At 33.4% G+C, this 72,089-nt stretch overlaps 1 protein-coding gene and 1 non-coding gene across 2 annotated transcripts; one reads left to right on the top strand and one right to left on the bottom strand.

Moving 5' to 3' along the window:
• Nucleotides 1-24,270: 24,270 nt before the first annotated feature.
• On the bottom strand, nt 24,271-69,001 carry LOC139846496 (sugar transporter ERD6-like 6). Its single transcript, XM_071835980.1, has 18 exons — nt 68,613-69,001; nt 68,378-68,440; nt 67,798-67,877; nt 67,660-67,729; nt 53,804-53,869; nt 53,651-53,716; nt 53,493-53,568; nt 27,582-27,646; nt 27,393-27,485; nt 26,830-26,910; nt 26,657-26,742; nt 26,517-26,562; nt 26,006-26,068; nt 25,512-25,571; nt 24,974-25,039; nt 24,809-24,868; nt 24,603-24,717; nt 24,271-24,383 (listed from the first exon to the last, which is right to left on the bottom strand). The coding sequence occupies exons 1-18, from the start codon at nt 68,688-68,690 to the stop codon at nt 24,271-24,273; spliced, it is 1,347 nt and encodes a 448-aa protein (XP_071692081.1). The 5' UTR covers nt 68,691-69,001.
• On the top strand, nt 35,397-35,503 carry LOC139851100 (small nucleolar RNA R71). Its single transcript, XR_011760461.1, has one exon. It is a non-coding gene; the product is annotated as a small nucleolar RNA R71 (small nucleolar RNA).
• Nucleotides 69,002-72,089: the final 3,088 nt, after the last annotated feature.

Here is a 72,089-nt window from a genome sequence, read left to right as displayed (position 1 = left end):
AATTGGGTAGTCAGTATATAAGACTAGGGCTGTTCTTTATTATCAGAGAGCACTAGATTCTAATACAACTACTGCGTTACTAGTATTTTTAATGGTAACCAAGTGTTTAAATTTAAAATTTTAAAAATCTGAAAGAATTTAACCCCTTCCACACTTAAGATCTTGCAATGCCCTCATTTGCAAGAAATTAGTACAATTTAAATTATTGAGGGTGATTAGCGTAGAAAAATGATTAAATTTTATCAAAGTTTCCAAACATATTGGCGTTTGTTTGTTGAATGATAAATGGTGCACATCATTTGTTCATTCCGTCTTGTTGTTACATCACATTTGTTTTTCGTTTTATCGTCAAAATTAGTAGCTTTTGCTGAACTTAATGTCAGTCTTTGAAAGTTCGCTGTTTTACCCTGTTGTGTACAATTGACAATATACATACATACAAATAATAACATGCATGGTAATTTGAAAAAGGACTTAACATCCCACTTTCAAATTATAAATATGAAATATTAGTAACAAATAAAAAAAATGTTAAAAATTACATAAAAGTATCACAATATTATATGTTTTATACATAAGTAAATAAAAATAATAAAAGATAAAAATCACCAACGGGAACTGTATCAATCTGGATAGGGGTTCCAGTTTATGTCGTCGGTCGGGTTCCACGTGAAACGCCCCGTCCTAATCCATCTGGACGAAGTCCATATCGATTATAAACGATTCATAATAGTTGATTACATCGCGAGGTACTTGACCTCTAAATGATATATTTTACAAACATTGCATTCGTTTTTAAAAGACAAACTTTCATTTCATCGAAAGTTGACAGGTATGCATACCATTTCATAATATCAAACTATAAATGACCTAATCCGTCATTTACTTAATAATAATCTCTAATGAACTTCAACGACTCGAATGCAACATCTTTTGATATATGTCATGAATGACTCCAAGTAATATCCTTAAAATGAGCTAATGCACAGCGGAAGATTTCTTTCAAACCTGAGAATAAACATGCTTTCAAGTGTCAACCAAAAGGTTGGTGAGTTCATTAGTTTAACATAAATAATCATTTCATAATTTTAATAGACCACAAGATTTCATATTTCCGTTTCTCATAAACATACGTCCCATGCATAGAGACAAAAATATCATTCATATGGATTGAACACCTGGTAACCGACATTAACAATATGCATTTAAGAATATCCCCATCATTCCGGGATCCTCCTTCGGACATGATATAAATTTTGAAGTACTAAAGCATCCGGTATTTTGGATGGGGCTTGTTGGGCCCGATAGATCTATCTTTAGGATTCGCGTCAATTAGGGTGTCTGTTCCCTAATTCTTAGATTACCAGACTTTAATAAAAAGGGCATATTCGATTAGATAATCCAACCATAGAATGTAGTTTCGATTACTTGTGTCTATTTCGTAAAGCATTTATAAAAGCAGCGCATGTATTCTCAGTCCAAAAATATAAAGGGTAAAAAGGCAAATGAAACTCACCTAATGTATTTTGTAGTAAAAATACATATGACTATTTTGAACAACTGAACAATGCAGGGTTAGCCTCGGATTCACGAACCTATATCATTCGTATATATATTAAAATGTATAATCGTAATCTAACAAAATTATATATTATTATTAGTGATGTAATTTTTGTATCAATAACTTATTTACTTTATTATATTTTTATTATATATTTTTAAAAAAAAAAAATATTTGTATATTTAAGTGAAGGTTATTATATATATTTTTATATGAAAAATCCGTTGTTTGTAAAAATAATAGTTACAATAATACTAAAGTAATATTAATAATAGTAAAAAGGATAATAATTATAGTTTGTGTCATTTTTTTTTGTAATAACAATAATAATAATAATAATAATCATACTCATAATAATAATAATAATCATACCTATATTAATGTTAATAATAATAATAATAATAATAATAATACTAATGATAATAATACTATTAATATTTAGTGATATTACATAATACTAACTAAAATGATCATAATAAAAATCATGTTATCAATACTGTCATAATAATAATAATAATAATAATAATAATAATAATAATAATAATAATAATAATAATAATAATAATAATGATAATAATAATAATTGTAACTATAATCATAATAATAATTGATACTTACTAATTGTATAATAGTTATAATAATACCAACAATATCAATAATTATAACAATAATAATAATAATAAATATGATAATAGTAATAATAATAATAAATAAAATACTACCTTAAAGGAAAGTGTCCTAAAAAGAAATAGCAGTCTATGCCCAGGTTCGAACCCCTGACCACTCGCAAACCCAATAACACCCCAAACCACTCCACCAATTCGGTTTCTCTGAATTAATTCGTAATCCAAAACTATTTACCCCGTTTTAAGAAGCCCAAAATAGTATAATTCAAGTTACAACTCATTTAAATACCCATTAGCTAAATGGATCTCAAAACAGCCCAATTACTTATTAAGCCCAAGACTTGTCTTGTTATATTCTTGACTTAAGCCAAAATCGAAATCAGAGAAAGAAAGAAAAACGACAGTAGCAGGTTAACCAAAATAGTTTCGGTTCATCTCCCCCAAATCCATACGCTGCCCTAACATTTCGGATCAATTTCAAAAAGAAATCAAATCACAAGATCAATTGAATTTGTTCCCTAGCCCGTGCTCGAGAAATTCTGTGAAGGAAGTCAGGACCAAGAACAATCCACAACTCAGATTTTTGCTATTAATAGAGGCGATGGTGATGACGGCCGAAGGTGAAGGAGTTTAAGGTAATGATTTAAAGTATTATCAGTTTGATTTAGTTGATTTGTTTGATATGTTGTGGTTATTTATAAATCAGAGGATTCGATTGATTTTATATCAAGAACCGGTGATGATCAATTGGAGCAGGAATCATTGGAACCATTATCAATAGGCAACGATTAACCGTTGCTGAAGTGAAGTTGATTGACACAACAGCCGATGACTATAATCGACAAGATCAGGAGCAGGTAGTTCTTCTTAGGTTTGAGAATTTAATTTGAGATTTGATAGGTTTCAGATGTTGAAATCAACATGAATTCTTCTGTATATCATTTATCCTATGATCGTAAAGCAACTTGATTGACTAAAAACTTGTAACTCGTTCCTATTTGATTGATACAATTTTCAATTGACTTTAGTTCTTAATTGTTTGAAGTAGATTTTAATTGTTTGAAACTGAAAACAGAATTATGCAGCAGGTTTAAAGGAGGTAGATGGTGGTAGGTTTGAAAGTGATTGAGAATGGTTTTATGGTCTTGGATTAAGCTGAATCAGAAAGATAACCGATGTAGCAATTACAGTGTATAAACATAGTGATGATGAATTTTAAATAAAACAGATTACGAGTAGTAGGGTTAGGGGATTATGGTGCTGGCGTTTTGAGGTTTGTTATGGATTGAATAGGAAAACAACGAAACAATTGCAGGTGTATTTTGGTGGTTCACGGTGGTTGTTTGTGGCGACCCAAGACCGCAGCAGAAATGGTTATTTGAATGGGCTGTCGAGTTGTTGAAGATGATAAAAAAATAGATGATGGCTTCGGTTTAGTTGCAGTTTGTAGAGTGGTGGATTGTAGAGAAATGAAGCAAGAGTGATGAAGGTGCAAGGGTTGTTTCATGGTGAAGGTGGTGAGGTTAACCGATGGTGATTTGAGCGGGTTACAGTGGTGGTGACTAATTAGAGGTGAATCACGATGGTGATGAGAAGTGGATCATAGTGGAAGGTGAAAGTTGTTCTTGGATATTGAAGTCGGTGGATAATGATTTGCAGAGAATAATGGTTGTGGGTTAGTTGGTTACTTGCACATATATCTCATATTTACATATAGAATATGTAGGTAGTATATAATTTAGAAAGTAAAAGGTGGATAGCAAAAGATTTAGTTGAAAATATAATAGTGAGTTGGATTATGACATAAAGCATATGCATGTATGTGCAGGTGCTAAAGTTCGGATTTGTGAAAATAAAACAAAAATATATATAATATAATGATATAAGATAGTGGGTTTGTGTAGTGTGTTGGGACAAAAGAATAAAAAGGAAAAGTCATGGTTATCAAACAAAAGTGATACGTTATACCAGGAATTTCAAAGTTGTAATTAGTCTATAACATAATAATAGAGAATGATGTTTTGCTAGTTGGTGCAAACCCCACACAAAAGCAAAGTATGTATGTATATATATAAAAGATAATAATATTAATATTAAGTAATGTTATATAGCGGTGTGTTGTATCAAGCAAAACAAAAATATATATATCCATTCAAGCCTACCTATTAAAATATCTTAACATCCATTAGCGTGAGGACTTAAATGTTGTTGATGATCATATCCAAGAAACAAGTAGTACTAGTTGTATGTTATATAACAATATAGTAAAGTATTAATAATAATATAACAACTTAATATATAAACATAAATATAAATTATTATAGTATACTTATTTTAACTTTTCTATATATAATACGTTTAATAGTTTGTTAACGTTTCCAAGGCATATTCTTATATATAATTACTTCGTAAATTATATACCTATAACTAAATCATATATTATTTATAAACGTTTTTCAAGTTATTACACATATGCATATATTTATATATTACAAATAGTTGTTCGTGAATCGTCAGAAATAGTTGAAGGGTAATTGCATATATGAAACAGTTCAAACTTTTTGAGACTTAACATAACAGACTTTGCTTATCGTATCAAAATCATATAAAGATTAAATTTAAATTTGGTCGGAAATTCCCGGGTCATCACACCACGGTTGGTTATAGGTGTACTGATAGGCTTGGTTGGGGTCGTAGAGAGTAAATGGTGGTCGCATATCGGGCTGGTGTGGCGTATAGTAAGCAGGTCGGGTCGGTACGTAGTTATTTGGTACCTGAGGTGATAGCTGGCTCATGATCTGATGCTGATGATAGTGCCATCTATCATGTTGTCGTTGCTTGGAATGCTCGTACATATTCTCGACGTGCCACTGCTCGTACTGACTATTTCTAGCCTCGTTTGTCATTTCTACCTCATCTATACGCTGGTAAACGTCAGTAACAGCCTCCCTAATGACATCCATAATGTCATCCACTTCCTCCATTTCCTCATCTGAACCTCTCTCTACCTGTGGATGAGGGCCCTGATATGGTACTACCTGATTGCGTCTGCTCTTTAATACCTTTGTACCCTGATAGACCCGCAATCCTAAAGTCTCAACCTGTTCCCTACACACCATCAGTGGACCCCCTTGATCCCTATCTACGCCTAAATACTCTCCAATGAGAGTAACAAAAATACCCCCTCCTATTATTCCCCCGTCCTGTATTCCTTCCACCATTTTGGACAGATAAAAACCAACACAGTAGGGGATATTAACAAAGCTTCTAGTGTTTCGAATACACTTAAGGTAAAATAAATCGTGTAAGGTCATTTTCTCCTTGTTGTTACCTCTTTGTGTAATCGAATTAGCTAAAAATCTATGTATAATACGAAGCTCTGCTTTGTTAATATCTAAATAGGAGTGTCTTCCTCCCCGCGTAAAAACATTATAATTTGACATACGCCTCCAGACGGTGTCCGCGTCAAAATTCCTATCTACCCTTTCACCATGATAAATCAAATTTGTACAATCAGGTAGTAGTAATTCAGAAGGAGTGTAAATCTGTAAAGCCCTGGCCATGTCCAGCATGGACATCCTATACATCCTACGGCCAAGTAAAAATCTAAGAAAATTCCTATCGTCTAACCTAACTACATCCGTATCAAGTGATATAGTACTCATAAGCTCAACACACCACTCTTTATATACAGGCCTACGAGTGGTAAATAAACGTTCTCAATCTGGAAAAGAAGAGTTCCCATACCTTTGGATTAGATGCTGCCTAACTGAGTTAGCTAGTTGGACCCTTTCCAAAGGCTCCCAATCGATTACCCTCGGTACTTCCATATTTTTCGTTACCAGTTTATATTTGTTACTTTGGTACGTCGGGTAATCTCTCCAACTTCGATCAAATCTCAAATTGGGATGCAACAGCTCTTCATGAATCGTTGGGTGTTCTATTATTGGATGAATCGTAAATTGTACGTAGGCATTAACATATTCTTGTTGTGGATCATAATATGGTATGTGTTAATCATTATGATATTGTTGTTCTTGTTGTTGTTCCTGTTCAGGTTCTGGTTCATATTGTGGCTCATATTGCATTTCTGGCTGTGGTTCGTTTTCAGGTTGTCTGGATGATGATGCACCGCCAGATTCGGTATATTTCTTTTTGCTTCCCCATCTGAAGAAAGGCATGATTGTAGCGGATTATTGTGAGAAATTTGGTTGATTTTGGTGAAAAATTGGTGATTTTAGGGGTGTTTTTGTGTATATGTTCGTGTATGTGTGTGTTATTTGTGAGAGAAACAGAGTAGTTCGCTGGAACTTATATTCCTGACCAGGATTTTAGCTCCATGCGATCGCATGGCTTGACAGTTCAAACCCCATGCGATCGCATGGGGTCAGGTTTTTTTTTTTTTTTTTTTTTTTTTTTTTTTTTTTTATAAAAACCTTATACTTATAAAACAAAAATTAAATAAATTTAAATTTTTGTTTTCCCTGTTATTTAGGACGAGGTCGTTTCGGATCGTTGTTCTAGTCCGTCCCTCGACAAAATTTTAAAATTTGTCATTTTAAAGCGTTGTTTTAAAAAGTAAAGATTTTTGGGTTTTTAGATGTTTTTGGCATACTTTAGATCAATAAAATTAAAAATAATGATAATAAAATTTCTCGTCCCTCCCTTGGGTAAAGCAATTTCGGTTCAATGACCTAGTCTTTAACTCACGACGAATTTTAAAAATCATATTTTTAACTTAGTGAAATAAAGTAAATTTTTATTTTTAAATTCACACCAAACTTAAATTTAAAATGCATAAAATTAAAAATTCATTTAAATATAATTAATATTTTTAATTTTACAAACTTATATTAAAAATAGTAGTTTAAAATATTTACAAACTTAAATATATTGATTTTAAAATTTATAATATTAATTTTAAAAACATGGTAAAGATAAAATAAAAAATCTTTTTGGTCTTTTATCTCACTTTAATCAATCAAATATTATCAAAAATATACGTCCCTCTTTTCGGTAAAGTAATTTCGGTTCCATAACCTAGTTTTACTCCTGATGAATTTTTGAAATATTTTGGGTTGATTGATTAAAGATATTTATACCTTAAGAATAAACGGTAAATTTCGCAGTGATGTAATAAATTTTTGTATGATATCAATAATTTCGGTTTCGCATACCTAATTTTATTGAATACCAATTTAATACTTTAAAGCGAACGATTCAGCGTTTATTATCAAAAGGTTAAAAGCAATAAATAAAAACAAATAAAAACTGTACATACTTACCTGTGAGATAGAATTCTCAGAGACCTGCTTTAGCTGACTCATAGGAGAGTCGTGTGATTTAGTTTTCCATAGCTACATAAGCGTAACCTCGATTCTTCAATAACTTTTCTTCTAAACATATGAACGGTCCTTCTCTGCATAGAGTAACAAATTCGGTATTTGAATATGTTTGATTGTTCGAACATTTACCTTCGTGTGACCATTTTCCGCATCTATGACATCTTTCAAGGTGTCGTGCTCTTCTTTTTGTTGCGGATTTTGATTTTCCTTTACCAAAATGTGTTTTATGATGATCTTTCCTGAGTTCTTTTCTCACTTCGTCCATTTTGCCTCTTATGAATGATACCAGTTCACTCGGGAAGATGTTATTATTACGTTTAGTAATCATAGCGTGTAGTAGTAGACCATGGTTCAGATCAAAGGAATTCTTCATCTCGTAAAACCTAAAAAAAATAAAAATTCAGAATGGAGGGAGAAGACTAGTTCTTTAGGGTCTGCTAGGGAAAGACCATTCGAATTCCATTCTCGAGAACTACACGAAAACAGAAAATCTAACTCTAACAGAAATATATATATCCTTAAAAAGACTTGATTCTCCCCACACTTAGTTAGCTGTGGTGTCGAAATTGTGATTAACTTCGTTTTCAATTGGACTATCAACAACTTGTATATCTCTGACTTTTGCTTCAAGCCAATTGTTGATTTCTTCTGTAACTTTCACAAATTCAACTAACATTGCCTTTTCTTTAGGCGACAAATTGGATACTAATCAGTTACATAACTTAAAGTTCCCCTTAATCCTAGCATCTTGAATCCGTTTATAAAGTTTCTTCGTTGAACTGTTGAAAACGGGTTCATCTAATTTCGTATCAATAATGGGGTTCTTTGTTATCGGGTTATCATTAGGTGTTTCTTTATCTTCCCCACACTTAGGCATTTTTATTGGTTCAACAGTTTTGGTTGGTGGAGATCTAAACTTTCAGTTCACAAAGGTAACCGATTTGTCACCATCCTTTAGTGTCATTCTACCTTCTCTTACATCAATGAATGCCTCGGTGGTTGCTAAAAATGGGCGACCTAAAATTAGAGGAATATCAAGGTCTTCCTTCATATTAATAACTATGAAGTTTGCAACAAAGGTCAAACTTCCCACTTTAACAAGTAAATTGTTTGCTATTCCAACCGGATGTTTAATGGTTTGATCAAATAATTGAACACCTATTTTGGTTGGTCTTAATTTACCCACACCTAATCTTTTGTATAAGGAAAGAGGCATAACATTTGCACTTGCTCCTAAATCTGCTAGTCCATTATACATAGCACCATCGTTAAGCAAGCAAGAAATGATAAATTCACTTGGGTCTCCTACTTTAGTAAGTAGAGTTGGTTTGTTAACCTTTTCCAAGTGATCTTTTCTTGGGTCTTTCACTTCTACTTGAACTTGTTGTTCACATTTTTCTTCATTTCTTGGAATGGGAGGTTTGTATAGGAATTCTTCTTCATCACTCCAATTTGAAGCTTTCCCGACTTTCAATTTTGGTTTTTCATATGTTGTTGATAACATATTTATGTTTTCATTATGAGGGTTTTCTTGGGTGGTGAAATTATGATTGACTTCATTGTCAACTTCTATTGGATCATGTATGTAATGTTTAACTCTGTGACCATTAACTTTAAATTCAATCTCATTTGAATTTATCAACTCTATTGTTCCATATGGGAAAATTCTTTTGACTATGAATGGTCCAGACCATCTTGATTTTAATTTTCCAGGAAATAGATTGAATCGTGAATTGAAAAGAAGAACTCTGTCTCCTTCCTTAAATTCTTTTGAACTTCTGATTCTTTTATCATGCCATTTCTTCGTTCTTTCCTTATAGATTAAGGAATTTTCATATGCTTCATGTCTTAATTCTTCTAATTCGTTTAATTGAGTTAACCGTAGACGTCCGGCTTCATGTAAATCAAGTTTACATGTCTTCAAAGCCCAAAATGCTTTGTGCTCAATTTCTACTGGAAGATGACATGCTTTTCCGTAAACGAGTTTAAAAGGTGTGGTTCCAATTGGAGTTTTGTAAGCTGTTCTAAAAGCCCAGAGTGCATCCTCCAATTTCATGGACCATTCCTTCGGATTTGATCCTACGGTTTTCTCTAGAATACGTTTTAAAGCTCGCTTGGTATTTTCATCTTGTCCACTTGTTTGTGGATGATAAGCGGTTGAGATTTTATGAGTTACTCCATATCTTTTGAGAACTTTCTCAAGTTGATTATTACAAAAATTAGTACCCCGATCACTTATTAAAGCTTTCGGTGTTCCGAACCTTGCAAAAAGACGTTTTAAAAAGTTGACTACAACTCGTGCATCGTTAGTCGAGAGAGCTTGTGCTTCTGCACATTTAGATACATAATCAATGGCAACGAGTATGTAGAGATTATTATGAGATTTTGGGAATGGACCCATAAAGTCAATACCCCAAAAGTCAAATACTTCACATACTTGAATGACATTTTGTGGCATTTCATCACGTTGACTTATTTCCCTTTGACAAGCATCACAGGATTTGCAAAGAAGGTGTGCGTCTTTGAAAATGTAGGCCAATAGAATCCAGCATCGTAGACTTTCCTTGTTGTGAGTTGAGGCCTATAATACCCTCTTGTTGGTCCTGTGTGACAATGGTTTAAGATTTGACTAGCTTCATCTCCAAATATGCATCAGCGTATTATTCCATCGGGACAACTTTTAAATAAATGTGGATCTTCCCAGAAATAGTGTTTTATATCACTAAAGAATTTCTTTCATTTTTGGTACGACAACCCTTTTTCAAGGAATCCACATACTAAGTAGTTTGCATAGTCTGCAAACCATGGAATTTCATTATAATCTATCTTCAATAGATATTCATCAGGAAAGTTATCTTGTATGGCCGATTCATTTAGAATTTCTAATTCAGGATTTTCAAGATGAGAAAGATGATCAGCGGCGAGATTTTCTGCTCCCTTTTTGTCTCGGATTTCAATATCGAACTCTTGTAAGAGTAAGATCCAACAGATTAATCGTGGTTTGGCATCTTGTTTCGAAAATAGGTATCTAAGAGCAGAATGGTCGGTATAGACCACCGTTTTAGCTAGAATGAGATATGAACGAAATTTGTCAAAAGCAAAGACAATAGCAAGGAGTTCTTTTTCAGTAGTTGTGTAATTCGTTTGTGCTCCTTGTAACGTCTTACTAGCGTAATAAATAGGTTGAAATTGTTTTTCAATCCTTTGTCCTAAAACGGCTCCCATTGCAAAATCACTTGCATCGCACATGAGTTCAAATGGTAGATTCTAATTTGGAGTTATCATGATCGGCGCATTAGTGAGTTTTTCTTTAAGAATATTAAAAGATTTGATGCATTCATCCGAAAAGATGAATGGATCATCCTTTTCTAGGAGTTTATTCATAGAAGTGGCAATTTTAGAAAAATCTTTTATGAAACGTCGGTAAAAACCGGCATGCCCTAGAAAACTCCTAACTCCTCTAACATTGGTAGGATGTGGAAGTTTAGCAATTACATCTACTTTAGCTCTATCCACTTCAATTCCTTCCTTTAAAATTTTATGACCGAGAACGATGCCTTCTTTAACCATGAAATGGCATTTCTCCCAATTAAGTACTAGATTTGATTGTTCGCATCTAATAAGCATTCGTTCAAGATTAACTAGACATGATTCAAATGTATCACTGAAGACTGAAAAGTCATCCATGAAAACTTCCATGCATTCTTCTATCATGTCGTGAAAAATCGCCATCATGCACTTTTGAAAGGTTGCAGGGGCGTTGCATAGTCTAAATGGCATGCGTTTATAAGCAAATGTACCATAAGGGCACGTGAATGTGGTTTTCTCTTGGTCCTCGGGTGCTATTGGAATTTAAAAGTATCCGGAGAAACCGTCAAGAAAACAATAGTAACTATTTCCGGCTAACCTTTCCAACATTTGATCAATGAAAGGTAAGGGAAAGTGATCTTTTCTGGTGGCGTCGTTTAATTTTCTATAATCAATACAAACACGCCATCCTGTTACAGTCCCGGTAGGAATAAGCACATTTTTTTTATTTGTGATGACAGTCATGCCACCCTTCTTAGGTACGTATTGAACTGGGCTTACCCATGGACTATCAGAGATTGGATAAATTAAACCTGCATCTAGCAGTTTAATAATTTCTTTCTTAACAACATCTTACATATTAGGATTTAGTCTTCGTTGACATTGCACATACGTTTTATGACCTTCTTCCATAAGGATTTTATGTGTGCAATACGAAGGACTTATGCCTTTAATATCATGAATCTTCCATGCAATAGCTGGTTTATGAGCTTTTAGCACAGAAATGAGTTGAGATTTTTCATTTTCTGTAAGAGAAGACGATATTAATATAGGTAATTCAGATTCACCATGTAAATAAGCGTATTCCAAAATGGTTTGAAAGTGGCTTTAACTCTAATGTCGGTGGTTCTTCTATCGATGATTTATATCGATATATGTCTTCTTCTTTTAGCATTTGAAGTTCTTCTGTTGTTGGTTCATATTCATTAGCCATGAGTGCGGCTAATATTTCAGTTTCATCAATTGGTTCAGTTCCTTCCCCTAAAGAACATTCTCCTGTTCCTTGTAATTCTGGAAATTCTTCTAACAATTCTGCATGTGAATCTATAGTTTGAATGTAATAACATGTATCATCTGTAGATTGCAGTTGTTGCATGGCTCTATCAATAGAAAAGGTAACACTCTCGTCCTCTATACTTAGGGTCAATTTCTTACCGAACACGTCTATTATTGCTTTAGCCGTATTTAAGAATGGTCTTCCTAATATGAGAGGAACTCGAGAATCTTCTTCCATGTCCAGAATAACAAAATCTACTGGAAATACTAAAGTACCAACTTTAACTAGCATGTTTTCCATTATCCCTCTAGGATATTTTACTGATCGACCAGCTAGTTGTATGCTTATTCGTGTTGGTTTCAATTCTCCAAGGTCTAGTTTAGCGTATAATGAATACGACATTAAATTTATACTAGCACCTAAGTCTGCCAATGCTTCTATTGAACTAAGACTACCTAGAAAACATGAAATTGTGAAACTTCCTGGATCTGATAATTTTTCTGGTATCTTATTCAACAGCACTGTAGAACAATTAGCATTCATAGTAACAGCCGAAAGTTCTTCCATTTTCTTTCTATTTGTGACTAGATCTTTCAAGAATTTAGCATATCTAGGCATTCCTGAAATCACATCAATGAAAGGAAGATTTACATTTATTTGTTTAAACATATCCAAGAATTTGGATTGCTCTGCTTCAAGTCTTTCTTTTCTCATTTTATTCGGGTAAGGAAGTGGTGGTTGATATGGTTTAACATAAGGTTTAGCCTTAACTGTATTATCTTCATTAACCTTTTTCAACTACCGGTTCTGTTTCATTCTCTTGCTCAGATTGTGGTTCTTGTGTAGTAGGAATAGAGTCATCAGAAATTACAGGTATTTCAGGTGGTTTAAGTGTAATACCACTTCTTGTGGTAATGGCTTTAGCTGTTTCATTCCAGGGGTTAGCATTTGTATCGCTAGGTAGACTTCCCGGTTTTCTTTCACCTATCAACCTTGCTAGGTTGCTTACTTCTTGTTCCAGATTTTGGATATATTCGTTTGTTTCTGAGATGTGAAAAATTGCATTTGAGATTCAACTAGCTTCGACATCATATCTTCTAAATTTGGCTTTTTATCATCGGTTTGTGGTGGTTTATTTTGAAAAATAGGTCTTTGCTGGTTGTAAGTATTACTAGATACTTGTTGATTGCTAGGACCTTGTTGGTTGTTGTATGGAACATTTCGGTTATAATTCTGATTTTGATTGTAGATTGGTCTTGGCGGTTGATAATTATTCTGATAATTATTTCCAGGCCTTTGGTTCATATATGAAACATTCTCTCTTTGTTCCATTGTTTGTTCAATACTGAGACAATCTTTTTGTCAAATGTGGTCCTCCACACTGCTCACAACTAATTCGTATAGCATGTATATCTTTAGTCATCTTTTCCATTCGTCTTTCGAAAGCATCTATCTTTTCAGACATGGAATCAAAGTCATGGCTAGAATCGGCTCTAGCCGCTTTAGATGATCTAACGATATCTTTTTCTTGATGCCACTCATGTGAGTGGGAAGCAGTGTTATCAATAATTTTGTAAGCTTCAGTGGAACCACCAGCTGCTATATCGATGTCTTTTCTTGTAGTGATGTCGCATCCTTGGTAGAATATTTGTACTATTTGATAAGTGTCTAAACCATGTTGCGGACATCCTCTTAACAACTTTCCAAATCTTGTCCACGCCTCATATAAAGTTTCATTTGGCTTTTGCGTGAACGTAACAATTTCTCCTAGAAGTCTCACGGCTTTAGATGCCGGAAAGAATTGTTTAAGAAAATTTTCAACTAAAACGTCCCATGTATCAATCGCCCCTTCAGATAACGATTCTAACCAATCTTTGGCTTCTCCCTTTAAAGTCCAGGGAAATAACATGAGATATATCTGTTCATCCTCAACTTCTCTGATCTTGAATAGAGTACAAATCCTATTAAAGGTACGAAGATATTCGTTTGGATCTTCCTTCGGCGCACCACTAAATTGGCATTGATTAGTTACCATGTGTAGGATTTGTCCTTTGATTTCATAATCTGGCGCATTAATGTCTGGTTGAGTAATTGCATGACCTTGGCCAGTGCGTTTAGCCCTCATTCGGTCTTCCATACTTAGAGGTTCCAGATTTTCTATGATTGAATTTGTTGAATCTGAATCACTAGATGATTCTGACTTAATGGTTTCTTCCTTGACAATCTCTGGATGAGTGATTTGTGGTTCAGGAGGAATGATTAGTGGTTAGGATCTCTGAATTGTCCCTGAATATCCTCCGGATTCTCAATTGTGAGGTCGGGTTCAAAAAATGGATTATCAGAAATTTGAATTGAAGTACTTGGTCTACTGGATGACGATTCTAAAGAAAAATCAATGGCGACAATATTGGCTAGATGTCTTGATCGATTTACACGTGGTGAACGTATGAAAGGTGGTGAACGTTTTGCTCGGTGCATTCACTGAATATCCTATTAGTTATAAAAGATAAAAATTATATAAGTTATCAAATTAATAGACTTTTCTAATTTTGCCCACGTTTCGAATAGCCAATAGATGCAGCAGGTAGCCAGGACCCTTTAAATCGGAAGCTCACAACTCGCCACTAACAAATCCAACTATTACTACGAACCAGAAAATGTTGGATGTCTATCAATTTAACCGCTTAAAATAATTTTTCGTCGAAGTTTGAAGAAAATAAAGAAAATTTTATGTCCTAAAAACTAGAGCGTCGAGAAATAAGAAAGAAAAAGAGTGCGTCGAAAAATGTCGAAAAATAAAAGGTCGAAAAACAAATATCGAAAAACAAACAGTCAAAAAATAAAAATAAGAAAGAAAAGCGTCGAAACTTAGAATTCTAAAAACTAAAAATTAAAACTTACGTCTAAAGGTATTAAAGCTTAAAAGGAATTCTATATCCAAAACGGAAATAACTTAAAAAGTGCTAAAATTTTAAAACGGCGTCGCAAAATTCTAAAGCATCTAAATCTTAATCTAAAGAAAAAGCACTTAAGGGATTTTACGGCAAAGCCTAAAAACTAGAAATATAACAAAAACTACGGCAAAATACTAAGTTTAAAACTAATTACGAACGATAAATATACAAATTACGAATAAAAAGATACAAAATATAAAAATAAAACTTAAAGTTTTTTTTTAAAACACAATTTTTATAAAAATATTGTTTTTATATTATTTATTTTATAAAAGTATTAATTTTATAAATAATAAAACTAATTAAAACTTAATATACAAATTAATTAATAAAACTAAAACTAATTAATAAAAACTAATTAATTAATTAAACCTTAATTAGGGTTAATTAATAATAATAATTAATAATACTCCGTAATTAATGTTGTGTAGTACCAGGTTCAGACGTGTCAGAAGCCCTCATGCGGTCGCATGAGCTTTATGCTCCTGGGCCATGCGATCGCATGGGGTGTGGATCCAGGCCAGCTGATGGGCGGCTACAGTATTCGGCCCTTTTACCTTTTTTACTATTTTTTTTACTTTGTTTTTAACTTATAAAATATTTATATAATATAAATAAAAACTTATATTTTAAAAACTACCTATTAGTTTTTGTAACTAAAAAAAAAAATACAAACTTTTTAATTTTAAAAACGTAAAAATATATAGTAATATATATATATATATATATATTTATTTATTTATTTTTCTTTTTCTTGTTTTTATATTTTTGATATTTAAAACGTATTTTTACAAAAGTAAATTAAGACTTAATAAAAATCTTTTTTTTATATAGCGTTTCGCTTTCGGGTCCCCGGCAGCGGCGCCAAAAATACATGATGTTTAAGCAGAGGTGTACGAAATAGTTATATTTTTACTACGAAATACTATTAAATACGATACAATTTTACACAGGTTATTTATTTATTTATAGATTAGATATACCTAAACCTTGCTACAACACTTATAGGCAGTGTACCTAATCGTACAGTAGTGTAGTTTTTAGTAAGTCCGGTTCGTCCACAGGGAACTAGCTAAGTTTAACGCTATATTTTTTTAAAAACTATATTTGTATATATATATATATATATATATATATATATATATATATATATATATAAATAAGTAATATTATTATTATAAAAGGGGGTTTTTACCGTTTAATGACCAGTTTGTCGATTTTATGTCTTAAGTCGCAGTTAAAACCTAATGTAAAATATTAAAAATAAATATAACTTAATTTAAAGCGTAAAGTAAATGACAATAATTAAAGTGCGATAAATAAAATGACGGTAAATAAAATTGCGATAATTAAAAGTACGATAAATAAAATAACAGTAAATAAAAGTACGATGAGATATAAAATAAATGAATTATGCTTATTTAAACTTCCGTAATCATGATGTTCGACGTGTTGATTTTAGTTTATTACCATAGGTTAATTGTCCTTTGTCCTGGATTATTCGATATGTCCATACGGTTTTGTCCATAATAGTCCATCAGTCATAAATATAAAGTGCAAGAGTCCTCGTCAAATTATCCTTATACCCGAAGTCAAATATTCCAACTAATTGGGGATTCGAACTGTAACAAGGTCTTAATACTTTGTTTAATGAATACACCAGGTTATCGACTGCGTGTAGTCCAAGGTTTTAATACTTTGTTAACAATTACACCAATTACCCTTGAATGTAATCCACCCCTGTTTCAACGAGTCCATTGACTATTAATCCATCCCCGTGTCCGGTAAAATGAACGATAATTCGTATTTATAGATATCCCGCCCACCGTACCCGATTAAGCGTATGTGGTTATATATAGATACAACAAATTGTAACCTTTATATTAAATTAACGAGGTATCATTTAGTTAATATAAAGCCCATTAATAGCCCATAGTCTAATTTCCACAAGTGTCGTTCTTTTGTCCAAACCCCAATTATGGTACAAAGCTCAATTACCCCGTCTTTAATATTTAGCCCAACATCACGATTATTTCGGCTTAAATAAGCATAATAATAACTTAGCTACGAGACATTAATTTAAAAAGGTTGAACATAACTTACAATGATTAATAATAGCGTAGCGTTACACGGACAGAATTTCGACTTACACACTTAAAACATTCGCCACTATAACCTTATTATTATTAAACTTAAATTAAAATTAAAATTATAAAATATAAATATAAATATATCATAGAGAGTGAGAGATTGAATAATGTGTATATTTTTCGTCGAGCAAACTTGCTATTTATAGGACCTGACCCAACTTTCTGGCTCATGCGATCGCATGAGATTGCTTCTTCCAGGCCATGCGATCGCATGGCCCCCTGGGACAGCTCATAAACTTTTGTTTTCTTTTTTGCCGATGGTTTTTAATATATAATATAATATATATATAATTTTAAGAATTATTTATATATTATATTATATTCATGTGCATAGTTGACTTGTCATTTTAGCTCCGTTGCGTCGCGCGTTGAGAGTTGACTCTGGTCCCGGTTCCGGATTTTCAAACGTCCTTTCGTACTATTTAATATCTTGTACTTTGCATTTTGCGGCTCGTACTCTTGTAACTTTTAGACGTTTCTCATCTATAAATTGAACCTCGTGGATTGTACTTTGTACTTTTTAGCGTTTTGGTCATTTGCGTCTTCAAATCGTCGAATCTGTCTTTTGTCTTCACATTTTATTATTTAAACGAATATCACTTGTAAATAGAACAATTGCAACCAAAAGCTTGTCTTTCTTGAAGGATAATGCTATGAAATATATGTTCGTTTTTAGCATTATCAAGAACCTATTCGGTTCAACAATATATTCCCCCTATAATATCGACAAAGTTAATAAACAGCCATCAAAAACCCGAGCACAAACTATAACCTAAATTATAGGTTGTTACTAACCAGTGCAAATCCCTGTGTTCAAATTCAAAAGCAGCTTCTGCAAAACTGCCATAGCAACAATAACCTGTGTACATTGATCAATTAACCATTACAACATAATTAGGATCTTCAAATTAGCCTAATTATGGGCAGGTTGTGTTATCATTCAAAACATACATAGAACATACAAATCAACATTTTTCATATAATGGTATTAAGCAGGTTGCATGCAGGATGAAAAAACTTTTGTGATCTTTTTGACCCATTTTCTTTCTACCTTTTCTTTTACCACTTGACCCGTTAAAGATAAAGCATAACCCAAATCGACCCATTTAATGGTAAATGAACATACCTGGACTAACAAACTACGTGCTTCATCAAAGCTCGAAAGCACAAAGCTCTCCAAATCCTTTCCACCATGTTCTTAAACAAACACAACGAAACGCTGAAGCAAAAATCATAGGACTGTTAGATTTAAAGCAGTAGGACCGAGAAAAAGCTTTTAAAATAGTAAATAAAAAAATCTTTATAATTTGAAACCTGCTTTTCAGAAAACTCGTTTGGATGATCATTTTCGGAATTATGCTCCTGGTCCCATTCTTCCCATGCTCTTATCATGGCATCATCATAATTACCATCACATACCCTTAAACTGCAGAAATGGGGCAGCAAAAAGAGTCAAATCTCTTAGTTATATGTATTACTCACTTTGTTATATGTCTTATATGAAACAAAAGAAACATATTTTTCAAATTTGATTGAAAATGTATCTCTTATCTGTTTAACATATAACAACCAATAAGAATTCTACAAATTTCAAACATATACATCTCTATTTAAGTATAAACCATCTAATTAACCAAACACAGTATCAAGATATGATCGAAAAGGAAGACTAACCTTAATGTTTGCTGACTTTGAAATATTTATTAAATTTTTACACTTGCCCTGTCTGTATCCAGGTTCAAGTTCCGCCACTGTAGGTATGATAAATAAAACGTTTTTGAACAATATGCCAATAGCTTACATATGCCAACAACATACATATCTCAACAGCTTACATGTCTTTGAAAGTGAAGATCATTCTCAATGTACCTAGCCTTCAACTTATATATCCAAGATTTAGCTAACGAATAGTATATATTATCTAGGTATACATCAACATTTTCTTGACGAATATTGCTCAAAAGAGGATTATACACGAATATAAACACGAGACTGAATATCACAAACATTAACGTACACTATGATTTAGGATATCGGTAACAGCTTAGTGAAAATGTTGCTATCAATTTAAATTCCGTTTTTTGCTAAAAAAATAAAAAAATCAATCTTATAAAAAGTAGATCGTCATTAATATTGTATAATATACTTTCTAATTTCTAATCATATTTCATTATTTTTTATCTACAATATTCATTTTTAATAACATTGGGACAAACCAGTGTTTCAGGTAAACCATAACTCGGCCCGTTACAACTCAACCAAAAATTACCCATTTTAACATACCCAACCCGACCATATTCCATAGATGACATAATTATACACAGATTCTTAGTTATCATACCTCGCCTCCCGACAATCTTTTGTAACTTCTTTCATTTTCCTATAAGTTTCCGACTGCAAAAAAAAAAAAAAAAATGCAAACATTAAGAAACATTTGTTAGCAGATATCCAGTAAATTATATTTCCCATTACCTGTTTATCTCTTTTTTGTCCTTTGAAGAGTCCTTGGTCCAACGATAGATCAAGGAAAAGAATATCTTCACCTGCAAAAAAAGAAAAAGAAAAAAGAAATGTTTTTTATATTAAATAGAGCATATCACATGAATCTCACGAATTATAACAACAAATGAGTACCTGTATTGATCCTAGACAATGTGAAATCGATTATCGATGCCACCAAACCAAATGTTTTGACATGAACTTTCTTCCCATCAACAATGAACTGCAATGTATCAGAACCTTTTCGGTTCAACAATATATTCTTCCTATAATATCGACAAAGTTAATAAACAACCATCAAAAACCGAGCACAAACTATAACCAAAATTATAGGTTGTTAATAACCAGTGCAAATCCCTGAGTTCAAATTCAAAAGCAGCTTCTGCAACTGCCAAAGAAACAGTAACCTGTGTACATAGATCAATTAACCATTACAACATAATTAGGATCTTCAAATTAGCCTCATTATAGGCAGGTTGTGTTATCATTCAAAACATACATACAACATACAAATCAACGTTTTTCATATAAAGGTATTAAGCAGGTTGCATGCAGGATGAAAAAACTTTTGTGATCTTTTTGACCCATTTTCCTTCTACCTTTTCTTTTACCACTTGACCCGTTAAAGATAAAGCATAACCCAAATCGACCCATTTAATGGTAAATGAACATACCTGGACTAACAAACTACGTGCTTCATCAAAGTTCGAAAGCACAAAGCTCCCCAAATCCTTTCCACCATGTTCTTGAACAAACACAACGAAACGCTGAAGCAAAAATCATAGGAGTGTTAGGTTTGAATATAGCTAAGACGAACCCTCAACAACTCGCCATTTTGTCCCCTCACATATATATGTCATGGAACTCGCAAATTTTATCATAAAAGTTAACAAATGCATGAAACTGACAACATTAACTAAATAAAACATTTAATCAGTACTACATCTTTGCCATATAAATGTGAAACATTTCTATTTTTGATGTAGTGGAAGTAGTTATTTTCAAAACTCCTACCACTTATCATATTAAACACAAAAAGGGTACATAATTGGCTGAAATAGGTGGAAATTGATATCAATTATAACTAATAATTAACCAAGTACTTACAATATATATAAATCACACAAGAAACTTAAAAATGAAAACCACTCCAAGTGAAGAACACACCGAATCCAAATTAGAACTCAAATATCAAGCCAGATACTCTGATTATTGTTAGATTAGAAACAAAGAAAAATCGTAAACACGGTACTAATCTAACATTAATTTTTAAACTCAATTATAAAGCCGAAGAATCAAACGAATTTTTTGAACATACGATAACTTAAATATAATCTAGGCCGATTTAACTAATGCCCGGTCGATCTTCAATTGCTTTTCGTTAATATATAATACTATAAGTCTGTGATACCCCTGTTTGATGTAATGTCCTCTGTATGATATCAACCCTATGACAAAATCAACTTTATTTTGAACTTTTAAACAACAGGAAAGTATATAATGTTGTGCTTGGTATTGAAAATCATATAACAGATTATATAAGTACCTAAAACCGAGAATTTAATGCGATATCAAACCATAACGCTTTGATTTTTTAAGAAAAATCAAAACCCTTTGGATAATGGAATCATTATAACCACATGATACAAAAATATTAATGCAAATATAAAGAACGAATCAACGTAATTGAAAGAACAATTTGGGTTTGTAGTACCTTGACAACATTGTTTTCGGCGGTGGGCATGTCAACATCAACAACAGAATCATCATTTGGTAATGGCATATCTAATTGATATACATATTCTACCTCTAAACCCTAAATTAATCATTTATTGAGTATGAATAAAAGAACTTTAAGAGATGAAGAAGTTATCAATCAGAGGATGAGAGGTTTTGGGGTTCAATTTCGTAGTCTTTCTTGTATCGTATTTGGTAACTGAAAACCCTAATTTTCTTAGAGCTCCCGTGTTTTTTATTATTATTTGAAGAGGGTATTTTAGGAATGGAGTGTATGTAAAATTGATTTATTAGCTAATTTTTTAGTGGATGATTAAGGACCGTTAGATCTAGGGGTATTGTAATGTAATTTTCTAATCTAATAGTAATAAAGGAGGTTTTGAAAACATTTATTAGCTAATCGAGACTCTCTTTTAATGTATATAGTGATATAACGAAAATATAAGATTATGTAATTAACGAGTCGAGCTCGACCCGGGATCGAGCTTGTAAAATATCAAACGAGGCGAGGCCGAGCTTGAAATATTAGGCTCAAATCGAGCCGAGCCGGGCTCAAGCATGTAAAATATCAAATGAGCCGAACTCGAGCTTGTAAAATATAAAATGGGCCGAGGTCGAGCTTGAAATATTATGCTCAAATAGCCGAGCCGACCTCGAGCTCTATGAAATCTAAACGATCCTAGTTGGAGCCTTGCCGAATTCAAGCTCGACTCGGCTCATTTACACCCCAACAATAAATCATATGTGACACTTAAGATGGGAGGGATTAAAGCAATTTTTAAAGTCTCACACTTATAGGAACTTTGCAATTCCAATAATTACATCTTACATCATCAAAATTTACTATGAAAAAATTAATTATAAGCTGTATATTGAACGGATATAACTGATACAGTATTTATTTAAAGAGAATTTCTAGTAACGTACTTTCTTTGGTATCAAAAGGCACATTTAAGGTATTGAAAAAGTCTTGGTTTGTTTGTATTGATGAGATCAATCTCCAATTTTGACTGGATTAGTATGAATGTAGATAAAATGCAAGTATTAAAAACGTGCAATCAATAATTATGCTGAATAACTATTTAAACAGTGTCACATTCATCAACCCACTTTGTTATATAGTATTTCCTTTGTTCAAATAACACCAACTCACAAGAAACATCAAAGGTATATGTTACTTTCTGATTCAGTTGTTATATGTTTATAAACGTCTAATACTCACAGATAAATATATGTTTATGATACTAGGACTTGAATCCGCGACCCATGGTGACAAATGCACCTTCAATACAGCTAGATGAAGATCACGATCCAACAAGCGTTGGTAACTTGGGCGTAAACCAACTCCAACGAGATATCCAATCATCTTCGACGCCACATTTTCAAGTAAATTTAGTCTCTTTATAAAAATAAAGATGTAATGTAAAATGTAATGCTTAAAACAATAGACTATTGTCATGTAATGCAATGCAATGTATACACATTTCCTTATGTTTAATCAACAATTCATAATGATTGAGCCACCAATTCTTCCTTTTACTGGTTCTCTTACATATTACATCATTTTTCAATGTTTGTCTAGGTTCAAGAAACAAGATCGACTTCGAAATGGACACCTAGCGAAAACAAACTGTTTGAAAACGAATTAGCTTTACAAAACGAGAATGACCCTGACCGGTGGCACAACATCGCAAAGGTTACTGGGAAAACTGTGGAGGAAGTCAAAAGCCATTACCAAGTGCTAGTTGAAGATCTGGCCCTAATTGAGTCCGGCATGGTGCCCCTACCAAGATACATAGAAGTGCCCCCACAAACTACCAAAAAGGAAGCCAAAAGATCCCATCCTGCCTAGAGAAAGTAATACACTTGAATCTAGACTCATATATAGCATTAGAATGGCAATGTAGACAAGTCTAGATGAGTTTTGGTACAAGTTACCTAGAGCATTTTTGTAGGCCTGTGGAATAATGCACATCTAATGAGCATCAACACAGTTTTTTCGACGTACGTATTCAGATAATTTGATCATAAGATGCTTCATCATTTAAATGGTATTTGCGTTTTAGTAATGCTTAGCAATATATTGAGAATTGATTAATTGTGTTGAACTATCAAAACAGAGTTTTAGAGACACCAACCCAATTACCCTTGTATACAAGTGACAAAACATAATTCTAAATACATGCTAATTTTAATTAATCCAATAGTATGATGTGTATTATTGATTATTTGTAGCATGAATAAATTCAAACACCATTTTATCTACAACATATTTTTGTTACAACTAATTATATGATTCTAGTTATTCGCAACACATAACTGATCTTCAAAACGCAAATTCAAACACCCTCAGGACATCACCGTTTTCATTGTTTCCAAATGAAACTCCTTTATTCTGAAACTTCAAAAAGATGAATAATACCACAATATAGAGAAGATATAAATTCTCGGCTTTGCTATAATGTATCACAAGAATTGGCTATCGCATCCGGCAACAAAATCATTAGTGGCGAATCTAGGATGAAAACCGAATGGGATCCCTTTTTTTTTAAATTAATTATATTTAAAGGGTACTTTAGCGATGGTTTACCTCAAAAAACTATAATTTTTAAAAATATATTAAGTTCTATAGTTAAAATTAGTGGTATTTTATCAAATTGAAAGTACATTTGTATAATTTTCTTTTCCACTAATGGGGTCATAGGACCCCCGCGCCAAAATCTATAGATTTGCCCCTGAAAATCATGGTTATTGGGACGTATATATATTTCATTATTCATCTTTGAGAATATGTGCATAGCATAAGAAGCACATCACCTGAACGAAAACTGAATCTCCTCCAACGTTTTACCCTTCGTCTCCGGTACCAAACGTGCAGAGAAGACAAGTGCCACAGCGCTCATTAGCATGTAAATAGTAAAGGTACATGTCATAACAACAATGACCTATATTATTAATAGTATCCTATAACTAGCGCCGTTCATCCGAAAATCGAATTGTATGAATACTGAAAAAACCGAAATTGAATTCAGTTTTTCGATTCGGTTTTGGTTCAGTTTTCAAATTTGAATTCGGTTTTCGGTTCGATTTTCAGTTTTACTTGTTCGAATTCGGTTTAACCGAATTAACCGAATAAGATGCAAACCTCCACTACTCCATGTCAAAAGCAAGGGAGCTGTCAATGTAACGACCCAGCAAATAAACCAATTGGCCAATGTAGCTATGCTACCAGCAAGTCCTTTTATAATAACCGGAAGAATCTGAAATATCACCGTCAAACTTTTGAGAACATAACAGAGTATAAAATAAATATAATGCATCAAACCTTGAGATCAATTAATTAGTAATCACCTCAGACATTATAATCCATGGAATTGGTCCCATACCAAGAGAAAAACCGATAATCATGCCCTAAATAAAAGATTAATTCAACTAAATAAGAAATTTCGATCACAGAAATAATTATCAGAGATTGAAGATCGCAACGCTAAGTACTACATAGAAATAAAGATTTACCACAACTCCGACCACTGATAAGATGACCATTACAGTAAACAAGGTCGACCCGTCCTCTATGCAACCCTGATATCAATACATAATCAGGAATCAAATAGTCAGGGGCGTCTTTGAGGGTATGCAAATTGAACACGGCTCAAAAATTTGAAAGGGTCTAAAGTTTAAAAAAAATCATTTATATATATACTTGTTTTGCTATGGGTTCAATTAGGGAAAAAAGAACTTACAACCGAAAAAAAGTTCTTATTTTTTTAATCTTTCGACCAAAATTACTCCAAGTCAAAAGTCATTTTGATCGACAGATCTAAGAAACAATGATAAGTTGTTTTGCTTTTATAATGATAACTTTTTAGTAGTATTATTTTTCATGTATTGAAAAATTTAACAATTATAATGGCCCATTTTTATGTCTTTAACAGAGATTTTAAAATTAATGAGACGGCCTTGCAAATAGTCTATAACATGCTTTTTACAACTTTATCCGAAAAACATATGGGCCAGATTTATGCAAATTATGGTAGGAAAAGTACATGATTACCTTAATGAAGAAGGATGCTGCAACGAGTACCAGACTGATAGTCATTCCTGAAGAAGATATCTATGAAACATCGTGTTATCTTTTGAAGTCGATCAAAATAGAAACATCTACATTATATACAGAGGCGGATTTAGAGTGTAAGAGAGAGAGAGAGAGAGAGGAGGAGGAGGAGAGGGAGGGGGGGGGATTTCGAAATTTTAGTGCAAAAATTTTGGATTTTTCGACTTTGCTCTCGGGGTGGTTTTTTTTTTTTCCCCAAAACCTATATATTTTGCCCCAGAACCTTCAAATTTTGTCCAAAATTCTCCAAATTTTGCCCCAAAAATTTCAAATTTTACCCAAAAATCTTCAAATTTTGCCTAAAAACTTCAATTTTTTGTCCCAAAACCTCCATATTTTACTCAAAAAAATTGCTATGGTTTTGAAAAAAAATTTCGCCCCCGGTGGAAAAAAATCCTGGATCCGCCACTGATTATATACATTAAAATCCTTACAATGAGTAGAATCCTTCGTCCTGTTTTGTCAACGAGCCACGTTGAAATTGCAGTGGCTATGATCTGAAATGTGTGATGATTATGATTTTATAAGTTCGAAAATTCATTAATAATAGAGAAAGGTGACAAGATGGGTGGGTTAGGTAACGGGTTGAATATGAAATGGGTCATTTTTTATACAGGTTGAAACACGTCGAATTGAGTTGACCTGCAAACACTTTTTTTATCCACTTCTTTTTTCTTTTTCACTTTAAAATATAGAAATAGAAATAATGTTCAATTATGATTACTGAAACAACGTTATCAGAATAGTAAGCTACAACTTCAATTGAACAGTTTTAGCAGATTACTGGTTTGACCCATTTGAGATAAGGTGAAAACTCAACTGACCGATTAATGACTATATGGGTCAAAACGGCCACATCTAACAACAGAATATGAAGGTGACAAAAAAAAAAAAACAATATTGATTAATTAAATTAAAATAAATTTCGTAGATAGTTTAACTAACTTGGATCGTGCCAAGTCCAAATGTAGCAATATTACTATTAGAAATTAGAAATTCCTGTAAAACAAAATGAAAAATTATTAGAGTTCTTGTTGACTGCAGTCACTTGAACTATTAAAGTTTAGTAAATATTCAAACACTAACCTGCAGATTGAAAAATCGTACTGGAATATAAGAGAACACCATTCGTTCCGGTTAACTGTTGAAGGACGAGTAAGCCAATTCCTATCTGCATGATATAATTAGTACTAAAGTGAATAAAATGTTCACATCCAATAGTGAGAATGTAACGACAGAATATATAATTACTACATACCATCAGAGGAAACCAATATCTTCTTAGTTTAAGATCTGAGAAACAAATTGCGGTTCTTCTATTTGATGATGCCATGGACCTCTGCAAATTGCATATACAAGATATATATGGCCATACCCTACATTCGTGGGATTGGTTATTGTTGTTGTCGTTGAAGATATATATGGCCAATATTGTCAAAAATGCAGAAGTAATACATAAAGGAATAGTTCATACTTCATACATTTATACTGTGGTAAGCTCCCATTTATATAGAAGAAAGATTCTATATTATGTAACACAAATAAAAATATTTAAAGTCAAACTTCAAAAAGAAAGATTTTGAATAGTCAATAGTGGAAACTTGTAATGCGACGGAGAGAATACTAAATATAATGATACATAATACTGCGTACATAATATGAAAAAAACATAACCCATTTTTTTTAAAAAAAAAAAGAAAGACTGTAAGAGTATAAATATGTGGGTGCATGTATCTGTAAAATATTGGATACATGTACCGAGAGTTCAAAACGAGTATTCTCGATTTCGCTACGAACTCAAGCGAAGTTAAAAAGAAATACCTTAATTTCATTTATTTCCTGGGTGATATCAGTATCAAAACCGCGAAGAACTTGCAAAGAAGCTTCAAAATCTTCAGTCATTCCCATTTTTGCCTGAAAAACATGGACACCGTATTACTCATCGGTTCATTTAAATCAACAAAACAATTCAACCAATAGTTATCATATAGAAGACTCCATTAATTTCACGAGCCACCTAGGAGACTCGGGGATGAAAAACAGGCCAGGTATCAAAATTAAACACGGCAACGTTCCTGCAAAAAAAAAAAAAAAAAAAAAAATGAAGATTGTCACCCTGTTTCTAACTCAATATTTGGTAAACTATGATTTAATCCCTCACGAACACATATTTCATAGCATTATCCCTCAAGAAAGAAAAGATTTTAGTTGCAATTGTTCTATTTACAAGTGATATTCGTTTAAATAATAAAAGGTGAAGACAAAAGGCAGATTCGACGATTTGAAGACGCAAACGACCAAAAAGCTAAAAAGTACAAAGTACAATCCAAGTGGTTCAATATATTGATGAGAAACGTCTAAAAATTACAAACGTACAAGCCGCAAAACGCAAAGTACAAGATATTAAATTATACAAAAAGGCGTTCGAAAATCCGGAACCGAGACATGAACCAACTTTCAACGCTCGACGCAACGGAGCTGAAAGTACAAGTCAACTATGCACAAGAATATAATATAATATTTAAATAATTCATAATAAGAATAATAATAAATAATAAAAAGTTGTTAATTGAGCATAGTTAAGGGGTCATAAGTGAAAATTTCAAATCAACATTTGCCAAACGAGACTACGGAGAATGAAGAAATATACACATTTTTCCAATCTTCTTTCTCTATATATGTAATTTATATATTTATATATATTTATAATTATAATTTTAATTTAAGTTTAATAATAATTGAGTTATTGTAAGAAATGTTTTACGGGTTTTAAAGTCGGAACTCTGTCCGTGTAACGCTACGCGATTATTCACCACTGTAAGCTATGTTCTTCCTTTTTAAATTAATGTCTCGTAACTAAGTTATTATTATGCTTATTTGAGCCGAAGTAATCATGATGTTGGACTAAATATTAAAGATTGAGTTATTGAATTTTGTACCATAATTAGGGTATGGACAAAAGACCGACACTTGTGGACATTGGACCATGGACCATTAATAGATGGGGGTATTGTCTAATCGAATTTTGGAGTCTGTCGAACCTATCTTCAAATTAGTTAATCTAATAATTATTAAATGATTATGCATGTCCTATTTAGTGACGTTTATACGACATCTTTTACAATCATTTAATTAATCAATTGGGTTGAGTAATTTATTATTCATTCTGGCCAAGTGGGTAAATTAATAATCATGGACTAAATAAAACAGGGGTGGATTACATACAAGGGTAATTGGTGTAATTGTTAACAAAGTATTAAGACCTTGGACTACACAGTCGATAACCTGGTGTAATTATTAACAAAGTATTAAGACCTTGTTACAGTTCGAATCCCCAATTAGTTGGAATATTTGACTTCGGGTATAAGGTTAATTTGACGATCATTTTATAATTATGACCGATGAACTATTATGGGCAAAAACCAGATAGGTATCAAATAAATCCAGGACAAAGGACAATTAACCCAGCATAATAAATTAAAATCAAAACGTCAAACATCATGATTACGGAAGTTTAAATAAGCATAATTCTTTTATTGTATTTCTCATCGTACTTTCATTTACTCGCAATTTTATTTATTGTCATTTTAATATTGTTATTTATTTTACGCACTTTAATTATCGTCATTTATCTGTACACTTAAAATATAAAATCGACAAACCGGTCATTAAACGGTAAATCCCCCCAAAGTTACCTATAATTACTATATCTAGTTTAACTACTTAATTAACTAATTTGACCTAGTAAGACACCTAATAATAGTGTCCACGGATCGACCTCCCGGACTTTACCTTAGCTATATTATTACACGATAGGTATACTTGCCTTTTGTGTTTTAGTTTAATTTAGGCGATTTCCTGTAGTAAATAAATATAAAACTGTTCTAGAGGGTGTGTATGAAACGGCTATCAGTTTTATATTTATTTACTACAGGAAATCACCTAAATTAAACTAAAACACAAAAGGCAAGTATACCTATCGTGTACTAATATAGCTAAGGTAAAGTCCGGGAGGTCGATCCGTGGACACTATTATTGGGTGTCTTACTAGGTCAAATTAGTTAATTAAGTAGTTAAACTAGATATAGTAATTACAGGTAACTTTGGGGGGATTTACCGTTTAATGACCGGTTTTTCGATTTTATATTTTAAGCGTACAGATAAATGACGATAATTAAAGTGCGTAAAATAAATAACAATAAATAAAATTGCGAGTAAATGAAAGTACGATGAGAAATACAATAAAAGAATTATGCTTATTTTAACTTCCGTAATCATGATGTTTGACGTTTTGATTTTAATTTATTATGCTGGGTTAATTGTCCTTTGTCCTGGATTTATTTGATACCTATCTGGTTTTTGCCCATAATAGTTCATCGGTCATAATTATAAAATAATCGTCAAATTAACCTTATACCCGAAGTCAAATATTCCAACTAATTGGGGATTCGAACTGTAACAAGGTCTTAATACTTTGTTAATAATTACACCAGGTTATCGACTTTGTGTAATCCAAGGTCTTAATACTTTGTTAACAATTACACCAATTACCCTTGTATGTAATCCGCCCCTGTTTTAATTAGTCCATGATTATTAATTTACCCACTTGGCCAGAATGAATAATAAATTACCCAACCCAATTGATTAATTAAATGATTGTAAAAGATGTCGTATAAACGTCACTAAATATGACATGCATAATCATTTAATAATTATTAGATTAACTAATTTGAAGATAGGTTCGACAGACTCCAAAGAGTTGTCATTCGATTAGACAATACCCCCCATCTATTAATGGTCCATGATCCAATGTCCACAAGTGTCGGTCTTTTGTCCATACCCTAATTATGGAACAAAATTCAATAACCCAATCTTTAATATTTAGGCCAACATCATGATTACTTCGGCTCAAATAAGCATAATAATAACTTAGTTACGAGACATTAATTTAAAAAGGAAGAACATAGCTTACAGTGGTGAATAAACGCGTAGCGTTACACGGACAGAGTTCCGACTTTAAAACCCGTAAAACATTTCTTACAATAACTCAATTATTATTAAACTTAAATTAAAATTATACTTATAAATATATATAAATTACATATATAGAGAAAGAAGATTGGAAAAAGGTGTGTCTTTCTTCATTCTCCGTAGTCTCGTTTTATATCCAAATGTTGATTTGAAATTTTCACTTATGACCCCTTAACTATGCTCAATTAACAACTTTTTATTATTTATTATTGTTCTTATTATGAATTATTTAAATATTATATTATATTCTTGTGCATAGTTGACTTGTACTTTCAGCTCCGTTGCGTCGAGCGTTGAAAGTTGGTTCATGTCTCGATTTCGGATTTTCGAACGCCTTTTCGTATAATTTAATATCTTGTACTTTGCGTTTTGCGGCTTGTACGTTTGTAATTTTTAGACGTTTCTCATCAATATATTGAACCACTTGGATTGTACTTTGTACTTTTTAGCTTTTTGGTCGTTTGCGTATTCAAATCGTCGAATCTGCCTTTTGTCTTCACCTTTTATTATTTAAACGAATATCACTTGTAAATAGAACAATTGCAACTAAAATCTTGTCTTTCTTGAGGGATAATGCTATGAAATATGTGTTCGTTTTTAGCATTATCAATATTCCCACACTTGAGCGTTGCTTGTCCTCAAGCAATATAGTCTTGAAATAAAAACATACTTGAATCACTTCTTTATTCTTCACACTTTGTACATCAGTGATTTCAATGCGGCGGTTATGAACAATGATAGTAACGATGTGGTTTACAGTCTCACATGACTATAAAAATTTAGATCCGTTAGGAAATTGGATCATTATGAAAACATTTGATCTTTTGAAAATTCAATCTAGTTTTTATCCTAGATAAGTTTTCCAAAATAACCCTTCACCGGTGTTGCAAAATGTTATTGTGGGTTTTGTGGGTTTCGGATTTTAAAATTTTAGCTCAAAACTTTACGATTTTGTGTCACCCACTTGCTAATCTTGTATTAGGAAAGCAACACGTCCAGTTTACTTGTCCCGTATATTACCTTTCGGTAAACTACCGTCCGGTTGTAAAGGAAAGCGATGAACAAGAAACTGTTAAGGCAATGTCTAATGACATGCATTTGTTCATGGTCTAAAACGTGTCGGATGCTATTACTATCCTTTGTAGGAGCAATAGTAAAGATCATCCTATAATTTTTCTGGTCTGGCACAAAGTCCTGTCTTCGACCATGCTATGCAACCACCGTTCTTACGGTTGACACCCGATTTGGTTCAGGTGACCTAATGAATTCTGATGAATTCTTAGGATTTTACGTTCAATGGTAATGAACGCATTGAAAATAGGTTTTCAGAAAACAAATCGGTTTGTAATTTGATCAAAATATTTTTTCGTTCAAGTTCGAGTTTAGATATCATCGAATTCCATGAGTTTGTAATTCTCAATCTTTAAAGTCAATCTCAAGGATTGAGTAATATCAGGCTTAAAAGCTGATTTTTAATCTTTAAGGAGATTATCCTTACTGGGGGTCTGATTCATTAGTCTTATCAAGCTAATTTGCACGGCGTCCTCCCCATTTTACGAGACAGATCCTCTCATGGATAGGATAAGTCTGACCACTTGGCGACCCTGTTTGATGCTGAGGTCCGTGGATTTCCTGCTGATTTTAGAGATGACTTTTCTAGATTTTTCGTCAACCTACAGCTGGTTTGGACGACAACTTCTTGACCTAAATCAAGAAGCGTGTGTCTTTTTCGAAAGACTTTACTTCCTTTTAATGATGAAATTGATTCATCGTGTAGATCCATCTTTCTTTCGAATATATTACAGTAAATCGGGTAAAACTGATTAGTTTAGTCCAAAACAAAAGTACCTGCAATAAGCTTGTACAGATATGTGATATATGTTTTAAAGAACTTGGTGAATTCTTCCCACACTCAGCTTTTATTTATTTCTTTCTTTGCCTTTTTATTCCCCTCTATTCTATTTTAAATGAATTCAAGCATTTTGGGTTGTTTCTGAATTTATGTCCTTTCCAAGGTAACAATAATTTCGGTAGTATCACCTAGTTTTATCGTTCATAAATATGTATAAACATGATTTTGAATACATTTAGTTGAAATTTTTTCAAATTTTCACAAAATTTGGCAATTAAACCAAGTGTAAACCCGAGAGAATTTATAACCCTTCCCTACACTTGAGATCTTGCAATGCCCTCATTTGCAAGAAATCAGTAAAAATTTAAATTCATGAGGGTGATTAGTGTAGAAAAATGATTAAAATTACCGAGTTTGCAAACATATTGTTGTTATTTCACATTTGATATTTTGCGTCTTGTCGTCAAAATTAGTAGCTTTTGCTGAACTTAATGACAGTCTTTGAAAGTGCGTTGTTTTACCCTGTTTTGTACATAAGATAAACTACAAATATATATATATATATATATTTTTGAAGTTTGGTATATTACCCCACTTTCAAAAATTTATAAAATCTAATATATTTTTTTGGCAAACTTTAAATCAATAAAATTAAAAATAATGATAACAAAATTTGTCGTCCCGCCCTCGGGTAAAGCAATTTCGGTTCAATGACCTAGTGTTTAACTCACGACGAATTTTAGAAATCATTTTTTTAAACTTAATTAAATAAAGTAAATTTTTTTTTTAAAATCACACAAAACTTAAATTTAAAAAGCATATTAATTTCATATAAAACCTACAAAACAAAAAAAAATATTCAGAATGGGGGAGAAAACTAGTTCTTTAGTGTCTGCTAGTGGAAAAGACCAATCGGATTCCATTCTCGGAACTACACGAGAACAGAACAACTAACTCTAGACAACATTTTCTTTTTAGAACATTTTGAATCTCCCCACACTTAGGTAGCTGTGGTGTCAAAATTGTGATTAACTTCATCGTCAATTTTTCTTGGACCATAATCAACTTGCATATCTGTGACTTTTGCTTTAAGCCATTGGTCGAATTCTTGTGTAATATCCACAAATTCAACTAATTTCGCCTTTTCTTTAGGCTACAGATTGGATACTAACCGGTTACATAACTTAAAGTTCCCCTTGGTTCTAGCATCGCGAATTCGTTTAATAAGTTTCTTCATTGAACTATTAATAACGGGATCATTTAATTTCATATCAACAACGGGGTTCTTTGTTATCAGGTCATCATTAGGTGTTACTTTATTTTCCCCACACTTAGGCGTTTTATTATTGTTGAGCACTACCATTGGAGTTGGTAAAACAACATGGTTCTTACCAATCGTTTTTGCTGGTTCAACAGTTTTGGTTGGTGGAGATTTAGATTTTTGAATCATAAAGGTGATCGATTTCTCATCATTACTAAGTATCATTCTACCCTTTCTTACATCAAATAACGCCCCGGTGGACGCTAAGAATGGTCGACCTAAAATTAGAGGAATGTTTGGGTCCTCTTCTATGTCAATGACAATGAATTCGACTAGAAAGGTTAAATTACCTACTTGAACGAGTAGGTTGTCAGCAATTCCAACTGGGTGCTTAATGGTTTGATCAAGGAGTCGAACACTCATATTCGTTGGACTTAACTCACCTACTCCTAATCTCTTATATAATGAAAGAGGCATAACACTCACACTTGCACCTAAATCTGCTAGTGCATCATACATGACACAGTCACTTAGTAGACAAGGAACAATAAATTCACCCGGATCACCTACCCTAGGTGGAGGTTTTGGTGGAACTGTCTTCACCGGGTTTACTTCTACGGTTTTTGTTTCTTGCACTTTCTTATTCTTCTTATTCTTCTTTTTTCCAAAGGTATCACAAACTTTATTACCTATCACTTGCTCATACTCAACTCCTTTTCTTGGAAACGGGATGGGTGTTTTGTATGGTGCCACCACTGGCTTTACATACTCGGGTGGTGGTGGTGTTGTAACTTCTTCATTGTTACTCACATCTAAAACTTTTCCATCTTCTGGTGTTGGTTTTTCAGAATTTGTTGATACCATGTTAACATTTTCATTCTGAGGATTTACTTCATTATTACTCGGTAGCTTTCCTTGTTCCCTTTCAATCATCAATCTAACAAGAGTACCTACTTGTTTTTCTAAATTCAAAATGAAAGCTTGTTGAGTTCTAAATGACTGATCAAACCTCTCATTCGTTTGGGTTTGAGTTTCAATAAATTGTGTTTGAGATTCAACTAGCTTAAATACCACTTCTTCCAGATTTGACTTTTTCTCTTCGGTTTGTTGTGGTGGTTTATACAAGCCAGGTCTTTGTTGATTGAAAGTGTTGTTTTGAGTTGGTTGGTTATTCGGACCTTGTTGGTTGTATGAGTTATTATTGGGTCCATTTGGATTGTAAAGAATGTTTTGATTTCGATTAAAGTTTGGCCTTGGTGGTTGATAATTATTTTGATAATTATTTCCCGGCCTTTGGTTTATGTAGGAAACATTCTCTCGTTGTTCCATCGTTTGCTCAACATTACAATCTTTCATTAAGTGTGGTCCACCGCATTGCTCACAACTGATTCGTATTGCGTGAATATCTTTAGTCATCTTTTCCATTCGTCTCTCGAAAGCATCTATTTTTGCGGAAACAGAATCAAAGTTATGGCTAGAATCGGCTCTAGCCGCTTTAGATGAATGAAAAATATCTTTTTCCTGATGCCACTCATGAGAGTGGGATGCTGTGTTATCAATGATCTTGTGAGCTTCAGTTGCGGTTTTCTTCATAATGGAACCACCAGCTGCTGTGTCGATGTCTTTTCGTATGGCGATGTCGACGCCTTTATAGAAAATTTGCACTATTTGAAAAGTATCTAAACCGTGTTGAGGACATCCTCTCAACATCCTTCCGAATCTTGTCCATGCCTCATATAACGTTTCATTTGGCTTTTGCACGAACGTGGCAATTTCTCCTTGAAGTCTCACGGCTTTAGATGCCGGAAAGAATCTTTGAAGAAATTTCTCAACTAAAATATCCCATGAGTCAATCGTTCCTTCAGGTAACGATTCTAACCAATCTTTGGCTTCTCCTTTTAAAGTCCATGGGAACAACATAAGATAAATAGTTTTATCCTCAACTTCTCGGATTTTAAATAGATTACAAATCCTATTAAAAGTTCGAAGATGTTCGTTTGGATCTTCTTTTGTTGTACCACCAAATTGGCACTGATTGGTGATCATGTGTAGGATTTGTCCTTTGATTTCAAAATCTGATGCTCTAACATCTGGCTGATTAATGGCGTGACCTTGGCCCGTGCGTGTGGCTCTCATTCGGTCTTCCATAATTTGAGGTTCCGTTACTTCCATAATTGAATTTGTTGAATCCGAATCACTAGAAGATTCTGATTTAACTATTTGTGGCTCAGGAGGAATGATTAGTGGTTCAGGATCTTGGAATTGTCCTTGAATATCCTCCAGATTCTCAGTTGTGAAGTCGGGTTCAAAAAATGGATTATCGGAAATTTGAGTTGGAGAACTTGTTCGACTAGATGATGATTCTAAAGAAAAATCAACGGCAACAATATTGGCTAGATGCCTTGATCGAGTTACAGGTGGTGAACGTATGAAAGGTGGTGAACGTTTTGCTCGGTGCATTCACTGAATATCCTATTAGTTATAAAAATAAAAATTATATAAGTTATCAAATTAATAGACTTTTCAGATTTTACCCACGTTTCGAATAGCCAATAGATGCAGCAGGTAGCCAGGACCATTTAAATCGGAAGCCCACAACTCGCCACTAACAAATCCAACTATTACTACGAACCAGAAAATTTGGATGTCTATCAATTTAACCACTTAAAACAATTTTTTGTCGAAATTTTGAAATAAAAATCTATGTCCTAAAAACTAGAGCGTTGAGAAATAAGAAAGAAAAAGAGCGCGTCGAAAAATGTTGAAAAATAAAAGGTCGAAAAATAAAAATAAGAAAGTAGCGCGTCGAAACTTAAAAGGGATTCTAAACGAAAAACGGCAATTACTTAAAATGATACTAAAATTTTAACACGGCGTCGCAAAATTTTAAGCCACCTAAATCTTAGTCTAAAGAAAAAGCACTTAAGGGATTTTACGGCAAAGCCTAAAAATCTAAAAGTATAAAAATAACTATGGCAAAACTAAACTTAATACTAAAAGTTGTAACTAGAGTCTAAAAATCTAAAGGTAATAAAACTTAAAATAAATATATATATATTTTTAATTTTATAGACAAAATCTTAAAAATATATATATATATATATATATATTTTTTAAATTTTTTAAAAAAAAATTTATTTTTATATTTATTTTTAAAATTTTTTTTTTAAAAAAAAATTTTATTTTTATATTTTATATTTTATTTTTTTATAATTTTTTAAAAAAATAATTTTTTTTCTTTTTTTTAACGAAATTAATAATTTTTTTTATTATTTTTTAAAAAACTTTTTTTTAACTCATTTACTATTCATGAATAGTAATGAAACGAAATTAATTAATTTACTATTCACATGAAAGCGACATGATATAAATTATTAATTATAAGTTACATAATATACCCCCGAAGTATTTAATAAATACGACTTTTTAAAACATTACGATTCAAATTTGATTCAAAATTATTATTATATTATTATATTTTATTTCAATATTATTATATTATTATATTTTATTTCAATATTATTATATTATTATATTTAGTAAATTATTATATTTAAATTGATATATCTTTAATCAATCAAAAACTAAAAAAAAACTTAAATACCCCGTGAAGACACAAAAAGTGTCCCCGGCAGCGGCGCCAAAAACTTGATGTGTTCTAGAGGGTGTGTATGAAACGGCTATCAGTTTAATATTTATTTACTACAGGAAATCACCTAAATTAAACTAAAACACAAAAGGCAAGTATACCTATCGTGTAATAATATAGCTAAGGTAAAGTCCGGGAGGTCGATCCATGGACACTATTATCGGGTCTCTTACTAGGTCAAATTAGTTAATTAAGTAGTTAAACTAGATATAGTAATTATAGGTAACTTTGGGCGGATTTACCGTTTAATGACCGGTTTGTCGATTTTATATTTTAAGCGTACAGATAAATGATGATAATTAAAGTGCGTAAAATAAATAACAATATTAAAATGACAATAAATAAAATTGCGAGTAAATGAAAGTACGATGAGAAATACAATAAAAGAATTATGCTTATTTAAACTTCCGTAATCATGATGTTTGACGTTTTGATTTTAATTTATTATGCTGGATTAATTATCCTTTGGCCTGGATTTATTTGATACCTATCTGGTTTTTGCCCATAATAGTTCATCGGTCATAATTATAAAATGATCGTCAAATTAACCTTATACCCGAAGTCAAATATTCCAACTAATTGGGGATTCGAATTGTAACAAGGTCTTAATACTTTGTTAATAATTACACCAGGTTATCGACTATGTGCAATCCAAGGTCTTAATACTTTGTTAACAATTACACCAATTACCATTGTATGTAATCCACCCTGTTTTAATTAGTCCATGATTATTAATTTACCCACTTGGCCAGAATGAATAATAAATTACCCAACCCAATTGATTAATTAAATGATTGTAAAAGATGTCGTATAAACGTCACTAAATATGACATGCATAATCATTTAATAATTATTAGATTAACTAATTTGAAGATAGGTTCGACAGACTCCAAAATTCGATTAGACAATACCCCCCATCTATTAATGGTCCATGGTCCAATGTCCACAAGTGTCGGTCTTTTGTCCACACCCTAATTATGGTACAAAATCCAATAACCCAATCTTTAATATTTAGTCCAACATCATGATTACTTCGGCTCAAATAAGCATAATAATAATTTAGTTACGAGACATTAATTTAAAAAGGAAAAACATAGCTTACAGTGATTATTTATCGCGTAGCGTTACACGGACAGAATTCTGACTTAAAACCCGTAAAACATTTCTTACAATAACCCAATTATTATTAAACTTAAATTAAAATTAAAATTAAAATTATATATATTATGTATACAGAGAAAAGAAAAGAGAAAAAGGTGTGTCTTTCTTCATTCTCCGTAGTCTCGTTTTATAGGCAAATGTTGATTTGAAATTTTCACTTATGACCCCTTAACTATGCTCAATTAACAACTTTTTATTATTTATTATTATTCTTATTATGAATTATTTAAATATTATATTATATTCTTGTGCATAGTTGACTTGTACTTTCAGCTCCGTTGCGTCGAGCGTTGTAAGTTGGTTCATGTCTCGGTTCCGGATTTTCGAACGCCTTTTCGTATAATTTAATATCTTGTACTTTACATTTTGCGGCTTGTACTTTTGTAATTTTGAGACGTTTCTCATCAATAAATTGAACCACTTGAATTGTACTTTGTAATTTTTAGCTTTTTGGTCGTTTGCGTCTTCAAATCGTCGAATCTGCCTTTTGTCTTCACCTTTTATTATTTAAACGAATATCACTTGTAAATAGAACAATTGCAACTAAAATCTTGTCTTTCTTGAGGGATAATGCTATGAAATATGTGTTCGTTTTTAGCATTATCAATATTCCCACACTTGAGCGTTGCTTGTCCTTAAGCAATATAGTCTTGAAATAAAAACATACTTGAATCACTTCTTTATTCTTCACACTTTGTACATCAGTGATTTCAATACGGCGGTTATGAACAATGATAGTAACGATGTGGTTTACAGTCTCATATGACTATAAAAATTTAGATTCGTTAGGAAATTAGATCTTTATGAAAACATTTGATCTTTTGAAAATTCAATCTAGTTTTTATCCTAGATAAGTTTTTTGAAATAACCCTTCACCGGTGTTGCAAAATGTTATTGTGGGTTTTGTGGGTTTCGGATGTTAAAATTTTAGCTCAAAACATTCCGGTTTTGTGTCACCCACTTGCTAACCTTGTATTAGGAAAGCAACACGTCCAGTTTACTTGTCCCGTATATTACCTTTCGGTAAACTACCGTCCGGTTGTAAAGGAAAGCGATGAACAAGAAACTGTTAAGGCAATGTCTAATGACATGCATTTGTTCATGGTCTAAAATGTGTCGGATGCTATTACTATCCTTTGTAGGAGCAATAGTAAAGATCATCCTATAATTTTTCTGGTCTGGCACAAAGTCCTGTCTTCGACCATGCTATGCAACCACCGTTCTTACGGTTGACACCCGATTTGGTTCAGGTGACCTAATGAATTCCAGCTGAATTCCTAGGATTTTACGTTCAATGGTAATGAACGCATTGAAAATGGGTTTTTAGAAAACAAATCGGTTTTAACGCATAATAAAACTTGATGTGTTCTAGAGGGTGTGTATGAAACGGCTATCAGTTTTATATTTATTTACTACAGGAAATCACCTAAATTAAACTAAAACACAAAAGGCAAGTATACCTATCGTGTAATAATATAGCTAAGGTAAAGTCCGGGAGGTCGATCCGTGGACACTATTATTGGGTGTCTTACTAGTTCAAATTAGTTAATTAAGTAGTTAAACTAGATATAGTAATTATATGTAACTTTGGGGGGATTTACCGTTTAATGACCGGTTTATCGATTTTATATTTTAAGCGTACAGATAAATGACGATAATTAAAGTGCGTAAAATAAATAACAATATTAAAATGACAATAAATAAAATTGCGAGTAAATGAAAGTACGATGAGAAATACAATAAAAGAATTATGCTTATTTAAACTTCCGTAATCATGATGTTTGACGTTTTGATTTTAATTTATTATGCTGGGTTAATTGTCCTTTGTCCTGGATTTATTTGATACCTATCTGGTTTTTGCCCATAATAGTTCATCGGTCATAATTATAAAACGATCGTCAAATTAACCTTATACCCGAAGTCAAATATTCCAACTAATTGGGGATTCAAACTGTAACAAGGTCTTAATACTTTGTTAATAATTATACCAGGTTATCGACTGTGTGTAATCCAAGGTCTTAATACTTTGTTAACAATTACCCGAAGTCAAATATTCCAACTAATTGGGGATTCAAACTGTAACAAGGTCTTAATACTTTGTTAATAATTACACCAGGTTATCGACTGTGTGTAATCCAAGGTCTTAATACTTTGTTAACAATTACACCAATTACCCTTGTATGTAATCCACCCCTGTTTTAATTAGTCCATGATTATTATTTTACCCATTTGGCCAGAATGAATAATAAATTACCCAACCCAATTGATTAATTAAATGATTGTAAAAGATGTCGTATAAACGTCACTAAATAGGACATGCATAATCATTTAATAATTATTAGATTAACTAATTTGAAGATAGGTTCGACAGACTCCAAAGAATTGTCATTCGATTAGACAATACCCCCATCTATTAATGGTCCATGGTCCAATGTCCACAAGTGTCGGTCTTTTGTCCATACCCTAATTATGGTACAAAATCTAATAACCCAATCTTTGATATTTAGGCCAACATCATGATTACTTCGGCTCATATAAGCATAATAATAACTTAGTTACGAGACATTAATTTAAAATGGAAGAACATAGCTTACAGTGGTGAATAATCGCGTAGCGTTACACGGACAGAGTTCCGACTTTAAAACCCGTAAAACATTTCTTACAATAACTCAATTATTATTAAACTTAAATTAAAATTAAAATTATAAATATATATAAATTACATATATAGAGAAAGAAGATTGGAAAAAGGTGTCTTTTTCTTCATTCTCCGTAGTCTCGTTTTATAGGCAAATGTTGATTTGAAATTTTCAGTTATGACCCCTTAACTATTCTCAATTAACAACTTTTTATTATTTATTATTATTCTTATTATGAATTATTTAAATATTATATTATATTCTTGTGCATAGTTGACTTGTACTTTCAGCTCCGTTGCGTCGAGCGTTGAAAGTTGGTTCATGTCTCGGTTCCGGATTTTTTTAAATGCCTTTTCGTATAATTTAATATCTTGTACTTTGCGTTTTGCGGCTTGTACGTTTGTAATTTTTAGACGTTTCTCATCAATATATTGGACCACTTGGATTGTACTTTGTACTTTTTAGCTTTTTGGTCGTTTGCGTCTTCAAATCGTCGAATCTGCCTTTTGTCTTCACCTTTTATTATTTAAACGAATATCACTTGTAAATAGAACAATTGCAACTAAAATCTTGTCTTTCTTGAGGGATAATGCTTTGAAATATGTGTTCGTTTTTAGCATTATCAATATTTCACACTTGAGCGTTGCTTGTCCTCAAGCAATATAGTCTTGAAATAAAAACATACTTGAATCACTTCTTTATTCTTCACACTTTGTACATCAGTGATTTCAATACGGCGGTTATGAACAATGATAGTAACGATGTGGTTTACAGTCTCACATGACTATAAAAATTTAGATCCGTTAGGAAATTGGATCTTTATGAAAACATTTGATCTTTTAAAAATTCAATCTAGTTTTTATCCTAGATAAGTTTTCCGGAATAACCCTTCACCGGTGTTGCAAAATGTTATTGTGGGTTTTGTGAGTTTCGGATTTTAAAATTTTAGCTCAAAACTTTACGGTTTTGTGTCACCCACTTGCTAACCTTGTATTAGGAAAGCAACACGTCCAGTTTACTTGTCCCGTATATTACCTTTCGGTAAACTACCGTCCGGTTGTAAAGGAAAGCGATGAACAAGAAAATGTTAAGGCAATGTCTAATGACATGCATTTGTTCATGGTCTAAAACGTGTCGGATGCTATTACTATCCTTTGTAGGAGCAATAGTAAAGATCATCCTATAATTTTTCTGGTCTGGCACAAGGTCCTGTCTTCGACCATGCTATGCAACCACCGTTCTTACGGTTGACACCCGATTTGGTTCAGGTGACCTAATGAATTCTGATGAATTCTCAGGATTTTACGTTCAATGGTAATGAACGCATTGAAAATAGGTTTTCAGAAAACAAATCGGTTTGTAATTTGATCAAAATATTTTTTCGTTCAAGTTCGAGTTTAGATATCATCGAATTCCATGAGTTTGTAATTCTCAATCTTTAAAGTCAATCTCAAGGATTGAGTAATATCAGGCTTAAAAGCTGATTTTTAATCTTTAAGGAGATTATCCTTACTGGGGGTCTGATTCATTAGTCTTATCAAGCTAATTTGCACGGCGCCCTCCCCATTTTACGAGACAGATCCTCTCATGGATAGGATAAGTCTGACCACTTGGCGACCCTGTTTGATGCTGAGGTCCGTGGATTTCCTACTAATTTTAGAAATGACTTTTCTAGATTTTTCGTCAACCTACAGCTGGTCTGGACGACAACTTCTTGACCTAAATCAAGATGCGTGTGTCTTTTTCGAAAGACTTTACTTCCTTTTAATGATGGAATTGATTCATCGTGTAGATCCATCTTTCTTTCGAATATATTACAGTAAATCGGGTAAAACTGATTAGTTTAGTCCAAAACAAAAGTACCTGCAATAAGCTTGTACAGATATGTGATATATGTTTTAAAGAACTTGGTAAATTCTTCCCACACTCAGCTTTTATTTATTTCTTTCTTTGCCTTTTTATTCCCCTCTATTCTATTTTAAATGAATTCAAGCGTTTTGGGTTGTTTCTGAATTTATGTCCTTTCCAAGGTAACAATAATTTCGGTAGTATCACCTAGTTTTATCGTTCATAAATATGTATAAACATGATTTTGAATTCATTTAGTTAAAATTTTTTCAAATTTTCACAAAATTTGGCAATTAAACCAAGTGTAAACCCGAGAGAATTTATAACCCTTCCCCACACTTGAGATCTTTCAATGCCCTCATTTGCAAGAAATCAGTAAAAATTTAAATTCATGAGGGTGATTAGTGTAGAAAAATGATTAAAATTACCGAGTTTGCAAACATATTGTTGTTATTTCACATTTGATATTTTGCGTCTTGTCGTCAAAATTAGTAGCTTTTACTGAACTTAATGACAGTCTTTGAAAGTGCGTTGTTTTACCCTGTTTTGTACATAAGATAAACTACAAACATATATACATATTTTTGAAGTTTGGTATATTACCCCACTTTCAAAAATTTATAAAATCTAATATTTTTTTTGGCATACTTTAAATCAATAAAATTAAAAATAATGATAACAAAATTTGTCGTCCCGCGCTCGGGTAAAGTAATTTCGGTTCAATGACCTAGTGTTTAACTTGATGTGTTCTAGAGGGTGTGTATGAAACGGCTATCAGTTTTATATTTATTTACTATAGGAAATCACCTAAATTAAACTAAAACACAAAAGGCAGGTATACCTATCATGTAATAATATAGCTAAGGTAAAGTCCGGAAGGTCGATCCGTGGACACTGTTATTGGGTGTCTTACTAGGTCAAATTAGTTAATTAAGTAGTTAAACTAGATATAGTAATTATAGGTAACTTTGGGGGGATTTACCGTTTAATGACCGGTTTGTCGATTTTATATTTTAAGCGTACAAATAAATGACGATAATTAAAGTGCGTAAAATAAATAACAATATTAAAATGACAATAAATAAAATTGAGAGTAAATGAAAGTACGATGAGAAATACAATAAAAGAATTATGCTTATTTAAACTTCCGTAATCATGATGTTTGACGTTTTGATTTTAATTTATTATTATGCTGGGTTAATTGTCCTTTGTCTTAGATTTATTTGATACCTATCTAGTTTTTGCCCATAATAGTTCATCGGTCATAATTATAAAATGATCGTCAAATTAACCTTATACCCGAAGTCAAATATTCCAACTAATTGGGGATTCGAACGGTAACAAGGTCTTAATACTTTGTTAATAACGATAATTAAAGTGCGTAAAATAAATAACAATATTAAAATGACAATAAATAAAATTGTGAGTAAATGAAAGTACCATGAGAAATACAATAAAAGAATTATGCTTATTTAAACTACCGTAATCATGATGTTTGACGTTTTGATTTTAAATTATTATGCTGGGTTAATTGTCCATTGTCCTGGATTTATTTGATACCTATCTGGTTCTTGCCCATAATAGTTCATCGGTCATAATTATAAAATGATCGTCAAATTAACCTTATACCCGAAGTCAAATATTTCAACTAATTGGGGATTCGAACTGTAACAAGGTCTTAATACTTTGTTAATAATTACACCAGGTTATCGACTGTGTGTAATCCAAGGTCTTAATACTTTGTTAACAATTACACCAATTATCCTTGTATGTAATCCACCCCTGTATTAATTAGTCCATGATTATTAATTTACCCACTTGGCCATAATGAATAATAAATTACCCAACCCAATTGATTAATTAAATGATTGTAAAAGATGTCATATAAACGTCACTAAATAGGACATGCATAATCATTTAATAATTATTTGATTAACTAATTTGAAGATAGGTTCAACAGACTCCAAAGAGTTGTCATTCGATTAGACAATACCCCCATCTATTAATGGTCCATGGTCCAATGTCCACAAGTGTCGGTCTTTTGTCCATACCCTAATTATGGTACAAAATCTAATAACCCAATCTTTAATATTTAGGCCAACATCATGATTACTTCGGCTCAAATAAGCATAATAATAACTTAGTTACGAGACATTAATTTAAAATGGAAGAACATAGCTTACAGTGGTGAATAATCGCGTAGCGTTACACGGACAGAGTTCCGACTTTAAAACCCGTAAAACATTTCTTACAATAACTCAATTATTATTAAACTTAAATTAAAATTATAATTATAAATATATATAAATTACATATATAGAGAAAGAAGATTGGAAAAAGGTGTCTTTTTCTTCATTCTCCGTAGTCTCGTTTTATAGGCAAATGTTGATTTGAAATTTTCACTTATGACCCCTTAACAATGCTCAATTAACAACTTTTTATTATTTATTATTATTCTTATTATGAATTATTTAAATATTATATTATATTCTTGTGCATAGTTGACTTGTACTTTCAGCTCCGTTGCGTCGAGCGTTGAAAGTTGGTTCATGTCTCGGTTCTGGATTTTTTAAAATGCCTTTTCGTATAATTTAATATCTTGTACTTTGCGTTTTGTGGCTTGTACGTTTGTAATTTTTAGACGTTTCTCATCAATATATTGAACCACTTAGATTGTACTTTGTACTTTTTAGCTTTTTGGTCGTTTGCGTCTTCAAATCGTCGAATCTGCCTTTTGTCTTCACCTTTTATTATTTAAACGAATATCACTTGTAAATAGAACAATTGCAACTAAAATCTTGTCTTTCTTGAGGGATAATGCTATGAAATATGTGTTCGTTTTTAGCATTATCAATATTTCCACACTTGAACGTTGCTTGTCCTCAAGCAATATAGTCTTGAAATAAAAACATACTTGAATCACTTCTTTATTCTTCACACTTTGTACATCAGTGATTTCAATACGGCGGTTATGAACAATGATAGTAACGATGTGGTTTACAGTCTCACATGACTATAAAAATTTAGATTCGTTAGGAAATTGGATCTTTATGAAAATATTTGATCTTTTAAAAATTCAATCTAGTTTTTATCCTAGATAAGTTTTCCGGAATAACCCTTCACCGGTGTTGCAAAACGTTATTGTGGGTTGTGTGGGTTTTAGATTTGAAAATTTTAGCTCAAAACTTATGGTTTTGTGTCACCCACTTGCTAACCTTGTATTAGGAAAGCAACACGTCCAGTTTACTTGTTTCGTATATTACCTTTCAGTAAACTACCATCCGGTTGTAAAGGAAAGCATTGAACAAGCAACTGTTAAGGCAATGTCCCATGACATGCTTTCAATTATGGTCTATAACGTGTCGGAGCAATAGTAAAGATCACCCTATAGTTTTTTGGTCTGGCAAAAGGTCCTGTCTTTGACCATGCTATGCAACCACCGTTTTTACGGTTGACACCCGATTTGGTTCAGGTGACCTAATGAATTCCAGGTGAATTCCTAGGATTTTACGTTCAATGGTAATGAACGCATTGAAAATAGGTTTTCAGAAAACAAATCGGTTTGTAGTTTTGATCAAAATATTTTCTCGTTCAAGCTCGAGTTTAGATATCATCGAATTCCATGAGTTTGTAATTCTCAATCTTTAAAAGTCAATCTCAAGGATTGAGTAATATCAGTCTTAAAAGCTGATTTTTGATCTTTAAGGAGATTATCCTTTCTGGGGGTCTGATTCATTAGTCTTATCAAGCTAATTTGCACGGCGCCCTCCCCATTTTACGAGACAAATCCTCTCATGGTTATGATAAGTTAGACCACATGGCGACCCTGTTTGATGCTGAGGTCCGTGGATTTCCTGCTGATTTTAGTGATGACTTTTCTAGATTTTTCGTCAACCTACAGCTGGTCTGGACGACAACTTCTTGACCTAAATCAAGAAGCGCGTGTCTTTTTCGGAAGACTTTACTTCATTTTAATGATGGAATTAATTCATCGTGTAGATCCATCTTTCTTTCAAATATATTACACTAAATCGGGTAAAACTGTTTAGTTTAGTCCAAAACAAAAGTACCTGCAATAAGCTTGTACATATATGTGATATATGTTTTAAAGAACTTGGTGAATTCTTCCCACACTCAACTTTTATTTATTTCTTTCTTTGCCTTTTTATTCTCCTCTATTCCATTTTTAAATAAATTCATGCGTTTTGGGTTGTTTCTCAATTTATGTCCTTTCCAAGGTAACAATAATTTCGGTAGTATCACCTAGTTTTATCGTTCATAAATATGTATAAACATGATTTTGAATTCATTTAGTTGAAAATTTTTCAAATTTTCACAAAATTTGGCAATTAAACCAAGCGTAAACCCGAGAGAATTTATAACCTTTCCCCATACTTGAGATCTTGCAATGCCCTCATTTGCAAGAAATTAGTAAAAATTTAAATTCATGAGGGTGATTAGTGTAGAAAAATGATTAAAAATACCGAATTTGCAAACATACTGTTTTATATCACATTTTATATATTACGTCTTATTGTTAAAATTAATAACTTTTGATGAACTTAATGTCAGTCTTTGAAAGTGCACTGTTTTACCCTGTTTTGTACATAAGATAAACTACAAACATATATATACATATTTTTTATTTATAAAAACCTAAACTTAATAAAACAAATAATTGAGTAATTTAAAATTTTGTTTTCCTTTTTATTTAGGAGGAGGTTGTTTCGGTACGTTTACCTAGTCCGTCCCTCGATGGAATTTTAAAATTTGTCATTTTAAAGCGATTGTTTTAAAAGAAAGAAGATTTGAAATATTTTTGAAACTTGATATTTATACCAAACTTCAAAAATATGTATATATATTTGTAGTTTATCTTATGTACAAAACAGGGTAAAACAACGCACTTTCAAAGACTGTCATTAAGTTCAGCAAAAGCTACTAATTTTGACGACAAGATGCAAAATATCAAATGTGAAATAACAACAATATGTTTGTAAACTCGGTAATTTTAATCATTTTTCTACACTAATCACCCTCATGAATTTAAATTTTTACTGATTTCTTGCAAATGAGGGCATTGCAAGATCTCAAGTGTGGGGAAGGGTTATAAATTCTCTCGGGTTTACGCTTGGTTTAATTGCCAAATTTTGTGAAAATTTGAAAAATTTTCAACTAAATGAATTCAAAATCATGTTTATACATATTTATGAACGATAAAACTAGGTGATACTACCGAAATTATTGTTACCTTGGAAAGGACATAAATTGAGAAACAACCCAAAACGCTTGAATTCATTTAAAAGGGAATAGAGGAGAATAAAAAGGCAAAGAAAGAAATAAATAAAAGCTGAGTGTGGGAAGAATTCACCAAGTTCTTTAAAACATATATCACATATCTGTGCAAGCTTATTGCAGGTACTTTTGTTTTGGACTAAACTAATCAGTTTTACCCGATTTATTGTAATACTTTTGAAAGAAAGTGGATCTACACGATGAATCAATTCCATCATTAAAAGGAAGTAAAGTCTTCTGAAAAAGACACGCGATTCTTGATTTAGGTCAAGAAGTTGTCGTCCAGACCAGCTGTAGGTTGACGAAAAATCTAGAAAAGTCATCTCTAAAATCAGCAGGAAATCCACGGACCGCAGCATCAAACAGGGTCGCCATGTGGTCAGACTTATCCTAACCATGAGAGGATATGTCTCGTAAAATGGGGAGGGCACCGTGCAAATTAGCTTGATAAGACTAATGAATCAGACCCCCAGTAAGGATAATCTCCTTAAAGATTAAAAATCAGCTTTTAAGTCTGATATTACTCAATCCTTGAGATTGACTTTAAAGATTGAGAATTACAAACTCATGGAATTCGATGATATCTAAACTCGAACTTGAACGAGAAAATATTTTGATCAAATTACAAACCGATTTGTTTTCTGAAAACCTATTTTCAATGCGTTCATTACCATTGAACGTAAAATCCTGAGAATTCATCAGAATTCATTAGGTCACCTGAACCAAATCGGGTGTCAACCGTAAGAACGGTGGTTGCATAGCATGGTCGAAGACAGGACCTTGTGCCAGACCAGAAAAATTATAGGATGATCTTTACTATTGCTCCTACAAAGGATAGTAATAGCATCCGACACGTTTTAGACCATGAACAAATGCATGTCATTAGACATTGCCTTAACAGTTTCTTGTTCATCGCTTTCCTTTACAACCGGACGGTAGTTTACCGAAAGGTAATATACGGGACAAGTAAACTGGACGTGTTGCTTTCCTAATACAAGGTTAGCAAGTGGGTGACACAAAACTGTAAAGTTTTGAGCTAAAATTTTAAAATCCGAAACCCACAAAACCCACAACAACATTTTGCAACACCGGTGAAGGGTTATTCCGAAAAACTTATCTAGGATAAAAACTAGATTGAATTTTCAAAAGATTAAATGTTTTCATAAAGATCCAATTTCCTAACGGATCTAAATTTTTATAGTCATGTGAGACTGTAAACCACATCGTTACTATCATTGTTCATAACCGCCGTATTGAAATCACTGATGTACAAAGTGTGAAGAATAAAGAAGTGATTCAAGTATGTTTTTATTTCAAGACTATATTGCTTAAGGACAAGCAACGCTCAATTGTGGGAATATTGATAATGCTAAAAACCAACACATATTTCATAGCATTATCCCTCAAGAAAGAAAAGATTTTAGTTGCAATTGTTCTATTTACAAGTGATATTCGTTTAAATAATAAAAGGTGAAGACAAAAGGCAGATTCGACGATTTGAAGACGCAAACGACCAAAAAGCTAAAAAGTACAAAGTACAATCCAAGTGGTTCAATATATTGATGAGAAACAAGCCGCAAAATGCAAAGTACAAGATATTAAATTATACGAAAAGGCGTTCGAAAATCCGGAAACCGAGACATGAACCAACTTTCAACGCTCGACGCAACGGAGCTGAAAGTACAAGTCAACTATGCACAAGAATATAATATAATATTTAAATAATTCATAATGAGAATAATAATAAATAATAAAAAGTTGTTAATTGAGCATTGTTAAGGGGTCATAAGTGAAAATTTCAAATCAATATTTGCCTATAAAACGAGACTACGGAGAATGAAGAAAGACACACCTTTTTCCAATCTTCTTTCTCTATATATGTAATTTATATATATTTATAATTATAATTATAATTTAAGTTTAATAATAATTGAGTTATTGTAAGAAATGTTTTACGGGTTTTAAAGTCGGAACTCTGTCCGTGTAACGCTACGCGATTATTCACCACTGTAAGCTTCCTTTTTAAATTAATGTCTCGTAACTAAGTTATTATTATGCTTATTTGACCCGAAGTAATCATGATGTTGGACTAAATATTAAAGATTGGGTTATTGGATTTTGTACCATAATTAGGGTATGGACAAAAGACCGACACTTGTGGACATTGGACCATGGACCATTAATAGATGGGGGGTATTGTCTAATCGAATGATAACTCTTTGGATTCTGTCGAACCTATCTTCAAATTAGTTAATCTAATAATTATTAAATGATTATGCATGTCCTATTTAGTGACGTTTATACGACATCTTTTACAATCATTTAATTAATCAATTGGGTTGGGTAATTTATTATTCATTCTGGCCAAGTGGGTAAATTAATAATCATGGACTAATTAAAACAGGGGTGGATTACATACAAGGGTAATTGGTGTAATTGTTAACAAAGTATTAAGACCTTGGATTACACAGAGTCGATAACCTGGTGTAATTATTAACAAAGTATTAAGACCTTGTTACAGTTCGAATCCCCAATTAGTTGGAATATTTGACTTCGGTTATAAGGTTAATTTGACGATCATTTTATAATTATGACCGATGAACTGTTATGGGCAAAAACCAGACAGGTATCAAATAAATCCAGGACAAAGGACAATTAACCCAGCATAATAAATTAAAATCAAAACGTCAAACATCATGATTACGGAAGTTTAAATAAGCATAATTCTTTTATTGTATTTCTCATCGTACTTTCATTTACTCGCAATTTTATTTATTGTCATTTTAATATTGTTATTTATTTTACGCACTTTAATTATCGTCATTTATCTGTACGCTTAAAATATAAAATCGACAAACCGGTCATTAAACGGTAAATCCCCCCAAAGTTACCTATAATTACTATATCTAGTTTAACTACTTAATTAACTAATTTGACCTAGTAAGACACCCAATAATAGTGTCCACGGATCGACCTCCCGGACTTTACCTTAGCTATATTATTACACGATAGGTATACTTTCCTTTTGTGTTTTAGTTTAATTTAGGTGATTTCCTGTAGTAAATAAATATAAAACTGATAGTCATTTCATACACACCCTTAGCTATACGACTTGTGTTTTAACGTTTTTGGAGTTGCCAAAGTTGGATAGGTCTGGAGCAACATGGTGACTAGAGCCTGTGTCTGGGATCCAAGAGGTTGACGCTTGGGAGCGATAGTCTGTAAAGTTGGCTGAAGGTGACTGTCGTCTCATAGTAGCAGGGTTACGATTAGGGCATTGAGATGGGATGTGCCCAATCCCACACCTGTTGCATGTGCCAAAAACTGTGTTTTGATTAGAAGCACAGTTAAATGAATTTCGATTACCTGCTTGATTTCTGTTGTTATAGTTGCCTCGTCCACGTCTGTAATCACGTCCACGACCACGGTTATTTCCAGATCGGTTAGTGTACATGGCTTGTGCAGTCGGTGTATGGGCAGGTTGAGCTTGGAGTCCAAGTTGAGATAAAAGCAATTGTACCGCTTGAAGCTGATCTGTTTGTAAAGCGGGAAAGACATTATTAGGAGCTGTTGAATTGCGACTTCGTTTGCTAGTCGTGAATGCTTGAGCTGAAGGAATGTCGGGTACAGATTTCTTGATCATGTAGTCGTGGTCTGATAGCAGACCATGAAGGTCTACAAAGGTAGGAGGCTTTTCACTGCCCAGAAGGCTTGATTTTAAACCGTTGTATTCCTCTCGTAGTCCTGATATAACTAGCATCACCAAATCTTTTTCTTTCATCTTTTCGCCTATGTTAGCGAGAGCAACATCGTATTCTTGAGTCCTAGTTAGGTAGTCTGCGGTTGTTTCATCTGGCTTCATCTGTAGTCGGAGAAGCTGGGTTTTTAAAGTGTATTCCCGAGAGGAAGTGTGAGGAGCGTAGGCACGCTCAAGGGACAACCAGAGATCACGAGACGTTAGTCCTTGAACATGTTGAAATGATGCTTCGGATATGGTAGAAATGAGGAGCATTCGTATATGAGCATCATTAGAGACCCAATTAATGTAATTGGGGTTTTGTGGTTGAGACTGTGTTTCTTCATCTTTTTCTGGTGATTGGACCGATGATGGGACATTCTTAGGTGCACAAGGAATTGCGCCATCAATATAGTCAAACAATTTGTTGGTGATGAAGAACGGTTGAACCATTGTCTTCCAGTAACCATAGTTCGTGGGAGATAAGGTGAAACCAAATTTGTGAGAGTAGTGTGCGGTTTTCTATGTTGGAGTAAATGTAGCTAATAGTGCCATTTTCAAAAATAGAGAAACGATACAGTAACTCTTTTTTTTTTCGCTTTTTTTTTTGGCTGAAAAGAAAAAAAAAATATAGAATAGATAAGATAAGTACGGATGGAGGTAATATAAAAGAAAATGAAGTTAAACTTCAGTGGTTATTTCTCTTTTACTCCCGTTCTTTCCAAAACAGAACCAAAAAGAAAGAAATCGGCGATGAACAGTGGCCGACGGCGGCGGTGAACAGTGGCGCCGGAGATGAACAGTGACCGGAAAAAAAATCTAAAAAATTCAGGGTTAGGTCGGAATTTGATTCCGAAGCTAATGGTGTTGGCCGTTTTCCCTGATTTAAGCTGGATCGGGCTAGATCTAAAAAAGATCGGAAAATATCCGGCTACTTTTGGTGTTCTTTGAGGCTGAAAATTTTGGTTTTGATTCGGATTATAATTCCGAACTTAGTGTAGTTTGTAATTTTCGCTGATTTGTGGTAGTTGATCTTCAGTTACATTTTCTTCACTGAAGATCATGGCGGTGGGTTTGTGTGATGACGGGTTTGGTTGTTATGACCCGAAAGCCTCGTTTCTGATGTGAAGGTTCAGGCAAGGCTGCAACTACAGAGCATACTACGAGTTTTTAAGGTCAGTTTTTTTTGGCCGGAATTGTTGCCGGAAAATAGCTTGGCTGCCGGAATTGTTGCCGGACTTAGGCCTTTACAGCTCTTGATACCATATTAACTGTAAGAGATAAAGAGAGAAAGAAAGAACTGTGTTCTTGTATTTGTGTGTTATACCAGTACATGAGACCTTCTATTTATAGAAGGTATACTTACATTAACAATCCCTAAACTATGATTACAATGCTATATTACATATAAGTAGTTGTCTAATAAACGTCTGTATTCTCGAGGATTACCGAAAATTGCAAGTATTCTCCACTTTACAAAAAGTCCCAACAAATAAGAAAGCATAATCCCAATAGTGACGGAAAGCTACAAAGTACAAAGAAAACAATGAATAAACTAAAGGCGGAAACTTAAAAAAATGAAATATTTTATAGAACTATAGAATTGCCTGGTTGACAGAACCTAAACCTCCTCTCAAGTTTTGTGGTGCTACCTCGGCTATATACACAGGAACCTTTTGTGATACATCCAACAAAGAATACTCTATTAGACTTTTTCAATAAGTTCCATTATTAAATAGATGTATGAATTTTAAAATTACCGTATAAGATATAATCCCGACACCAAATCCTTCTAGTAACCTTCCCATGTAGAGAAACAAAGTATTCTCGAGAATGTGTTAGTGCATATTTTGTAATCCCTAGTTCCATGAACTTTAACGTTTTATTCGATCATGTTGTAACCTGTAATATTGTTAAACGTTGATTGTCGATGTGTTATTTTATATTTGTAAACGTTTAAATATGATTCGTAATATTATTCGACAGTCGGCCGACTGACATGGTCAGTCGACCGACTGTCATTCACTGTCGACCGACATAGGAACTGAGGTATTTAAGCCTAATTAATCTTCATTAATTAAGAAAATAACTCAGCACAAAACACACACACGAAAATACTTCTTGGTCGAGTCTCTCTCAATCTTCATGTCCAAATATCACAGAATGTCAGTCTAGGCTTCGTGTTTATCAAGATCTAGTCTTGGTTTGACTTGTACGAACCCGAAAACCCATAGATATTCATTTAAGCTCTTTCTATTGTTATTCCACCTCTAGATCGTATTAGGTTGATTCTAAGATCCTCTCTCAGTGTCTACAAAGTGGTATCAGAGCTTCGGCTTGCTGAATCAATTGTTTTAAACGAGTTCTTGGTATATTTTTGGGTCAAAAAATTGGTTTTGGATTGAATTTTGTATACTTTTACGTTAAACCTTTGGTTTTGATTCTGGCTCAGAAAGAAAGTACAGTCGACCGACTTAGGAGACAATCGACCGATTTTCGTGTATTTCGACTGATTGTCGTTTGTTCGACCGATTGTCTTTAAACCGATCGACATATGATAAACCGACCGACTTAAGTTGTAAACCGACCGACTTAAGTACTAAACCGACCGATTGAAGGAACATCGACCGATTGAAAAAGTACTACCATTTGCCTAAATGTAAACAGAACTTCGACCAAGTAATCATTGACAGTCGACCGACTGTAGTTCTTCATCGACCGACTGTATCTGTTCATCGACCGACTGTCACCAACAGTCGACCGACTTAGGCTCAGATTCAACCTTAATTAAATTTTAAAATGTCTGATCAGGCAATGGCAATTACTTCCGGCGTTCAAAACATTTTACTATCTGATAGTGAATCAGGCAGTGCCAATCGTGCTCCTAGACTTGATAATACAAATGATTACATTAGATGGAGGGCTAGGTTCATGAATTACATTAGAGGCCTTGATCCTAGAATGTGGGATTTGATATAACATGAATATAAAGAGCCTTTAGGTACTGATGGTAATAGTAAAAAGTATGAAGATTATAGCGTGACAGAAAAAGAAACATATGCCTTAGAATGTAGATGTTATGCTCAATTGACCCAGGGTTTAGACGATGATATTTATCATCAATATCAAATGCACTTAACTTCATATTCTCTTTGGAATGCTATTAAGATAGGTGTCGAAGGAAATAAGGCGTATCGTGAAAAGAAAGCTAAAGTAATCAAAAGTGAATGGAAAAGGTTTGCTGCTCTAAGTCATGAAACGTTAGAAGAGACAATCATTCGTTATCGTCATCTTGTCTCTGAATTGGGTAACTTAGGTGTAGAAGTTACAGAACAGAAAGCTATCAAACAATTAACAGATGGTTTACCACACAAGTGGGATGCGTTTATTGAACAGATAGAAGACAGAGCTTCGTCTGCTGGTGAATCACTGACCCTAGATAAATTCACATCAAAATTGATGGTAAAGGACTTGGATATGGAAACCAAGAAGAAACGTCTTGAGGGTCAACAGAGTCCTATAATTTACAAAGCTGGTACTTCTGGATTGAGCAATGTTCATGCTCCCTTACAAACAGCGTTTGTTTCTAATGATAGTGCTGTAAATAGATCACAACCTGCTCAAAATGTGATGTTTCCAACCCAAGTAAATAAGCCTAGTAGTACAAATCAGTCCACCATTAGACAGGAGCCAAAAACTGTTGTTCTTAACACGGAGAATTTAAGAACTAGGCCCCTTTCAGTTGTAGAGGAAGATATGGCTTTAGTTGCTTTGGTAGTTAATTCTTATAATGAAATGGTTGGTGGTCAAATTGGTAATGCCCATTTAGAAGCAGAAGATTATGAGCAGATAGATGAGGATGAACTTGAAAAGATGGATATCCTCTGGGCTATGGGTAGTATGATTAGACGAGCGAAGAAATTTCTGAAAAGGACAGGTCAACAGAGCTTAGGTGTTACTAGAGATACTAAGTTAGGTTTTGATATGTCAAAAGTGAGATGTTTTAATTGCAATGAGTTAGGACACTTCAAAAGAACATGTACCAGGCCACAGAAAACTGGTTTTCACAACCCATTTCACAATCAGTATAATAAGACAAAGGTTAATATGCCAGTTGAAACAACGAGCGGTGATACTATCAGAAATGATAAAGCAAAAGGCTTAATTGCAACATATTCAGACGAAGGTTGTGATTGGACAGTATTTGCTGATGATGAAAATCATGCTAACGTTGTTAGAATGCCTAAGACCGAAGAAGAAACTGAAAGTGAGAAACAAGAAAGAGAGAAAGCTGGTTGTGTTGGTACTGCGAATGAATGCATGTGTTACATCTGCAAGATGGAAGCAAGAATTGAGCGAACTTATGCAATGATCAGATATGTTAGAATAGGTGTTCTTAACAAGAGAGTGTATGAGAAGTTCAAATACGCAATGCACAATGATGGAGATGTAAGGACGGATTACAGTAGTTCGTCTTCATCAGATGGAGAAACTATTGTAACAGATGATGTCAAGATTTCAGTTGAGTTGAATAATTCTGACTGTTCCAGTTCTAGTTCAGAATCTGAACCTGAATCAGAGACTGAAGAAAAGCAGTATGCGTTCATGGCAAACACATCAAGTGACTCTAAGGTACAAACTGAATTTCCTTTGGTATGTAACGATTGTGCTGATCATAAATTAGAAATTGCTAAACTTGAATCCATAGTTTCTAAACTGAATGATATCCCCTTAGGATGTATATACTGTCCCGAAGTAAAACAGGAACTTAGGATTGTTAAAGCAGCTTATCTTGAGGTAAAAGGCCTATACGAGACTAATTTAACTCAGTTTAACAATAAAAAGGAATTCAGGGAGACAATCAAAACTCTAGAAAATCAAGTTCATGATTTAAGAGCTACAATTTCAGGTGACCAAAAGGCCATAATGATGTACTTAAATCAACTTGAATGTGCTAAGAGAGAAAAGGAAGAGTTTAAGATTAAGTATGAGTCAGAAAAGGCTAGAAATGACACTTGGCAGCGAATGTCATATGTCATTGACTATACTGTCTATAACAAGAATGATGGTAAAAAGGGTTTAGGTTATAAAGAGTGTCCTCCTCCTCTTAGGAATGAGTACATTAATAAACCTTCTGATTCTTGCCTTAGTGAAATCCTAAGTGTTAAGCCTGTAGAGAATGAAAAATCAGACAGCACTAAGCCGATTGTTGAAGACTTAGCTGAGGACAGTAAATCTGATTCAGAGTATGAAAAAGTTTCAGAGTTTGTGACACCAAAATCCAAACCAATTACTATCCTGAAAAATCCATTGAATGCTAGTAAGGCTAGTGAAAGCGGACAACCCACACCTAGAAAACAAGTAAACTCTAGGAACGCTAATGGAAAGAAAATATTTCAGACACCTGTCAAGTATCAGCAGGGACTCAACCTAGATAAAGAATATGTTCTTACACAAGCACCTGAAGAACTATTTAATAAAAGGAGCCCTAATACTAACAATGTGCCTAAATATGTGCATCCTAACCGTCGACCAGGCTTGAAACATCATGTTGAGAAGCCTATGTCACCCATGAAACAGTCTTTTCCCAATAAGCATCTGAGTTCAAAACCACGTACAAAAGAAACTCAAAACTGTAATAAATGTGGGAAAAAGGGTCATTGTGCTGTTAACTGTCAACAGCGTTGGAAAACACCAAAAAGAAAATCTGACACTGAAACGAAAACTACACACTATGCTTCTAGTTCCAGTTCCATAGGTACTTCAAGTAATAGTTCAAAAGGTTTTTATAAACCAAAGTCAAATTCTATTGCTAATTCATCCACAAGGGTACAGTCAGGTGTGAATAAAATTTTTCAAACGAATGACTATTATGAGAAATCTGTTGGTAAACGTACCGTTTGGAAGCCTAAAACCGAGACAAAGGTTGTTGACAAGTCCAATGATCCATCAGGATCAAAGGGTCAATGGATGGATGTGCAAGTTATTGGTGTCGATGGGAAACCCACTGCCATTCGGGCATGGGTGTCCATCTCAAACTAACTTCTTTTCTTGTTGTGCAGGTCGCCTACGATCCGAGTAGAAATACCTGGATTGTTGATAGTGGGGCGTCCCGGCACATGACAGGAAATATGTCCTTACTTTCTAATGTCAAATCAGTAAATGGAGGATCTGTTTCTTTTGCAGGAGATGAAGGAGGTTTTATTACAGCTCAGGGTGTGATTGCTAATGCTAATGTTAGTTTTGATAAAGTGAATTTTGTGAAGCAGATGTCAAATAATCTGCTTTCAGTTTCGCAAGTAGCAGATAAAAAGCATAAGGTTGCTTTTGATGATCAAAGATGCTATATTTTGAAGAAAGAGTATGTAATACCGGAAGAGATGATTCTTATGACAGCTCCCAGAAATAAAGATTTGTATATTTTGGATATGTCAACAGCCCATGTTAAAGCTGCAACAGGTCATCAAGCTTTCATATCCAAAGCTACAGAACAAGAATCAATTTCATGGCACAAGCGTATGGGTCATTTGAGCTTGAGAAAGATGAACAATCTTGTTCATAATAATATGATTGAGGGAGTAAATGTTAAGAGTTTTCAAATTCCTGAAGGATGTCCTCCGTGTAAGAAAGGGAAACAGACTAAAAAGTCACATGCAACAAAGAAACATCATTCAATTGTTGTTCCTCTAGAGTTGTTACATATGGATCTTTTTGGCCCGATTAATCGAACAAGCATCTCTGGAGATTCATATTGTTTGGTAGTGACTGATGAATACTCACGATACTCTTGGGTAGTGATGTTAAAGAAGAAGTCTGACACGTTTGACAATATAAAGTTGTTGTTTTTGAAGCTGGAATCTTTGTACAAGTTAAAGGTTAGGAAGACTCGAACAGATAATGGTACTGAATTCAAGAATCAGCAGATGGAGAGTTTCTGCAATGAGAAAGGCATTCAACAACAGTTCAGTCCAGCTTATACTCCGCAATCAAATGGTGTTGCTGAAAGACGTAACAGAACGTTAATTGAAACTGCGAGAACTATGTTAGCCGACTCAAGTTTACCGGTTAACTTCTGGAGTGAAGCTGTGGCTACAGCATGTTATACAATGAACCGATTGTTAGTAGTCAAGAGACATGGAAAGACTTGCTATGAATTGCTACATAAAAGGAAGCCTAACATTAAACATTTCGAACCCTTTGGTGCACCGTGTTCAATCATGATACGAGATACTGGAGGAAAATTTAATCCTAAGGCTGTCCCTGGTATATTTCTTGGTTATGAAAATCCAAACAAAAGAGTTTTCAACACTGTATCTAAACGTGTTGAAGAACATTTCGAAGTAGATGTTCAAAGAAATGCTGCTATTCCTGCTGGGAAAGGTTTTTCATGGCAGTTTGATTATGAAAATTTGTTTGATTCTTTTGGTCTTCCGTCTGTTGCTACTGATGATGAAGTTATTGCAAGATTACTGAATGAAATGCAGACGTCTCCATACAAATGGTTCCGAAATCTCAAACGGCACCACAACATCACCCAGTGCCGCAACAACATCTTGTTCAAGATGATGAAGAATCCGGTGATTATCAAGATGATCCATCTTATGATGGATCTGATTCTGAAGAGGAGTCACAACCTATAGACAGTGGCGAAAGTGTTCATAATCTGCCACAAATTGTAGAAGTTCAGGAAGAACAACCAGAACCTGAAGGTGTTCGTAGATCATCACGAACAGTTGTCCTACCTCGACACTTAGATGATTTTATTGTTGATTCAAAAGGAGTTTCTGGAGCACCATCAAATGATGCCTCAACGTCTGAAAATCAGAAAGATTCAACTGAGAATGTTATGCAAGCTTTCTATTCTTCACTAAATAGGTCAGGCAAACTCTTCTTACATGCATATTCATGCTTTGTGTGTCAAATTGAACCAAATTCTGTTGAGGAAGCACTTCTTTATGATGATTGGGTAAATGCCATGCAAGAAGAGCTTTTGCAATTCAAGCATTTAGGAGTATGGAAACTAGTGACTCCGCCTCATGGTTGCAAACATTATGGGCTTCGATGGGTATGGAAGAATAAAAAAGACGAGCAAGGTATTGTAATTCGAAATAAAGCTAGATTGGTTGTGAAGGGATATCAGCAGATCCCTGATATAGATTATGATGAAGTATTTGCACCAGTGGCTAGACTTGAGGCAATTCGAATATTTTTGGCATTCGCATCTTTTAAAGGCTTCAAGGTCTATCAAATGGATGTCAAAAGCGCCTTTTTGTACGGGACTCTCAATGAGACCGTGTTTGTTAAGCAACCACCGGGTTTTACAGATCCACACTCTCCAGAAAAGGTATATCGTCTAGAAAAAGCACTGTATGGGCTTCATCAAGCTCCAAGAGCGTGGTATGGTACGTTGTCCAACTATATGATTGATAATGGTTTCAGAAGAGGTGTCATCGATCAGACACTTTTCATCAAATAAAAGGGCAAGCATATAATGCTAGTACAGGTGTACGTGGATGATATTATCTTTGGATCTACAGATAAGACGATGGTGGATGATTTTGAGGAGGTAATGCAGAAACGGTTCAAGATGAGTTCAATGGGAACTATCAAATTCTTCCTTGGTATTCAGGTTGTACAAACAAATCAGGGTATATTTTTACATCAGACAAAATATGTATCAGATATTCTGAAAAGATTCAAAATGGAAGATGAACGTCCTGCAAGGACGCCGCTATCGGTGAATCACGGGATTACACCAGATAAGGAAGGTGATAAGGTTGATCAAACCTTAAATAGAGCCATCATTGGTTCATTGATGTATCTAACGGCGTCTCGCCCTGATATCATGTTCGCAGTTTGTTTATGTGCTCGCTATCAAGCAAATCCGAATGTACATCATTTGCTTGTGGTGAAAAAGATTATGCGTTATTTAAAGCAAACTCCGAATTTGGGCCTATGGTATCCCTGTGATAATGATTTTGTACTGACGGCTTATAGTGATTCCGACTATGGTGGATGCAAGAAAGATTTTAAGTCAACATCAGGAGGTTGTCAATTCCTTGGAATCAGACTAGTTACATGGCAGTGCAAGAAGCAGACAGCAGTGGCCTTGTCCACTTGTGAAGCTGAATACATTGCTGCAGCAAGCTGTGCATCTCAGGTTGTGTGGATACAACAGCAGCTTCGTGACTACGGTTTGCATATTTCTAACACTCCTATTTTTGTTGATAATACTGCTGCCATAGCTGTTACGAAAAATCCTGTGAATCACTCTAAGACCAAACACATAGGGATTAAATATCATTTTATTCGAGACTGTTATGAGAAAAGGCTAATTGATGTTATCCAAATTGGCACAACTACGCAAAGGGCTGATCTTTTCACAAAAGCTTTTGATAAACCGCGTTTTGATTTCTTGTTAACTGAGTTAAGTGTCAAAATATTGTCAGATGTCGTTCCTGACGAAGAGACCAACGAGTAACTTCATTTTATGTGTTCTGCTTGCATAGCTGTATATACTGTGTGGTTATATTTCTTTTCTTTCTGATTGTTTCTGTGTGTTTAAAATCCAAAAACCAAAAAGATTTTAGATTTTTAGTATTTTAGGGGGAGTAATGAATGCAACATCAGATATTCAGAAAAAAAAAAAAAAAACGAGTTTGATCTATATAAAAATGGGATACGGACTTAATCATAGAATGAGATGATCATAATCACAATCATGTAAATATCTTGATAAGGAACTCATGGAAAGGTTTACAGCGGTTGAGGGTAGTCACTTAATTACCACAGGTGCATACTTTAAAGAAAATTGTTGAGGAAATCAACAAAAGGTGAGGGTATCCCCTATCATGACGTATAATCTAGAAACACCTGATGTAGAATATCCCCAAGCAAATTCCAAATTGCTGCACCATTGAGTCTCACGACTAATTGGGATATTCAAGCGATCAATAAGCGTTGAAAATGTTCTAATTGACTATGCATACCGACTTCTATCAAACTTTAATTCTTGAATCGTACCTAAACTCCAAAATAGTAAGTTTATCTCAATAAGAGTGTCTTTCCTGTGAACGGGTTGAAAAGTGTGGTTCTATATTACAGACAGTCCATGAATGAATGATTTAAGTTAATTGATACACAAATGAACAAAAGAGATCTTCATCGCAAGGAAGTCAATTCGAGAACTAAATCAAAGTCAAGAATGCAATGTGTTGTTTAAAAAAAAAAAAAAATATGGCACATTGCATATCAAGTTATTATATCATGAAAACAAAAGTGAAATCATGGAAGACGAAAATATCAAGGTTAAGATAATGATGAAATCAAGAAGAGAAGTCTTTGCAAGAATACAAATGAGTGTGAAGATTACCAAGAAGAACTTAAATCATTCATACTTCAACAAAACCATTCTATTGGACTTATTATCATTGTCTGTGATATGGGACTATACCCATTAAGGCCTAGACAGCGAAAGATGTTTTCAGAGAGATATTCTGAATACTCACTTATTAAGAAAGCTACGTCTTTCATTCCGTTTCCTCCAATTACTTTAATAATAAAGAAGGAATGAGATTGATAGCAGTTGGTTGATTGCACGATTGATAGAATATTGAATATACTATGAGATCTATCAGAATCATATGAATTGAAAAGTATACGTTACGATAGAAGCTAATGGCTGACAGGGATATTCCAAAATTACTATGAGAATCTTCCTGTTCAATTAGACCTATCGTATGTGCTTGTGGTAACGGAAAGCGTCAATAGACTTGTGCTCAATTGACTACCTAATAAATCGTGCGATCTCAAATGATGTCTAAGTCAATGATTGAATCTAACATAGCAATATGTTAATGTAATTAATTAACTTGATCATCAAAATGTCTAAGAGGAAACTCTGTAAATGTTTAATGAATCTAGAAACCATGTTAAAATCTTTTCTCTGTTATTGTTTGCTTTTACTTGTGAAATTTTGTGTACATACTGTTGTCTGAATGTTAATTGAACATGTATACATTTTGATAATTTAGCTTCCTTAGGTTTATGACTTACAGAAACTGCTTCCTGTAAATAACATGTTTTATGCCATACAATCTTGGATCTTTCTTAACCTTGATCATTAACTTTCTGACATGAATTGTACTTCATTTGCATTGTTATTGTGAAATGTTTTAAAATCCTAAAAACTACAAAAAGATTTTTCAGTGTGTTGATATTTATTTTGAAAAATACAAAAATATTTTATTTGTTTGCTTATGTGTATATTTCCTTGAAGTTACAAATAGTGTCTCGACGTCAAAAAGAAACGAACTACACATCTCAAATCATAAACTTGTTAAAGTCTTCAAAACGAAAATATTTTGCGTGTAAAATCAGCCAGTTGATGTGAATAGAGGGAATTATCGGGGGTTATGTATCGAAAAATAATTTTTTAATTAGGAGGAGACAGTCGACCGATTTGTACTATAAGTCGGTCGACATTGAACAAAAATCGACCGACTTACTTGCTTGTTACATATGTCGGACGTTTGTTACATATGTCGGTCGTTTGTCACGTGTATCGACCGATTGTCACATATGTCGGTCGACATAACACCAAAGTCGACCGATTGTCGAGCTGAGTATAAAAAGGCCTCAGACGGCCGATTTTCTTTATCTCGTGCGATTGTGTTGATTTACCAAAAATTCGAATTTTGCAAGGAAGAGTTTTTGATCGTGTTTTTCGTATACATCTTTGAATTGTGATTCCAGCGCCGTTAACCAATCTAGGTAATTCTTTTTAAATCGAAAGTTATTGAAGTTTTCGTGTTTTCTCTTCTGTTTCGATTCAATGTGTGGTGTTTAGGACCTGTAATTGGTAATTGTTGAATAGATAATGTTAATCGGCCTCCTCTGTACATGTATTAGACTTTGATTGAGTCAAAACACCATAAAATCGAAGAATTTATGTTTAGATCTGTGTTTTGCTTCGTTTAATCAGTCGGCCGATTGTCCTTGAAAATCGACCGACTTAGCGTATGTCGGCCGACTTTATGAGTCAATCGATTTACCTGTATGTCGATCGACTGTCCTTGAAAATCGACCGACTTACATTGTATGTCGACCGACTGTTGTTTCCTGTATTTTTTTTTAAATTTTTCGATTTAACGCTTTTCGATTATTGTATATATGTTTGTATAGCAGAATAAATGGCTCAACTAGGTAGTCCAGTGAACGAAGACGTACATGAGGAAGAGGTGATTCTGTCCAAGAATCTTCCAGGCCTGACGGCAAGCGAAAATGCCAATCTAGAGGCATGTCTAAACGAGGAAGGACCTGAAGCAAAGGAAGGCTTCGTTGATATTATCAAATTCTTGAAAAGGTCCAGGATTCATACTGCAATAACTCTAGAATGCAAGGCATACTACTCACACCAACGAGAATTCTGGAACAATGCTTCTATCGTCACTGAACAAGGAAGAAAGGTGATACGAAGCAGCGTTGGTGGTACAATTGTAAAGATCTCGGCACAGACAGTTCGTGAAGACTTAGGTTTTCCAGATAATGATTCTATGCCAGTCACACTGAATAGAACTAAGGTCCGAAGGTGTCTAGTAAGATGTGGATACTCTGGTGATCCAATGAAAGGAGCTGTTAAGAGAACTCGATTCTGTCATCAATACAAATACCTAACTTTGGTGTTGTTGAGATGCATGAGTCCAATGGTAGGCGGTTTTGATGAGCTGAATGAGACTTATAGCTCAATGTTTGCAGCACTAGTTCTTCATGCGGACTTCAACTTCTCCGAAGTAATTTTCAGAAGCATGTTGGTGAACGTGAAAAGGAAGAGCCACTTAATGTTTCCTAGGTTCTTGCAGGTGATGATTGAAAAGCAAGTGCAAGGTTTGAATAAGGTTTGGGAGGATGAGATTAAGCTGAATCATCTGAATGATTTGACTTTCAATCGAGTCAAGCAAAAGAGAGGTCCGGATGAACCATTCAAGAGATTGGTTGGCCACCTCGCAAATGAAAACTATGTATGTCCACCAGGTGCTGCCTGTCGTCATGAGAACAGTACGTCTGGTAATGAAGATGATATCGTCGCAGTTGGTGAAGACGATCAAGAGGTTAATCAGCCACCGCCAGTTGTTCCAATTGAACAGATACTGTTTGATGAAGACGATGAAGGAGATGACCTTGACCCTGATCAATTCGAGCTGAGAAAGCGAAAACAATCTGAGGGTCCTTCGGTTACAACAAAGCCGAAGCAGAGGCGCATAAGATTCATTAAGAAGGCAAAAAGGACTGAGTCATCCTCCGCTACTGAACAACGACAATCACAGCAATCACAACCACAACGACAACCTTCAGCTGCTGCTACTCAAGAAACACGTGCTGAAACTGATACAGGAGTTCATGCTGCTGCATCCACGACTGCTATTACACAAGATGCTGCGGTTTCTATATTAAGTGAGAAGGTTGTCAATATGGCTTCTGAATTTGAAAAGTTTAAAGAAAAAGCTGATGAACGAGAGAGAAGAAAGGATGCTGAGATTGCCAAACTGACCAAGCAGGTTGAAGATCAACAGGTTGAATTGAAGAAGTTACAAACTAAGTTTGATGCTCAGAATTTGCTGATTGTAAAAGCTGAGACTACAGCGAACAAGGCACTTTCGAAGGTGCTTGAGTGGGAAAATAATTTCGATATTGAGGCTGTTGATCTCGAGGAGGATATAGACTTTGGTAATTTTAACGATCAAGGCGAGGATGAGCTAGGTTTGGATATTGCTAAAGGCACAAGCGAGAACCCACTGTCAGTAATTCCTCTAAATATTGATTATTCTTTACGTGATTTTTTGGCAAAGCAGGATCGTCTGAATCACTCAGTTGTATTTGATGATTTACAAGAAGGGGAGATCCCGCCGGATCTAAGCGCTGAGGAGCAGGCCGAGCTAGTGCGTCAAGAGCAACAAGCAAGTACTTCAGCTGACGCAACTGCTAGCTCATCTTTTGAGAATCGTTACGATTCTAGTGATGATTTTGAGGAAATTGTCGTAAGTAATGAAAACGACAAAGATTTTGATGAAGTAATTATTGAAGATGAACCAATAGGTGATTTTTCAGAGTACGAATGTAATAACGATAAAGATCTACCTACATTTCAAGACTACTTCAAAATGAATGAAGAGCTTCTAAACCGTAAATGCGAAGAAAAAGAAAAGACCGAAGATTTGCCTCCAGGGTTTTTACCGGTCAAGATAAATAAAGAAAAGATAGAAGTTCTAGAAGCTGAGTGGAAGATCCTGTTGAGGATCAGAAAATATTGTGAGAAGCCAGTGCTGGAACCTTAATGGATGAATTACATTAATAGACCGGCGAATCTTTTGGCTAAAAGAAAAATAATTGCGTGGGCCTACATTAAAGAGTTGAATATATACGCAATAAAGAAGGAGTACGGAGTGAATTACATCAAACATGGATACGAGTTCACGTCTCTACCGTACTTTGAATTTATGCAAGTGGCTAGGCTCAAAATGTTATATAGGGATTATGACGGAATTCCTAATATTGTCTGCAAGAAGATAAGACACTCGTACTTGTCAAAGAACTTTGAGGGATTCGGCCCTCAATTTCCCACGATCACTTATCGAACAAACAAGAAAACGGGCGAACGAAGAAAGATTGTCAAATACAAGCCAGTAAATTATATGAGAAAGGTTCCTGTGATGAAAATGCCGCAGAACTTTAGCCCACGTTTTCGCTGGTGGTACTACGATGAACGCTCAGAGGAGGCAGTCATCGTTTTGGACAAATTGAAGGAAGATGAGACAGACTCGATACGGGTTTTAGATCCCGTTTGGTTGAGAAATTGCTGTGAAGCTGACATCTTCACATTGTACTACAATCGGATGCTGTACAGGCCAGAAAATAGAGTTCAAGCACAACAGTACATTCGTGTTGCAAAGGTTTGCTATTTGAATAATATGGTTACAGATCCGTACAGAGATTGAAGCAGATCGAAGACTTATGAGGAACTAGGTCTTAGAGGGAGTTTGTTAGTGCATATTTTGTAATCCCTAGTTCCATGAACTTTAACGTTTTATTCGATCATGTTGTAACCTGTAATATTGTTAAACGTTGATTGTCGATGTGTTATTTTATATTTGTAAACGTTTAAATATGATTCGTAATATTATTCGACAGTCGGCCGACTGACATGGTCAGTCGACCGACTGTCATTCACTGTCGACCGACATAGGAACTGAGGTATTTAAGCCTAATTAATCTTCATTAATTAAGAAAACAACTCAACACAAAACACACACACGAAAATACTTCTTGGTCGAGTCTCTCTCAATCTTCATGTCCAAATACCACAGAATATCAGTCTAGGCTTCGTGTTTATCAAGATCTAGTCTTGGTTTGACTTGTACGAACCCGAAAACCCATAGATATTCGTTTAAGCTCTTTCTATTGTTATTCCGCCTCTAGATCGTGTTAGGTTGATTCTAAGATCCTCTCTCAGCGTCTACAGAATGCATAACCGATTTAGTTAGAATTAACATTAATTAAAGTATATCACAAAATGAAAAACGAAACATGCAATTTAAGAAAAAGAGCATTAAGAGCTAACTGTTGCGAATGATATAGTTAGCCAGCCTGGTATGTTTGGGATAGCTGCAATCATCAAGGACTGCAATAACAAAAGATACTAAATAATGTCATTTATACGAAACAAACTAACCAAATATCGGGTGAATAAAAGCATATCCCCTTATACTCAGCAATTTGACCACTAGCTATCGCACCAACCATAGCACCCACATTCGATAAAGAACCAAACAACGAAAACTGAAACAACACTTTAGATCAGTTTCACGTGCATTGCACACGAAAAAGGGAAATTAAAGAGAAAATAAGTATGCACACATAAGGAAAAGAAGGGTAAGACCGACCCTCTGGCAGCCCCATTGACCGGTCCCACTCATTCCCACAGTCAACATGGAGAACAATAATCGTGTAAGGGTTCTTATATAAGGGGTGCTTAGCATAAAAAAATAAAACGTAAGAATGATTCATGTCCTGACATGCACAATTTATTTTCAAGCTTATGGACCGTTTTTGGTTCTGTGCATCACATTATAAAAATGTTGCTTTGAAAAAAAGTGTAAAAATTGTTGCACCAAACATTTGGCATCAAATCTTTTTATACACATTCTGGATTCTAAGTTAAAGATACCATATTCCCATTTACCTGATCTTGCCCCAGTATAAATACATGTGTGTGGACTATATTTGAAAATATAAATCCAATTTAAAAGAAAAATAATCACAAATCAGTAAGCAAAAACCTCAGATACTGTAAGATTAATATCTTTACTAATCTCTATTTGTGTAGGTGATGAAAAGCCACCCTGCAAATAACACGAAAAGTAGAAAAATTTGAATTTCAACAGATCTTATATATTTATAAATATATAAGCAAATAACCAAATTCATTACTATAAAATAGTTCAAAAGGTTGCAACAATTCACTAATAAATTACGGAGTATAAGTATATATGATATAATAATTTAAGTACTTACAGTGAAACCAAACTGAATAGGACCTAAAGCAACAATAAGAACACAAGCAAGTACAGAAACAGAGCGATCTCTGATCATTTGTCATGACGTCATCATACTTGATTGCCTAGAACCCATACGATACCAACTACCTGTATGAAGAAACGGCTTCCTGAGATCCCTACCATCATCATTATCATCCCTAAAACTCATTGTTTCTAGGGTTCAACAAATGCATACGAAGTGTTTGATGAAATGCGTGAGAGATAGGAAATGGGAGTTGATATTTCCAAACACATATTTGAATTTGATAGATTCACCTAAATTGATTAATTTACTTCTTAATGATATGTTATAAAAATTTTCTATTTCAAATTATTTTAAGGTATTACTGGAGAGTGATAACAAATATGTTTGCATTTATCAAAAACATGGTTGAAAATATCACCAAGTAAATAGATTGGAAAAACAGGGGAAACAAGTAACGGTTAGTAGCGAAGACAGGTGTACTTGAGAATTGACTGGTGAGTCATGGTTTGATGACGAGGCCATGGTCTGATGTTGACTAACTTCGAACAGTAATTTTTCATTGGACTATTACTGTATTTTTTTTTTAGCAAAAAAGACCAAACCATGTATTCGATACATTTATATAATATACGGTGTATATGTTTGTACTTCTATAGTTTTTATTTATCTTTTACGAAGTATTTTTTTATGAACTTCCTAGTATCGGCATCACTTAGAGAAGACTTAACTGCCTTTGCGATCATATGTAACTCACATACGCGTTAAGAGAAAAACATAAATCACAATAACTGTGGCAGTACGGTTCAAGGTTGAAAAAAACCCCATCCGAAAGCTATTGCTGACAATATCAATTAGTATCAATTAAACTGTGACGACCCGGAAAATTTAGACTTATTTTGAACCAAAACTATAAATGTTTCCGACACGATAAACAAACACTGTAAAGTTGAATCTCAAAATTTTTGAACTACAGATATATATATTCAATTAACCTTCGACTACTCTCGACGATTCACGAACAATTATATGTAAATCGATATGTATATGTATGTATATATGTATATATATATATATATATATATATATATATATATATATATATATATATATATATATATATATATATATATATATATGGGCATGATCAATGGGGAAGTAACCAAGCGGGGGGAAGCAAATTTTTAATTTTTTTCGTTTTTTTAGAATTTTTTTTTTTCGGCATTAAGATCACACGAAAATATGAACATTTGGAAGAGACACTTCGTGATGAATGTTATTATTTAGGCGGGAAAACGATCGACAAAAATAACATTCAAGATAATATTGTTCGTGAAGAATATGAACGTTTTTTTTCATGTTTTGTGAAGTAAAATTTAGCCCGATTTAGAGTTTAGGGTTTGGTATTTTGGGTTTATTCCATAAACTCAAAACACCAAACCCTAAACCTTAAACTCTAAACCGTTCGTGTTAAAAACTCAATCTAAATCCTAAATCTAAACCCCAAACCCTAAATTTCTAAACCCTAATATCTAAACCCTATAAACCCTAATATCTAAACCATAATATCTAAACCCCAATAGCTAAAACCTCAACATACGCTCGAAAAACACGATAATTGTTATATATTACTTCTTCGAGCGTTTTCCCGCCAAAATAAAAACATTTATCACAAAGTGTCTCTACTAAATGTTCATATTTTCATCCCATCTATAATGTTCGTGAACAAAGTTTTTTCAAAAAACGAAAAAAAAAAGTTTTTGCTTCCCCCCGATTGGTTACTTCCCTCTTGACCCTACCACTATATATATATATATATATATATATATATATATATATATATATATATATATATATATATATATATATATATATATATATATATATATATACATACTCATAAGATGTACAAATTAATATACTTCTAAACGAAAATATATGTATATTTTATAATGTTATAAAATATAATATTAACTTAGATATAAAACGTCTTGATTTAAAAATACTATTAATTATATTGTAGTAAATAACGAGAAGACGATTTAAAGAAGCAAATGACCAAAATATTAAAATGTATAAGTTACATTTCAAATAAGATAATTTATTGGCAAATAAGTCTAATTATTAATAAAGGTACTTATCGAGAACCGTAAAATACAAGATATTAAAGCGTACGAAAAGACGTTCGATAAACCGGAACCGAGACATAAACCGGGCGTAAATGTACGAGACAACAGAGCTAAAATTACAAGTCAACTATGAACAAGAATATAATATGATATATATATATATATATATATATATATATATATATATATATATATATATATATATATATATATATATATATAATTATATAAATTATATATATATATATATATATATATTATATATATAATAATTAATTATGTCGACAAGCTAGTGAACAAAAATCTCTGAGCTGGAAATGCACACCTTCGCGATCGCGGAGCTGTAAGGCATGAACACTTCGCGATAGCGGAGCCGTCTGTCTCACAAATGGCCTATAAAAGCTCGAGCATTCTGCCGATTGAAGACACATCTTTTTCTTATCCAGTTCTCAATCTCTCTGTCTCTTAATATATTATTTATATTTATTATTATTAATATTATTAAAATTATTATTATTAATCCTAATATTATTATTAGTAGTATTAGTATTTGTGTTAGTATTATTATACATAAAATACTACGACGAGGTCATGAGCGAGTTATTTTCAAAACGGATTTTCGAGCGGGATAGAGGTAAGGAAATTATGGGTTATAGCTATGGAGGTTATGGGTATTGCTCGGGGGTTTTGATAGTGAATCTAGTGTTTATCATTTCCGTTGCGTCTACGTACTTTCCTGCAATATTGAATCACAATATTGATACGTGAGCATTCATATTTTATCTTTTATATATTAATAGTGTATCCATGTCTAGTGCTCGAGTATATATGTTTATGCATGCTTGTATGCTTTAATTTTGTCATTAGATAGTTTATGATGAATCACGAATTTGATACATATGCTACTGATATAAAGTATATGATATGCATGTCGTTGGAAAGCTATAGAAAAATTAATAACTTTTCATTTAGAAATCGCGTGATTTCGATGAACGGATTAAAAGATATGGTCAACTGAATTATGTTTGACGTTAATTGAAATTATGTTTGAAACTGCAAATTAATATTTAAATAACTTGTCTATGAGATTGATAAATTGGATTTTTAGATATTACTAACCGAGTAAATGAATTTCTATATAAGGCACGTCTCGTTTTGTTGAACAATTGTCAAAGTTGACTGTCTTATCATGTTTTAAAGCTTTATAAACACTATAATCTGATTTTACAAGTATTGGAAAACTATGTGAAATAATAAAATATTTTCGATTGCCATGATAATTCAAATATAATATAGCTCCTGAAATAAATAATATTTTGAGTTTGATAAACTATAAATTCAT

This window comes from Rutidosis leptorrhynchoides, chromosome 5 (genome assembly GCF_046630445.1).
Source record: "Rutidosis leptorrhynchoides isolate AG116_Rl617_1_P2 chromosome 5, CSIRO_AGI_Rlap_v1, whole genome shotgun sequence".
In the NCBI taxonomy this organism is placed as follows: domain Eukaryota; kingdom Viridiplantae; phylum Streptophyta; class Magnoliopsida; order Asterales; family Asteraceae; genus Rutidosis; species Rutidosis leptorrhynchoides.
This window is presented reverse-complemented; position numbering and strand designations above follow the sequence as displayed.

Excerpts from the sequence above, each read along its gene's own strand:
- LOC139846496 (XM_071835980.1), bottom strand. The coding sequence starts at position 68,690 with ATGATCAGAGATCGCTCTGTTTCTGTACTTGCTTGTGTTCTTATTGTT. Across the intron at positions 68,441-68,612 it reads CTATTCAGTTTGGTTTCACT|GGTGGCTTTTCATCACCTAC; the intron begins GTAAGTACTTAA and ends TGTTATTTGCAG. Across the intron at positions 24,869-24,973 it reads TATCAGTGGTCGGAGTTGTG|GGCATGATTATCGGTTTTTC; the intron begins GTAAATCTTTAT and ends TCTTTTATTTAG.